Raw genomic sequence first — 70,706 nt, 5'->3', positions numbered from 1 at the left:
TTCGGACTGTCCCTATAAAATTGGGACATCTGGTCACCACAGCACACCCCCAGGACTCCTGAGTTCCATTGCTGGGTTTCCTATTGGTTCCTCTGCTGGTTGTTTTCCTTTTCCTGGGGACTTTGGGCAAGTTGCTCCCCACTCTCGGGCTCTGTCCCCAGCAGTCAAATGGGGATTTCATACCTTCCCGCTATTGGAAAGTGCTGGGAGAATCTCCCAGCAAAAGCTGCTCTGACAGTGCTAAGCAGCATCTGACCAATCAAGGTCGGAGCTCACTGCCCAGGAGGAGTGCTTGGCTCTGGGGTTTCACTTCAGCCCAGTGTAGAGAGAGAGCCCTAACCATGGAGTTTGGCTCAAGAAGACCAAGTCTCCAATTTGTTAAGGGTGTTTTGAATTTCAATCCTGTGCTCCAAAGTGCTTGGTGTCAGTTGTAAACTTTAGGAGCATGCTCTCCACTCCATTTTCCAAATCATTCATGAAAATATAGAATAGTACCTGACACCGGACTGATCCCTGCCAGACCCACTAGGTTCACCCTCCCCGTTGGGCAGCTAAACATGGAGAAGGGCTCCTGGAGTCTTGGCTTTCAACCAGCTCTGCACCCACATTACACTGATTGCAGCTGGACTGCATTTCCCTCGTTTGCTTCTGAGAATGTCCTATGGGACTGTGTCAAAAGCCTTAGTAACACCAAGCTAGATCCCATCTATTGTTTACTCACCTCTACCAGGCCCAGAACCCTGCCAAAGAAGGAAAGAGGATTGGTTTGGAATGATTTGTTCTTGACAATTCCACGCTCACTAGTCATAAGAACCAAATCATCCTGTAGGTGCTGCTGACAAACTGAGTGTTTAAGAATGTATTGCAGGATCTCTCCAGCTATGGCAGTCAGGCTAGCTAGTCTGTAAGTCCCAGAGGTCTTTTTGTTCCCCTTTGAAAGATAGGTCCTGTCTTGTTCATGGATGGGAAGATGTTCTTTTTCAGGGGTCTCAGACGAGAACTGGGGCACAACACCTGGTTTGTTAAGGCCACAAAAACGGAGGCAGGAACCTCTTCTCTGCTGCTGGCAAAGAACCACAGGTACCTAAAAGATAGGGACTCACATCTTTGAATGGGCTTTAAAAAGGCAGTGGTTAATAAGTTTGGCCCCGACCATTTCTTGTTTCCACAGACTAGACATTTTAGCAAACTTTAGAATTCCTTGGTGCTAAACACTGTGAAACTCCCCTTTCTCCTTCACAGAGGGCTTTAATACCCCTTATCTCACTTGGGCTCTAAACTGCCCATAGTTCGAGAACTGTTCCTGTTCCGATTGGACAGATGGGAGAAGGGAAGTGACCTACCCAAGGCCTACACAACAAGGCGATGGCAGAGCCAGAAAGAGAAGCAACCAGTTCTGACTCCTGTTCTAACAGATGAAAACACCCCAGAGCCCAGGAATCGAGATGGTGGGAAAATTTCATTCAAACCGTTTCTGTCCGAAAATCCCATTTAGACTAAACCAGTTTGTTTCTCAAAATCATAACAAGTGGGATGAAAGATCTTTGCAAAAATATTTTGTTGCAAAACAAAAGCATCTCCTCTTTGTCAGAGTGTGTTAAATTGTCTCCTCGCACACAAAGAGGAGACACTTACATCTCAACCATTAGATAAGATGCTTCAATCTGAGCTAAGTCGTTGCTACTATTAACAATTTCAAAATAAAAAAATACAAATAAAATAGACTATTTCAGCTAATCTATTATGTCATAATCTGCTCTGAGTAAACATGATGGGAAACTTCATATTATGCACTACTTCTAGTGACACTCCCAAATGGATCCGCATCCTTCACCCACCATGAGGTAGGTAAGAGCGGATCATTATTATCCCTACTTGAAAGAGGGAGAAGCTAAGGCTGAGAAAGGAGAATTGACTTGTCTTAGGTCACACAGCCCGTCAGAGGCAGTGTTGGGAATAGGACCGAAGAGCCCTGATTTTCAAACAAACCATCGGATCTTGAATTTCAGACATTGAATGACCTGAATACTGTGCTCTCAGATGAGCTCCAGACCAACAACAGTGACAGTAATTATTCAGCAAGTATTTGAGGAGAACTGCAATGTTAGAGGGAATCATCAACTGCTCAGAGACAATTAATGCAGAGAAGCAGCAAAATTAATCAAAGATAGAACTGGTTCTGACTTATTTACTTGATCTTAAAAGAGAACAACAAGGACCTGAGTCTCCTCCCTGTCAATAACCCCCTGCTCAACCAATCAGGGTAGAGACTGAGGACGGGAGGCTGAGGGTTCTCACCAGAGAGCCCAAAGGATGGCCCAGGTCACCGGTGGGGATCACTGCCCGAGCACTATTTCAGTCCCACATTTTTGGGTGGACCTTCCATAGTGGGAGCTGCAGAGGACTTCCCTGCAACACACACACACACACCTCCGTCCTGTTGTTGGGAAGGGAACAGGAGAAAGGACAAAAGAAGCAAGAGAAGAAGAGGAGGGAGGGATGGAGGAAGAGGTGAAACAAAAAGGACAAACCCTAATGTCCCCAGCGATTCTAAGGGACAAAATCCCAGGTGCGCAATAAAATTCTGCCTCCTTAAGCTCGTGTTTTCCATGCCTAGAATTCACTTGTCACCAGATAGATCAGACTGAACAGGTTTCAAACCTCCAGGAGGCTCTTACCTTCTAAACAGGGACGGCTGTTTTCTAGTAAAATCACTACAAGGGAAGGAGGAAACTCGAAAGAGGTTCCTCCTGGCGCTCACGTCCATGACCCCAAATAATCTCTCAGTCCTCAAAGAGAGACCTGGAGAAGGAAACGTGCTGAAGCAAAGCCACAGAGGTCTCTGAGGTTTCCCTGGCCCCTCGCCCCTGTCCTGCCTGGCTGATGTCAGCATCTCTCTGTGAGGTCACCACCTCCCCACCACCTTTGACCAATAGTCTGAGGTCCTGCAAAAGGCCTTTGTGATGTCACTGCCACACCCCTCCCTTGCTGGGCTAATGTCCTGCCCCTGGCCAGGCACTTTGGAGGTTTGAGCTACTCCCTGTGGATCACCCCACTCAAGGAGCGTTCGTTCTAGGCAGCAAGCCGGCTAGACAGGAAAACATCAGACGCTGCTCCCAATGCTACACTCAGTTTTTCAGAAATTAGTCGACTTCATGGTCAGAAGACACCATTAGAGCATCTAACCTGCATATCACAGGCCTCCTGTATGACATAACAGCTACTTTGGGGGCAAACACATTCCAGAAAGGCATCTAGTCTTCATTAAATGACATCAGGAGATGGTGAATCCACCACTTTCCTTGGTAGCTTGCTCCTGTGGTGAATCATCCTCGCTGTTGACTATTGTGCCTCAGTTGTAATATGAATTTGTCTCTTTTCACTTTCCAGCCATTGGGTCTTGTTATGCCTTTCTCTGCTCCATTCAAGAGCCCGTAAATACCCAATCTTTTCTCTCCATTAAGGCCCTTCAACATTTCAATGAAATCACCTTTCAATCTTCTTTTGATAAGCTAAACAGGTTGAGCTCTTTCAATAGCTCACTGGAAGGCATTTTTCTCCAGCCCTCAGAACATTTGGTGGCTCTTTGCTGCCCTAGCTCCAATTTCACAACATCTTTTTCAAATGAGGATACCAGAACTGGAGGCAGTATAAAGGTTGTATAAAGGTAAAATTAAATAGGTTGCAGAGGAGTTTTTTTTAATTTCGGCTTTTGTTGCTAAAAATTTTGTCTCTCTGCGGTGAGAAAAAACACTCCCCGAATGCCAAAATTTGAGCCATGAAAAGCGGCAGTGTGAACAGCGCATCATAGGTGGAGCTGTGCTCCCGGTGACAAAGCTCCTGCCCCTCATTGGAGGTAGTTTGGCTTTGTTGCCGGGGAAGCTCTCTCTCAGCGATAAGGACGGCCACACAGCGCACCTTACAATGGCATGGTTAGAGTGGCACAGCTGCACCGTGGTAAGGTGCGCGGTGTAGACACAGCCTCAGAGCTGGGGAAAGCCGACAGGCGCTGAGGAGCACAGGGTTCAGACAGAGACATCCGTTAGGAGAGGAACTATTCACAGGGATTCTCTATAGCCTAGTAAGGTGGAGAGGATGGAAGATGATAATGTACAGGTAGGTTCTGATGAGAAACAGTGAAATGAAAGAGTCTCCCTCAATTACATCATGTAATAGCAGACAGCTAAAATGGGACACATTTTAGAAGTGCTTAAATACAAACGCTAAACGTCTAAGTACTAAGACTGGTGAATTTGAGTGCCTGGTATTGAGTGACGATATTGATAGAATAGGCATCACAGAAACCCTTGCACCCCCTCCTGCACCCACATGGGGAGACTGACCTGTGTGCATGGAGCAGCTGGCATTGCTGCCCCCCACTCCTCCCTGGAACGCTGCTCATCTGGGCACCCCTAGGGGCTGTGGGATGTGGGGGCAAGAAGTGAGATCATCCGAGCTCCCTGCATCCAGGTCACTTTCCTCAGCCGGGCTGCATAGCGGGAGGGCAGAGAGCAGCAGCTTCTGATGCTCCCCTCACAGCACAGCCCAAGTGGGAAAAGTGACCAGGACGCATGGAGCACATAGGGTTGCTCCTTACTCCCCTCAAACCTCTATGGACCCATGGAGGAGCATTGGGGCAGGGGAGAGCAGTGAGCACCTTTGCACTGCCACACGGTGCCCTTTGACCCCTGGAGCCCTGGGCGGCTATCGGGGGGCACCACCCCTAAGGCCGGCCAGGCTCCCCAGAACGAGCAGCAGAAAACACAGAGACTGGCCACACACTGAGCAGTGGTAGCCTGGGCGGCTCGTAATGGAGGCTCAGGGGGGAGGGGTGTCATAACATTTTTTCCCAGATTTGGACCTTAGCGTCCAAAATATGGGTGTTAGCATGAAAACCTCCAAGCTTAGTTACCAGCTTGGACCTGGTAAAGCTGCCACCAGCCAGGGATTTATACAGTGCCTGGCTCACTGTGGTCTCCCCAAAACCTTCCCCGGGGGACCCCCAGACTCAGATGCCTTGAGTCTCACAACAAAGGGGAATAAACCATTTCCCTTCCCCCTCCTCCCCTCCAGGTGTTCCCTCCCTGGGTTCCTGGAGAGATATACAGAAGCAAGCTCCGTGAATCTAAACAGAGGGACTCCCCCCTCCCTGTTTCCAGTCCTGGAAATAGAAGTACCAAGATAGCTAATCTCTCTTCCCCCTTACCCAGAGGGTATGCAAAGTCAGGCTAGTAAATCTAACACAACGAGATTTTCCCCCTGACTTCTTCCTCCCACCAATTCCCTGGTGAGCTGCAGACTCAATTCCCTGGAGTCCCCACTAAAGAAAAAATCCAACAGGTCTTAAAAAGAAAGCTTTATATAAAAAGAAAGAAAAGGACATAAAAATGGTCTCTCTGTATTAAGGTGACAAATACAGGGTTATTTGCTTAAAAGAAAAAAATGAATAAACAGCCTTATCCAAAAAGAATACAATTTAAACATTCCAGCAACTACACACATGTAAATACAAAAAAAAACAATATAAACTTATTGTCTTATTATCTTTGTACTTACAACTTGGAAACAGAAGATTAGAAAGGCAGGAGATAGAAAAATCACTCTCATAGCCGAGACGCCACAGACACAAGACAAAGAACAAAGAACTCACACACAAACTTCCCTCCACCCAGATTTGAAAAAGTCTTGTTTCCTGATTGGTCCTCTGGTCAGGTGTTTTAGGTTACTGGTGTTACCCCTTTATAGGTAAAAGAACATTAACCCTTAGCTATCTGTTTATGACAAGGGGGCTCAGCCTCCCCAAACCTTGCACTGCCAAGGGGACAGTGGGGCCCATGATCAGGGGCCCTGGCCAAGTTAGGTCCCCCTGGAAAAGTCTCCCCTATGTCAGCCCCAGGGCTGGAGGAGCTCCCACTCCCTGCTACAGCCCGGGGGCTGCAGCAGGGGCACAGAGCTTCTCTGGTCTCAGGGCCACAGCGGGGCAGGGGTAAAGGAGTGATAGGGTGGGGCTGGTGGGGGAAGGGGTGGAACAGAAGTGACAGTGGATGGGGCCATGGGTGGAAGGGGGTAGAGCCACAGACAGAAGGTAGGGGCATGGTTCTGGTGCTGGGGCCCCCACACTTGTTCTCCCTTTCCCGGGGGTTTGGCATCACTAGCCCCGGCTTAGCGAGTAGGGTTCAGTGGTCCCCATAATGTGGGGTGCGACTCCTAGGGGGACACAGAGGAACATTCATGGGGGCACCTCAGGACCTGAGCCAGCCCACATAGAGGGCAGGGAGGGAGCACCACTCTGCCACAGCTCTTCCCCAACCCCACCCTCAGCCTGAGACTCTGGCTCCCAGCCCGGCGTCGACCCCTTTACCCCTGTCCGCACCCCTCTCCCCAGCAAGCAACAGCCCCACTCCTCCCAGCCCCGGTTCTTGACCGTGGCTTCCGAGGGGCCACAGCCATGGCTAAGAGGGCACAATGTGAAATGTTTGGGGACCACTGGTTTAGGGTGACGTCCTCAATCACTTCTCTGCAGTCCAATAAAAGCTATTCCTCACTCACCTACCCCTCCATCAGGACGGACTAGGTATGTTCTGCTGCCCTTCACTCATACAGGAAGGAGAATAACATTTCATTCCACTCAATCCTAAAGTGATTTGTAACCCAAGACCATCCCAAACTGGTCATTTTGGGGAAGCGGCCCCATCATGCTGCATAGCTAGGCAGAGTAGGTGTGTCTATGCAAACACGGTCTGTTCCTGAAGTCTTTCCCCAGCTCCTCACTAGGTGAGAGAGGGGAGCTCATTCAGACCCTGCTTACGCTTAGTATTTAAAAACTCCTTAGTGTCCCTATCTCTGCCGGCCTTAGATTTCTCCTCCTGTCCGTTTTTTGACAGCTCAGATGAGGTGACCGAGTGGTTAAGGTGATGGACTGCTACCCCATTATGCTCTGCCTGCATGGGTTCAAATCCCATTCTCATCAGAGGCATTTAGTCTTCACCCTCCTTTATAGACAACCATCTCCCCCTTTGGTACAATAACAGATCAAACAATGTTGCTTGTGTTACCCAAAATTGGGTCAGTTAGTAAGCTTAGAGAGGACTAATAATGCCCCTCCCCCCCAGAGTTTGGCAGAAAGCAGCACATTTATTAGCTTGATAGCTAAGCTCAAAAGAAGGGATGGGGGAGGGTGTCACACTCATACTCACGCTCCCAGGACAGGCCTGGCAGTGGAGATGTCAGGATCCTTTAAGGTAAGTGTCCCACAGCGCAGCGATGGACGGTGCGATGAAGATCAGTCTCCCTGAGGTGCAATAGAATGTAACACAGCGAACCACTGGCCAGATGGGCCGGGTGAAGGGCATTCACTGGAGGTACAAAGGAGAGTGGGAAAGCCACTTCACAGGCATTCAAAGAGGGAAAGGACACAAGCTGGGGGAGTTTAACAGACCTTTTGAGCATACAGGTTATACAGAGCATACAGATCACTGCTGCTCCTACAACATGATAAGTTCTCAAGCAGCATGTTTCTTACTTTGCCCATCTGTCAATTTTGATGATTATTGATGGAAATATTTTGCCATTGGGTTGTGTGTTTACACAGAAATTGACATTTACCAACAAATACACAATTCTTCCAAGCCTGCCTAGTCTGCAGTTGATGGGTTTAGAGGGACACATTCACTCTTCCAGGTCCCCATTCCAGGCCTGTGCTCTCCAGGTTGTCAACTTCCCGCACTGCTGGGATCCTTCCCTCATCTCCCCCCAAACCACTGCCCCACCCCCACTTCTGGGGTCCCCTCCCTACACTGTCTAACTCCACTGCTGGCAGGATCCCTTCCTGTTCCTTTCATTTCCTGCCTCCACTCTGGGCAAAAGCTCTGCACTCTTCCCACACCAGAAGTTGAACCCAGGCCACCTGGGTGAAAACCAGGAATCCTGACCACTAGCCCATATGGGACTATTGTTGCATCTGACGAAGTGGGTATTCACCCACGACAGCTCATGCTCCAATACGTCTGTTAGTCTATAAGGTGCCACCGGATTCTTGGCTGCTATTATTACTACAACTCAGGCCTTGGCTACACTGGAGAGTTACAGTGCAGGTGGTGGCTTTACAGCGCTGTAACTTACTCCCCGTCCACACTGGCAAGGCACATACAGCGCTGTATCTCCCTGGCTACAGTGCTGCATGTGCTCCACCTCGACGAGAGGAATAAAGAGAACAGAGCTGGTGATGCAGCGCTGGGGTGCCAGTGTAAACAGTGATTAATCTTACTACGCTGTCACTGACCTCCGGAACCTTCCCATAATGCTTTTAAGTAGAGATAACGCTCTTTGTTTTGGTGTGATGCCTCTGTTTGTTTTGTTGTGAGCTCAAGGCTCCCGGAGCTGCTTATCTAAAAACCAAACACAGTTACTGTTTGCAGTGAATGAGCAGAGGCAGGGGGATCCCTTTGGAACACCCACAGCTGGTGTTTGCTTGAGGAGAGAAGCAGCCGGGTGGGCACGGGGGGGGGGTCTGTTTTGGATCAGCGGCTTATCTGGTCTGTGAGGAAAAAAACAAAGGCGGCTATTTGCATTTAGTGAATGAGAGAGGGGTGGGGGAGGAGGCTTGAACTTGCCAGGCAGGGAGCTGACACAGTGTCAGCTCCAAAAATCCACTCGCTCTGTCTCCCCCACGCTCCGTGTCACACTCCACCCCACCCTCCTCTTTTGAAAAGCACATTGCAGCCACTTGAATGCTGGGATAGCTGCCCATAATGCACCACTCCCAACAGCGCTGCAAATGTGGCCATGACAGAGTGCTGGTAGCTGTCAGTGTGTCCACACTGCAGCGCTTTCCCTAAACAGCTGTAGGAAGACAGCTTTAACTCCCAGCGCTGGACAGCTGCAAGTGTAGCCAAACCCTCTCTAAGCCGACCCCTTATGAGAACAGCAGGGACTAGCATGACTAGATGTCCCGATTTTTGGGTCTTTTTCTTATATAGGTGCCTATTAACCCCACCCCCATCCCAATTTTTCACATTTGCTGTCGGATCACCCTAGCAGGGGTTGCACACAGGGCTGCATTAACCTTCAGGTGCTGAGGTTTCCCTCTCTCCATTCCCAGAGCCTGTGATCAGGAAACAGACATCAGGGCTCCCAGGTGCTGCACAGACCATGACTGAGATCAGACCCCATATTATGCAAGGTGCTGTACAAACCCTGGGCAACACTGAGACACCCAGGAGGTTCCCCTCAATTTCCCTGAGCCTCTGCTGCCCAACTTCTTCTGAATCCCTCTGGCTCACCCCCCCCCACAAAAAACCCACCTTTCCAAACAGTCCTTCTTTCCTTGCCCCCTGATTCTGGTTTCACACCCTGGGACCATCTCCTCTCTTTGTCTCTCCCCCTCCAGGTGAAGCAGAGATGGAGGCAACTTCAGCCACTGGAGTCAGCCTCAGCGAGCACTGCAGCCGGCCCCGGGGGAGGGGGGGTGTTTGCAGACACAGGAAGGGAGCAGGGGGTGCTGGGAAGAAGGCGGCAGGAGAACAAAGCTCAGAGACCCAACATGGGGAAATTCCAGGGGGCGGGGCTCTGACACATCCCAGGTGCGGGCAGCTCCTGGGGGCGGGGCTCTGGCTCAGCTCGGGGGCGGGCAGCTCCTCGGGGCGGGGCTCCAGCACAGAGCAGGGGCGGAGCAGCTCCTGGGGGCGGGGCTCTAGCACAGCGCAGGGGCGGAGCAGCTCCTGGGGGCGGGGCTCTGGCACAGCCCATGGGCAGGGCAGCTCCTGGGGGCGGGGCTCTGGCACAGCCCATGGGCAGGGCAGCTCCTGGGGGCGGGGCTCTGGCACAGCTCAGGGGCGGGGCAGCTCCTGGGGGCGGGGCTCTGGCACAGCCCAGGGGCGGGGCAGCTCCTGGGGGCGGGGCTCTGGCTCAGCTCAGGGGCGGGGCAGCTCCTGGGGGCGGGGCTCTGGCACATTGTGACGCGGAGCCCGGGCTGAACAGCTGCTTCCTGGTTCTCCACGTGCTGCCAGCAGCGCTGGAGCTGCCCGAGCCGGAGCGGAGCCGCTGTTCTCAGCTGCAGCCAGGATCTGCCCCCGGCCCCGCTGGGATCCAGGTGGGGACAGAGACTGGGGCCCGGGGGTTCCCCTTGGTGTGGCTGGCGGGGGCGGGAGGGGAGAAGCCGGAGCTGCAGGCGGGGGAAGGGCGGTGGGACATTGTGACCCGGAGCCCCCGGGGAATGAGAGGCGCTGGGGGGCAGGAAAGTGACTCTGCCCCAGGGAGCCTGGGAGAAGCCTTGAAGGCGCCTCGGCCCCAGTGGAGCTGCAGGAGGATCCGCCCGCCCGCCCCGCTGGGATGGGGGGGCCGGGGCCCGGCCGTCGTGTGGGGGGGAGGGGCGGACCCCGGGCCAGGCGGGGGGGGGCGGTGTATTAAATCCCTCCCCATAGCAATGTGCTACTCCCGGGCACTGCGCATACCCAGTAACAGCCGCTGAAGCCGCTGCCCTTCCCCCTGCCCGGACCAGCCGTAACGTTCCGCCGGGCGCTGGGGGCGGGGCTGGAGCGGGGCGGGGGAGTAACAGGGAGCGTGGGAGGGGCGGGCGCAGAGCAGGAAATTGATGGGCGGGGGGGGTCAGGCAGCTGGAGGCAGGGTTCGTGGGGGGCTAAAGGGCACAATCCGGGCTGGGGGGAGGAGCAGGAGTTGAGCTCAGGGGGAGGCGCTGGCAGAGCCCCCCCCTTTGGTGTGAGGGCGGAGGTGTCGAGGGGGGAGGAGAAGCCGGAGTTGCAGGGGGGGAGGTCACTGGGGTGGGGGGGGTAGATCTGTCTCTGTGCAGCCAGGACATTCCCGGGGTGGGAGGGAGGTGAGTTAACTGGATCCTGTCCCTGTTTTTGCCACTTCCTCCCACACACACATTCTCTCAAGATTTCCCCTTTTCTCTCTCATTATCACACGTGGCTATAAAATCCAGGGAGATTCTCCTCCCCCCCCCCAATGATCAGCTCTCTAATTGCCTCTGATTTTCCCTTTTCTCTCCATACTTCTCAAATGTCAATTTAAAATCTCTCCGATGGGGGGTGGATTTTCCCACCCATTTTATCTGCAGCGATTTGTCCTTGTTTGGGTGGGAAATTGTTGCCCTGGGTCATTCCCCAGAACATGGCTCCCACTGGAGTGGGATGGGATGAGGTTCCCGTTCTCTGCCAGGGCAGGGAAGGGAAGGGAGGAGCACATCCCCCATGGAGACTGCCCAGACCCCATTTCCCAATTCCCCTGCGGCCCCCTTCCATTGTCCAGGGAGCCTTCCAGCTCCCCCCCCGCCCTTAAATCAGCTCCTCAAAGGGCTCTGAGCTGCTCACGTGAATGGTTGCCCCGTGGCCGGGGGGGACCATCACATTCTGTTTATGTATTGGACAGTCATATAAAATCCAGTCCAACAGTCCCCCTTTTCCACTAGTTATTTAATAGCAACATCAAATCCCCTCCGATCTTGGTGGTTTTCTCTCATGTTATCAAATGTCGTTTGTGACAGGGTTCTCTCTGCGTGTCTCAAAGATTGATATAAAATACCCCAAACATTTGCCCCACTTCTCTCTAGTTGTTTTATTTCTAATTGAATATGATGGGTTGTTTCCCAATGTGCTAAGATGCAGCCGCCTCTGGGGTGGATCCATGGTGGCCATTATTTGCTAGTGACAGCCCGTGGATCTTTCTTGCCCTCCAGGCCTTCCATTCTCCTGTTAAAGAAGCACTCCCCAGGCTCCCTCTGCCTGTGTGACTGGCCAGCAGGAGGTGGTGTTAACTTTCTAGCCACTTCTCACACTCTGTGAGGTAACACTTGCAGGGGCAGGGAAGGTGTCTGTGTGGGGAGATTGCAGCTGAAGGGGCATTGTGGTAGGGGGAGGCCTCTGGGTGGCTGGGCAGGGGGTACCCTAGTCAGGTTGGTGGGTTGTGGAGGTTTGGGGTTTTCGGGGGTGGTGGTTCTGATGTGCCCATCCCTGAGGCTATGGGTCCTGGAGGTGGGTATCGCTGGGGGCCTGGTGGCTGCAGAACAGTGGGGGTGGGTGTCTCTTGGGGAGGCGGGACAGAGGGTTAGAGGGAGCCTGGTTCTGTGCCAGGGGCTCTGTCTGTGCTTCCCCCGCTGGTTCCTGGTTTTGTTGCCATGCCCAGTGCACAGAGCTGGGGGAGGGGATCCCTGGCACTAGGTGAGGGCATGCCAGGGAAGCAGAGTGATGGGTCGCACTGTAAAGCATCAGGGGGTCACACTGGGCAGAGGAGGGGGTCCCAGGCAAATGTCAGGGTAGATCGTTCTGGAGGGTGGGGAAGTTCCTAGGCAGGCAGTGAGGGACTGAGTTCCCAGTGGGGGGGGGTCCCTTGAGGGGGTCCCTGGCTGCTGGGGGCTCTTGGTGGGGGGAACCCTTTGGGATTCCCAACCTGGCAATCATGGTGTGGTGGGGGTTCTCTGGCCGGTGGGGCTTTGAGGGGTATCTGGGGTCCCTGGCCAGGGACTCTGGGGGCTGCGTCCCAGGGAATATCTGATGGGATCCTGGCTGGGGGGTGTCTGGGGCCCCTGGCTGGGGGGTCTGGGCTCTGGGTACTAGGGGGTGTCTGGGGGCTGCTGCTAACCATGATCCTTCTCTCTGGTCAACTTGTACCAGAGTCCTGGCTCCTAGTCACCAGGTCACCAAGTCCATTCCCCAGTCACGTGCCCTGTCACTGTGATAACTTTCTGTCCACTTAGCAAACACTGTTAGTGTGAAATCACAGAATTTACTTTTCTCCTCTTTTGAAAACTGCAGGAACTTTCGGTTCCGTTTGGAAAATTTTTGCCCCCAGTCCTTGTCCTAGATCTGCGGGGGTGAGGGAGGTGGGAAGGGAGTCAGCACTGCCACACGATGGTCTTTTCCACAGCGTTCTGAACTCATTCTTTCTGAAATCCGGTGTCATTGAGACCGTTGTTAATCCAGAGTCACTGTATGGAAAGACAAGGAGTGATTCCAGATGGACAGTGGGTCAAATGAGATCAGCCATTCTCCCTGTGAGGAGGGGCTCCCATTAGCTGCTCTCCCCAGAGAGCTAAAGGAGGGAAGCTGCTCATACACTCTGTCCCTCTCTGCTCAGGATATTGGGGTTCAGCTTCCTGGGTCAGATGCTGCAGCCTCCATTGTGATCTGGGAGACCAGGCTTGGCAGCTGCTGCTCCCCCAGTGGGGCTCTGTGCTGGGAAGTGACCTTAATTAAAGCTTCTTCTCTGCCCGGCCCAGGGGATGACTTTCTGCAGCTGGTCCTAGCCCCCTAGGGCAGTCCTGGGCCCTGTTACTACTAAATTCTGAGCCAGAGTCTCCAGGTAACTGAAAGACCTCAGGGAATGTCCTAGGGTCTGGCAAGAAAGTGACTCTGCACAAACAACACCACCTCATTTCTCCTCCCATTAGCGGTTGCCAGGAGGAAATCCAGCCATGGGAGAGCAAAGCCCCCAGGAATGGGACTGTCCCAGCCAGAGGGGCAGGGAGAGAGGACAGGGGAAGGAGAGACTGAAAGGGGCAGTGGGAGAAATGAATGTGGGGGAGAGATTTCCAGCTCTCTAGTCCACCCAGACACATGTATTGCTGCATCCTGGGGCAGAACCACTTTCCAGTGAACAAAACAAGGATCAGACAGAGCAAAAGCCAGTTCCTGACTCCATATTCCCCCTGCTGGGGTGTGGCTGCCGTGGGGTCAGTGTCTGAGGGAATCCCCCACAGTGACTCCTTTGGTTCTGCTCTTTTCTAGCCTTGTGTTCAGAGAAGGGGTGAGGGGAGAGAGAAGGGAGGTTAAAAATGTGTCTGTGGACTTAGCCTGGCAGGAGGGGCCAGGTCTAAATTGTAATAAACAGATTGAGCATTTCCCAGCATGACAGAATCTAGGGTGTCTGTCTGCAGGGAAAGGGCCTGGGGGAATTGTGATGTGAAATTAACTAAAACCGGTTCTGAAACGCCCACAACTGCCCTTCTCCCCCAGACAGGCTGCAGAATGTTTTGCTCCAGCTCATCCCAGCCTGGCGTGGGACAGGGAAGAGAAATGGCTGCAGTGGAGTCAGTCCAGGTAGAGATTATCGGGGGGTTGCTGGTGGGTTCCTGCTGGAGGAAAGGGAGAGCAAATACACCAGAGGTGGGAAGGTTTGCAGAGTCTGGTTTGGAGGTTGGAGCGGGGCAGGAAATTCACAGCGTGGGGAAAGGAGGAGGCCAGGGTGTGGCAGACCTGCTGGGAGTTATTTACTAAGTGGCCTAGATTCTAGGAACAGACCCAGGAGGTTTGGAGGTGGAAATGCCCTAATTTGTGAAGAGAGAAAATAACCCACCTACATGGAGCTAGTCAAACTGACCAGACTCCTAGTGCTGGAGCCTGACCTCATTAACCATCAGCTGCTGTGAGATATAAAGGGGACACCCATGAGTCAGGCTTATTGGAGCTGCCTCTCCCTTCATATCCCGCTCCTCACAATGAGGAGGGTGTTGGGCATCCTACCAGCGAGCTCTCCCTGGACCCTGCTAGGGGCTCCATCTCCTGTATCAGTCAGTGGCTAGTAGGGGGGTGATGGATATGCTGGGAGAGATAAGGGGCTCTCTCTTCATCCCCTCACCCTGGCATTTGCTGGATACTCTGAGCCAGGTCGAGGTGGGACTCTCCTGACTATGATCCACCCAGAGCTTCCATTTGATTCACTCTTCTCTGCCACAAATAGTGGGGCTGTGAGTGGGGCAGCAAGTCCTTAGTGTTGGACTCTTACTCTTTCAGGGGCTGGTGACCTTCAAGGAGATGGCTATGTATTTCACCAGGGAAGAGTGGGCTCTGCTGGACCCCACTCAGAGAGCCCTCTACTGGGATGTCATGCAGGAGAACTATGAGACTGTGACCTCGCTGGGTAAGGGTTCCTGTCCCTTCTGTTCTTGGAAGGGGAAATGAAGAGTGAAGGTTCACGCCACCCCCACAATGCCATCTGTACCCTGTCCTGTTTCAGCATCACCCCAATAGGCCAGTGACACACATAATACCAGAGACCCTCCTCTGCTGCAGAACACTTTGGGAACAGAGCACAGGAGCCGTATTGCACAGTGTCAAATATCTCCTGTTTGCTCAAGTGAAACTGGGGGTTAGGTCTGGCATAACTGTCCCATACCCCTAATCATTTTTGTTGCCCTTTTCTGAACCTTTTCCAATTCCAATATATCTATTTTTGAGATGGGGTGACATGTGCATGCAGTATTCAAGATGTGGGTGTATCATGGATTTATTTGCTGTTTTTACAAATATGATCTATGAGATATTCTGTCATATCTATCACTTTCTTAATTATTTCCTACATTGTTCACTTTTTTTCACTGCTGCTGCACATTGAGTGGATGTTTTCAGAGAACTATCCACAGTGACTCCAAGATCCATCTCTTGAGTGGAAACAACTAATTTAGACCCCATCATTTTGTATGTATAGTTGGGATTGTGTTTTCCAATGGGCTGCACTATGTGCTATCCTGTCATCTAGTACTGCTGAGATCCTGGATTCAGTAATATCCCTGCCCTTCCTGTTCCCTTTCTCCACCGAACCCCGCCAGCCCATGCTTCCTGTTCCCAGCTTCCCCAGGATTCTCGCACTGTCTCTGAACCTCTCTGTCAGCAAGAAGCAGTGCCAGGGACACTTGCCCTCTGTCTGGAGTCTTCGATTTCTGGGACATGGATTTACTTTCTCTGTGTTGTAAGAGGCTCTGTCATAATGAGTGTCTGTGATGTTACCCAGAGTACAATCTGGACTGTTAAATAGCTGTCCCCTCAGTCCTCCAGCATGGGGTGCCTTTTCCACTGTTTTCCCGCGAGAACAGCCCCTCTTGGCCAATTAACACACAGTCTCCAGCATGTAACTCACTCCCAGCTACACAGTATTGAGTGCTGCTAGACAGCCACTCATGAATTACACCTCAGGAGAAAACCAGCAAATTCTCAAGTGCCCAACTTTCCCCCAGAAATGTGCATCTTGCACTGTCCAGCACGCTACTGAACGACCCAAGCTCATATGAAGTCTGTCATTTCATCAGCGGAAAATGACATGCACCAGCTTGTTATCCCAAACAGAGTTTCCAACACACTTCAATCCACACATACTGGTTAGATGAACAATAAACCAAGATTGTTAACTACCAAAAACTAAAACTAGGCCCAGTCCATGAAAGGGGCACTCCCAGGAGAGACTGTATAAAGGCTGGAACATGAAACACCTTTGTAAACCTGAGACAGCTGCCTTGGGGACAATGACAGGGAGAATCCCCCAAAGTGACTCCTTTGTTTCTGCTCTTCTCTGGCCTCCGATTGTTCCTTCCAACGTGGAGTACTTTGCACTTGTCTCTACTGAATTTGATCCTATTTACTTCAGATCATTTCTCCCGTTTGTCCAGATCATTTTGAATTTTAATCCAATCCTCCAAAGCACTTACAACCCCTCCCAGCTTGGTGTTGTCCGCAAACTTGATACGTGTAAGAGAGAGACTGTTACTGGGAGGGTTTCCCCATGTGTCAGAGGGTTACACCCTGGTGGGAGGGGGCTAGGCCTGTACTGGAATAAGGTCACTCTGTGCTTCACAGTGTGCTAGAACCTAGAATGTGCATTAGCAGGGGAAAAGCTGGGGGGAATCGGCTTGGGGAATGGACAAAAGCCTAGTCTGAATTCTCACACCTTGCCCTTTTCACCCCGGCAGGCCAGAGAATAACATCCATGTTTCGCTGCAGATCATCTCGTCCTCCCAGGGGCAAGGAAATGGCTGCAATGGAGCTGGCTCAGGTAAGAGATTATCAGGGTGGCGGGCTCTGCTTGGAGGTTGAGGAGCAGTAAATGCATAAGAGGGTGGGAATTGCTAGAGGTGGTGGGAAGCAGGAAATATCTCGGGTGGAGAAAGGGAGGGGACAGCATGTGACAAACCTGCTGAGACTTGTGTAGTGTAGGGCGTGATGGGTTGTCACCCCCAGGAGGCAGTTTGTGGAGCTTCTGGGAACTGCTGTGTCCTCTAACCCTCACGCTGGGCTGGCCCTTCTCACACTGCTTTGCTGGAGATTTCGCCAGCCTCTCCAGGGCCTGTTATCACCCAACACAACAGCAGGTGGCGCCATGCAGCCAACTAAGCTACCTGAGTGCGTTACCTAAGCCACTCAAGGACAGATAGAAGACAAGAGCCAATTTCCCACTCCCCAACCTTGCACACTTGCTGTAGTATAAATCCAGAATGATACCATCTTATAGTGCACAGGGATCTCTATAATGCAAGCTCATTAATGTAGTTCCCCTTCCCCTCGATATGGGACAGATGTGCACAACAAGCTGAGATTTTCCCCAGACACTTCACTCAAAATACGCTGGTTAAGATAAAGCATCAAACAAGTTTATTAACTGCAGAAAGATAGATTAAGTGATTATAAGTGATAACAAACAGATCAAAGCAGATTATTTAGCAAATAACCAAAACTCAGACTAAGCCTAACATACTAGATGGATAGAATTTGAATTAGCAATTTCTCACCCTGACTGATGGTACAAGCAGTCCCCCAAGTTTCCATACACAAGCTAGAAATCTCTTGATCCTGGGAGCAGCACTTCCCCCACATCCGTTTTTGTTTCTCAGGTGTTTCCAGAAGTTCTCTTGTGTGGAGAATGAGGCCAAGAGATGATGTCACACCCCACCTTATGTAGCTTTTCCATATGGTGGGAACCTTTTGTTCCAAACTCAGTTCCTAGTCCAGTTTGTGGAAAAATACAGGTACTAAAATGGAGTTTAGTGTCATGTGGTCTGGTCACAGGCCCTGCTGAGTCATAGTAGCCATGACTCATAGGCTGGCTGAAACATTCACAGGAAGGCTAAGCTCTTCCACAGTCCATTGTCTTTGTTGAGCCATCAGCACTGTCTGGCTTCTTCATTGTTGTACCTGAAAGGCTCATTGTGGGTGTTACCCAGAGTAAGCACATTTGAAATACAGATCCAGAGTCAATATCCATAACTTCAGATACGAACATGATATGTGCACACAAATAGGATAATCATATTCAGCAAATCAGAACTTTTCCAGTGACACCACACATGATGCATCTTCTACAAAATAGATCATAATTATGTCCTAATCATATTATAATCATACCACTATGATGAATATGGGGGTGTAGTGTCAGATAGGTCCTAATTTCAAGGCACAGGAGTTGGGAATGGAACTTCCCCTCTTTGTGGAACAGGAAATAACCCTCCAGCCAGGGCTGGGACAACTTCCCAGACTCTCAGTGATGGAGCCTGAATCTACTGACATTTCATTAATTACCACCAACCCCAATCTTTGTGGCAACTGTAAACTTTATCAGTGATGATTTTGTACTCTCTTCTAAGTCATGGATAAGAATGTTAAATAGCACAGGGCCAAGAACCAATCCCTGCAGGAACCTGCTAGAAAGAAATCCACTCGATCATGGTTCCCCATTTACTATCAGAGTTTTTAATCTATTTAATGTATGCCGTGTTTATTTTGTATCATTCTAGTTTTTTTTAGTAAAAATATTGTGCTAATCAAGTCATGTCCCTTACGGAAGTTTAGGTATATTACATCAATACTATTAGCTGCAACCAAACTTTTGATCTCATCCAATAAGGATATCCCGTTAGTTTGATAGGCTCTATTTTCTCTAAACCTTTGTTAATGGGCACTACAATTCTGACCTTCTAACTTCTATTCTTTATGATTGACTTCCCCTTTCTTCCATATATTTTATTTGGAGAGTGCTTGGATTCCTACCAGGGAGCCACTATCAGGGTCCAGAGACAGCCCCATCTCCTATATTAAGCTCTGGCTAGTAGCTATGTGATAAATGTGAAGACCCTGCTTCTGTCTGTCAGATGGGAGACACAAAGGTTCTCTCTTTCTACCCTCTGATGCCTCCTGGCTGCTGTAAGCAAGGTGGGGTGGGACTCTGTTAACATGTGCCTCCCGGAGCTTCCATTTCCCTGGTGCTGCTGTTCCGTGAATAGTGGGGTTGTGAGTGGGTCAGCAGGTACTGAGTATTGGACTCCTGCTCTTTCAGGGGCCGGTGACCTTCGAGGAGGTGGCTGTGTATTTCTCCAGGGAAGAGGGGACTCTGCTGGACCCCACTCAGAGAGCCCTCTACAGAGATGTCATGCAGGGGAACTATGAGACGATGGTCTTGCTGGGTAAGGATTCCTGTCCCTTCTGTTCTTGGAAGGGGAAATGAAGAGTGAAGGTTCATGCCACCCCCACAATGCCATCTGTACCCTGTCCTGTTTCAGCATCACCCCAATAGGCCAGTAACATACATACTACCAGAGACCCTCCTCTGCTGCAGAACACTTTGGGAACAGAGCACAGGAGCAGCATCACACAATGTCAAATATCTCCTCTTTACTCAAGTAAAACTGGGGTTAGGTCCAGCATAATGAACAGAAGCTTCCTACCCCCAGCCTTCTCTCAAACCCTGAGCCTTCTCTACCCAAACCAGAATGTGCTTGGGGTGTAACAAGCAGGCGGCTGGAGTCAGAGCTGCCAGTCCAGGGTTACTTATCATACAGACACTCAGTGCGTCCTTGAACGCTGGCTGGGAGTATCCAGACAGGGGAGCTCCAGCAGCAGAACACTGAATCTCACCCAGGATTACAGATGACACAACTCCTCGCTGATCTGGATTGCACCCCAGCATGTGAAAATGGCCTAGGTTGGTAGTGACATTTCTTGAGACATGGAGAGTCTTGCTCCCATATCACCAGGTGTAATAAAAATAACAGGAAAGGCCAAATATGGAAAACTGATTGTTCAGCTTGCTTTTGACCTGCATCATATTTTGCAATATATTCCAAATAAGGAAATTAACGTGCAACGTATGTGTCATTGTTTGTGGTTTTAAGCTGTAAAAGGCTTGTGTGATTTTTAGCTCGGGAACAGTATTCCAATAGCTGTCGCCCCCTGCGTGCTTGTAACCAAGAAAAGAGCCTCAGGCTGAGCTGATTCAAATATTAATCCTGTGGTCGTTTTCCACAACAGCCTCAATAGGTCCCTGTGATGGAATGTAAGGCTACATCTAGACTACCCACCGTATCGGCGGGTTAAAATCGATTGCTCGGGGATCGATATATGGCGTCTCATCTAGACGCCATATATCGATCCCCGAGCGCGCTTATATCGATTCCGGAACAACACCAACCCCAACGGAGTTGCTGATTTGACAGGGGGAGCCGCGGACATCGATCCCGCGCGGTGAGGATGGGTGAGTAATCCGATCTTAGATATTCGACTTCAGTTACGTTATTCACGTAGCTGAATTTGCGTATCTAAGATCGATTTCCCCCCGTAGTGTAGACCAGCCCTTAATGTCTTCACACCTTCCCCCTGCAGGAGAATGGCTGTTTGACCAGCTGTTTGCCTTGCTGTCTCTGAGGAACTGGTCTGTGGGTGTTCCCCAGAACTGTAACTTTTTCAGTAATATCATACTGTAAAATCTCACAATTTTACATACAGTGTTACTACACATTTTAACAGGAGGATAATATTCAGTAGGTTATGCGTTTTCTAATGATACCTCACAAGCCATACTGGGTACAAAATTGATCATAATTTTCTAGAAGAGTGAACACAGGGGTACAGATTGACACAGTGTCTGTGTGTGTGTTCCCAGCAGATATGTGGGTATTTCAATCCCTCATAAGCACAATGTTTGGCATCTTCAAGGACCTGGGGAACTGGTCCTGGGAATTCACTAGTTTAGCAAGTGTGAGACTGCATGAAATTGTGAGACACTTTGGTATTAATAATAAAATAATATAATCTGATAAAATTGCAATGAATCATGCTAGGTATGCCATGTAAAGTGTCAGTGAAAATGTTATGATTTGCCAAGTATGATAATTTTGTTTCTATGTTTCTATCACCTTTGTATTGTGAGTTACAGATATGTAAGGTATATCTGTATTTCCAGACTTGTGCAGTTTTTCTGGGTGACACCCCCAGACATATTGGCATCAACATTGCCTAGCATGTTTGATGGCCCATTGAGGGTCATCAGCTGTACAATGAACCTATGGACCAAGGGGATACACCTATTGAGTCAGCAAGACATGCCGGGGTTTGCCTGTGTAATGAAACCTCCAAAGCTTTTCCATGCCATGTGCTGTGAAGCTTGTGTTTGGGACACAGGAAGTACAAGCCACATGGCAAAAGGAATATAAAGCGCAGCTGCATCATCTCCATCTTGTCTTCAATCCCCCTTCCTACCTCTGGAGCAACTTCTCTACAAACTGAACCCTGGAACAAAGGACTGAATGACCCATCCAAGCTGTGGATGCGTTCCAGACAGACTTTCAAGCCAGCAACTCACCAATACTGCTAAGAACCTGATATATCCATTTTGGAATGTATCTGACTGCTTTTCCATTTAAATTCTTTCTGTCTTTCTTTCTTTTAAACCTTTAGTTTAGATGCTAAAGAATTGTCTGGAAGGATGGAATTTAACTTCATTCTTTCATTTGTTCTTTCTTCTAAACATTTAGTTTAACTGCTAAAGGATTGGCTGGCAGCATGGTATTTTGGATGAGATCCAAACCTGGGTAATGTGGCTAACCTTCTACCCACCCACTTCCTGGATCCAATTAGGATCACTCTCCTGCTGCCCTCTGGCCATGCTGTATCACAGTGAGCAGAGTTTTTAAATAACCTCTCACTGTACGGGACCTAGTTGCTGATTAGGAGTCAGAGAACTGTCATGCAATAAAGGGGGCCGTGTGATTTCTTTTTTCAGAGTCTCGTTAACCAGTGTGTGGGATCAGAAGCACAGTTTGTGACTGGTCAGTGAGTTTAACTTCAGTGTTAACCACCAGTATGGGGAGCATCTGCTCTCCCTTTTTCAGCCTGCTCTGACCTTGGCATTTTCAGTGAGGACTGCCCCAGGCACACTAGGTCACACTAAGCACTGAAGATAAATTAACAGAATGTTTTTGATGATCAAGTTGTATGAAATCAACTGAACTCCTTTGTTTTCTTTCATCTGAGCGGAGTTTCTGGTTTTCCAACGTGATATGATCTCCCAGCTGGAACAAGGGGAAGAGCCATGGGTCCCAGAGCTCCAGGGTTCAGAGGAAAGAGAGATCCTGAGATCTCCCCGCACAGATGAGGAAACATTAAACCAACTCAGAATCTGTAAGTGCCTGAAGGAAACATCTAGGATGCCCTACAAAGCTCTTGGGAAGTCTCTCAGTTCATTATTGTCCATAGCAGGGGTCGCATCCGCAGGGTAAATATAGCTCAAGGCTTCCTATAGATGCTAGCAGACACCGGGCAGTAGCTTTCTCCCTTCCCCCTGTGAAGTTGGATGGGATGTGAAGGCTGAATTGATCCCCTCCTCTCTCCTGTTGGGGGGAGCTGAGTTCCTGATTTTTATTTGTCCTCTCTCCAGCACTTGTTTTGGTTTGGCCTTCCCCTTTCCATCCCTGTTTGAGGTTTCTGTCTCTATCACAGCAGGTGATGCAATGACGTGTGAGGTTCAGCACAGACCAGAAAAAGAGCAGGGAAACCAGCCAGGGGAGAAAATGGATAAATTTATTTCCTGTCAGGGAACTCAGAAGGGCCTTAAGGAAACCAGAATACAGCAGGAAATCTGCAGGGAAAAGCAAAAAAAATACATGTGCTGAGTGTGGGAAAAACTTCACTTACAGATCAGGCCTTTCTCAACATCAGAGAATCCACACAGGGGAGAGGCCCTGTGAATGCAATGAGTGCGGGAAAACTTTCAGTCGCAGCTCGCACCTTATTCGGCATCAGAGAATCCACACAGGGAGGGGTCCTATGAATGCAGTGAGTGCGGGAAAACCTTCAATCGCAGCTCTCACCTTATTCAGCATCAGAGAATCCACACGAGCAAGAAGCCCCGCGAATGCCGTCAGCAGGCCTGCACAACTCGTAAAGTGGTGATGTAGAGAAATCTCTGTATTAACTATCTCTATAAATCTTTATAACGTTGCATTGTGTTATTTTGTATTAAGTATCTTTATCTTTATGACATTGCATCCGGCATGATGTTATTTTGTAATTCATATGACTTGGCATTGTGCCTCTCTATTTTCATACAACTTTGTATTAGATCCCTATATAGAAAATTGGTAGAAAACTTTGTATCAAATGTTATAGCCCCTAAGGATAGTATAGTTAAAGTAAAAGAAAACATGTGCCTTTTTGCTAGAAGTAGAATAAGATCTTCCCCCGCACTCTGTAATCAATTGCTCTATTGACTGAATGAGGTGTGAATGAGTGAGGCTTGGAAGACACCCACCTCCAGACAGCTACAACAGTTGAAGAGGGAATGGGAGCCAGAGCAAAGGACAATACAACTTGTCAAGTGGGCCCAATAAAGAAGAGCAGACATATTGATGGCCTCAGGGATTAGAAGCAAGCACCTTCTTTAGAAAACACCCTCTTTGAGCAGCATTGGGACAACACCCAGAGAAAAGCAGCACAAAGACCAACGGACGCAGACCCAGATTTTGAATCTGGTCTAGATTTGCATAAGAGGGAAGCTGCTATAAATGCGAGGTGTCTTGCAGAAGGACCCCGGATCTCGTCTTGTCACCATCGGACCATCGATTTGGATCGGTAGAAGCCCGGCTCCACCCCTCCCCCATCTAACTCACCTGGCCAGTGCAGTTAAGGGGAGCAACTAGTTGGTAACAACAGCAAGACGGAGTGTGTTTATGTCTGTGTGTGTGCGTGAATGCATGACTGTGATATATATCTCATGTGCATATCATAGAGTATTAATTGATACCTGTATTACTAATAAATGTGGCATTTTGCCTTAATCCCCCTGAAAAGTTCCTGTACAGTACTTTGAGTAAAACAGCGAGGGCCACAATACTCCAAAGAAAACAGCTGAGGACCGAAACCCCCCGGCCCTGCGGAAACACCCCCCACTCAGGACCTCCCAGCCTGGCGGAAACACCCCGCCCAGCCCTGCAGAAACAAACCCTCCTTCCCCAGCGCCGCCCCACCAAAACAGCTGTGGGTCAAAAAGGAAGGTTGGTGGTGGGGAGGTGTTACTTGATGTTAAATCAACCAGGGACTCCCAGCCAAAGAGGTGGCTGGGAGCCCTCAGGGTCAAATTAAAGGGCCTGGGGCTCTGACGACTGGGGGAACCCGGAGCTTTTCAGGGCTGGGGCAGGGATTTAAAGGTCCCAGAGCTCCTGCTGCTGAGGGGAGCCTGAGCCCTTGAAATCCCAGCCTCACTCCATCCCCTGGAGCTGCCGCCAGGATTCAAAGGGCTCTGTGCTGCCTGCAGCCACAGGGATCCCTGAGCCCTTTAAATCTCAGCTGCTGCCGGGATTCAAAGGGCTCTGGGCTGCCCGTGGCGGTGGGGAGCCCTGAGACCTTTAAACCTCAGCTGCGGCCGGGAATCTCTGCGAGCAGCCCAGAGCCCTTTGAATCCCGGCCGTGGCTGGCAGGCCGGCTTTAGGAAGTGCGGGGCCCAATTTGAACATTTTTGGCGGGGCCCCGCAGGGATGATTGGGGAAAAAAAAGCCTTTCAGTTCTTAACAACCGGTTCCCTATAAAAAGTTCTGCCACAGTATGTATTTTTTGTACCAGTAGGGTTACCATACGTCCGTATTTTCCTCCCAGATGGCGATTTAAGAACCAAAAAGCCTGACATGTCCGGGAAAGTACAGATGTATGTTAACCCTACCTAAAAGTTCTTTTTTAAAAAGATGGGTCTGAACTAGAAATGAGCTCTGCCACTCCCTTAGGGTGTGCTAGGGTGCACATGTGTGGGTCCCAGCTGCTCCCTGCCCATCTCATTGAAGCAGGTGTGCAGGGTTACTTCCCTCGGAACTGCAGGGCACCAGTGAACATGGGGCTGGCTGGAGGTGGGGGAGGGGGAGGATGCGAGAGGTAGGGTCTGGCTGCAGGCTGGGCAAGGGGTGTGGGGCAGGCTGGAGACAAGAGGTGTGGGGTGGGCTGGCTGGCTTCAGGCAGGGCCACAGGGAGGGTGCGGCATGGGTTGGCAGGGCTGGAGACAAAGGAGTGCGGGACTGGCTGGCTTCAGGCAGCGGGGTGCGGCAGGGGTTGGCTGGAGACGGGTTGGTGCAGGGCTGAAGGCAAGGCAGGGGGTACGGGGTTGGCTGGAGACAGGGCAGGGGGTGCAGGGCTGGTGCGGGCAGGGCAGGCAGTATGGCAGGGGTTGGCTGGAGACAGGGCAGGGGGTGCAGGGCTGGTGCGGGCAGGGCAGGCAGTGTGGCAGGGGCTGGCTGGAGACAGGGAAGGGGGTGCAGGGCTGGCTGGAGACAGGGGTTGGTGCAGGGCTGAAGGCAAGGCAGGGGGTGTGGGGCTGGCTGGAGATGGGCAGGCTGCAGGCAGGAACTGGTGCAAGCAGGGCAGGAGGTGCGGGGCTGGTGCGGGCAGGGGGTGCAGCAGGGGCTGGCTGGGGACGGGCTGGCTGCAGGCAGGGCAGGGGGTGCAGGTACAGGGGGTACAGCCCATCCTCTATGGTGAGTGCCTCCTTCTCCTCCTCCTCCTCCTCCTCCTCCCCCCTCTCCCACTAGGGTAGCAGCAGCAGCCTGGGGCTTGGGGGCTATTTCAAGGGCCCGGGGCGCCCCTGCTTCCACTGCCCCAGCTCTGTAAATAGCCGCGGGAACCCTGGGGAAGCGGCGGGGCTCCAGTGGCTATTTAAAGGGCCGGGGAGGTAGAAGCAATGGGAGTCCTGGACTTTTTAAATAGCCCCCAGAGCCCCGCAGCCATACCCCAGGGCTCCAGCAGCAGGGCTCTAGTGGCAATTTAAAGGGCCTGGGGTTCCAGCCCCTGCTGGGAGCCCCAGGCCTTTTAAATTGCCCCCTGGGGAAACTGGGCCACCCTGGTACAGCGCACTGGCTTTTGCTGGTACTGGGGCTTGGGTGCGGGGTCCTCTTAGGAGCGAGGCCGATTCAAGGGAATTGGTTAAATTGGCCTAAAGCCGGCCCTGGTGGCTGGGATTTAAAGAGCTCTGAGCTCCCCGCCCGCCTGCCCAGAGCCCTATAAATCCTGGCCGCGGCTGAGATTTAAAGAGCTCTGGGCTCCCTGCGGCTGCGGGCAGCTCAGAACCTTTTGAATCCCGGCCGCGGCTGAACTTTAAAGGGGTTTGGATTCCCCGCGGCTACGGGCAGCCCAGAGCCCTTTGATTCCCGGCTGCGGGACGCACAGTGAGACTTCACGGGCCGCACGTTGCCCGTGGGCCGTATGTTGTGCAGGCCTGGCATGGAGGGGCAAAATAGGTAAGAAATTTCCGTGGCCTGTCACTAGCAAATAGTAGCCACCATGGATCCTGCCAGAGGTGGCTACATCTTAGCACTGTGGGAAGCAACCCTTCACAGAGACCATTTGTCTTGTGGTTTGGGATACTTCTCAAGACATGCTGCACTCAGAGTGACCCCCTCATCCTGTGCCAGCTGGAGAAAAGAAAAGGGGCCAGCCAACTCTCCCACTACCAGCTGCGAACCACTGATCCCCAAACAGGGGGAGGCCTCTGGCTTTGATGTGTATTAAATATCAGGCTGGTCTCTTTCTTTGGCAAATATCTAACAGAGCTAAAAGAGGGAACAAATGATCCTCAAAGGAGAGGGGAAAGACAATCACTGGGAAATTTAATCCCCTGCAACATCCAGAATGGAGAGCGACTCAGGGCAACAGGTTCCCCCGAAGGAAGAAGTTTTTGGGATTTAGAAACATAAGGAACAGCACAAAACTTGAGAGGATTGTTAATTGACATTTGATAATGACACAGAGGGAAAACCTGAGCTTTCAGATCAGTGTTCAGAAATGAAAGACAAAGGGTGGAAATCAGAGATTTTGGATCCATTTTGCAAATTATAGAGAGGAAAGTGGAAAATCAGAGGGATTTTATATCAGTTGTTGATAGGAGGTAAAATCTGAGTGTTTCACATGAATACTTGATAAATGAATAAAGAGGAAATGGGCAACATTTGCAAACATTTTGTGTTCAATAATCTGAGAAAAGGTGTAAATCTGAGATTTTCTTATTATTTTATAATTAGAGACAGGAAAATCTCAGGGCATATTCAATTAGAAATAGACAACTAGAGAGAAGTGGGGCAAATGTTTAGGTTATTTTATTTGAATCTTTGAGATTTGCAAAGAAATTGTGTCACAAACTGCATATTTGATAACATGAGAGGAAAACACCAAGATCTGAGGGGAGAGAGTCACTTTCCTGTCAGGGCCCAGTGCTCCCTCCCCCTCCCCCTCCGGGGTCTCTCACTCACTGGGGGCTCCAGGCGGGGCTGGTGCGGTCAGAGCCTGGGGCTGCCTAGGGGGCAGGTCCCAGCTGGAGAAAGCCCCCCCCCCGGCCAGGATAGGAATGTGCTACTGGTAGCAGCCTGGGGCTGGACCCTCTCTATGGGGGACACTTGCTCCCCCCTCCCCTTCCTGGCCCTTCCCACGCCCTGTTGCCAGCAGAGAGTGGCCCCCCCAGCCCAGCCCAGAGGTGTCCCTGTCTCAGGCCCCCCCCAGCCTCTGCCCAGTTCAGAAATCACTCGGGGGAACCATTTCCCACCTACACAAGGACAAATCACTGCAGGTGAAAATGGGGGGAAACACCCCAAACCTGAGATCTGAACTGGCCATTGGCAAAGGGGAGAGAAAATGGGGCACAATGGGGGGAGGGGAACAGGGAACTTCTCAGGGGTTTGAGGGAAGGGGGTGTCAGCCTGGATGTTGCTTGTTGCTCTCTAGGGAGAAAGGGGGCAGGACAGGAGAGGAGGGGGGTCTCCACGGAGGGGGCAGTGGTAATTCCGAGGGGATCTCAGCCCTCCCTTTTTCTCCCCGCTCCTCAGGGGTCACCTGCTCTTCTCCCCTCGCCCCCCGGCCATGTCCCGGCTGCACAGACATTTTCCATCCATCCCTTTCCCAGGTCTCCCCCCTCCGCAGCCCCCGCCCGACCCCACGCAGGGGCTGCTAGGTGTAATGCATGTTCAGTAGGGATTTCTCCCCTACTAATGCTGGGGTGTCCTTCTCCTATAGGTTAGTCTACTAATGATCTCATCTTGGTGCCATGTGTGTCAGTTCATTGCCATGGCACTCGTGTGCTTAGACATCTGAGGATGCTCTATAGAAAAGCTCCTTGAGTGAGGTGATCCACAGGGAGTAGCTCAAAGCTCCAAAGTGCCTGGCCAGGGGCAGGACATTGGCACAGCAAGGGCGGGGTGTGGCAGTGACATCACAAAGGCCTTTTGCAGGACCTCACACTATTGGTCAAAGACTATTGGTGAGCAGGTGGTGACCTCACAGAGAGATCCTGACATCAGTCAGGGGCCAGGGGCTAGGGAAACCTCAGAGACCCCTGTGGCTTTGCTTCAGCAAGTCTCCTTCTCCAGGTCTCTGTCTGAGGACTGAGAGAGTATTCGGGTTCACGGACGTGAGCGCCAGGAGAAACCTCTTTCCAGTTTTCTCCTTCCCTTGTAGTGATTTTACTAGAAAACAGCCGTCCCTGTTTAGAAGGTAAGAGCCTCCTGGAGGTGTGAAACCTGTTCAGTCTGATCCATCTGGTGAGAGTTGAATTCTAGGCATGGAAAACATGAGCTTAAGGAGGCAGAATTTTATTCCGCACCTGGGATTTTGTCCCTTAGAATCATGGGGACATTAGGGTTTGTCCTTTGTGTTTCACCTTTTCCTCCATCCACCTGTCCCTCCCTCCTTTCTCTTCATCTCTTCTTTTGTCCTTTCTCCTGTTCCCCTCCCAACACCAGGACGAGTGTGTGCGTGTGTGTTGCGGGGGAGTGCTCTGCAGCTCTCACTGTGGGAGTTCCACCCAAAAATGTGAGGCTGAAATAGTGCTCAGGCAGTCAGGGCTGGATTAACCTTTTGTTGGCCCTGGCACCAAACATATTTGTGGGCCCCAGTGTAGTCACTGTGGGCTCCGAGTGTGGGCCTGGTGGGGCAGTGCCATTGGTGCCTTCGTATACCCGGTACTGAACCTCAGAGACATTTTTCATTTTGATCACACACCTCTCCATGACTATATGCATTGCCATACACAGCTCCCTCAGCCCGCGGGTTTTCTTATTGAGCTGTACACCCATGTGGGTTTACCAGTGTCCACAGTGAGCAGAACTTTCATAGTGACCAAGGAAACTCCCCACAGATTTATCTCTTTCCTCATTCAGACCTTCTCTAGCCATGTCTCCAGTACCCCCCCATGTCACCAGTCACTGCATGTGGTCCTAGTCTCAGCTCAAAGTCCTAAAGCCAGCAGACACCTGATCAGTTCTGACAGATCCCTCCCTCAGCCCCCATCCTGCCATGTGAGCAAGCCACCTGCAAACACCATTTCCCCAAAGTGAGGACTTAGCCCTTGGGAATCTGAAGACACCAGCGTCTCTCCCTCTGCTCCCATCTACATGCTAGTCTGCTACCTGGTCACCACCACCTCTCCCCATACTTGTTTCCTTTCTACTTTGGACATGCTCCCAACCAGCTGGAAGCTCCCTCTGCAAGCCTGACCTGCTCCCGCCTTCCCTGCTCCCCCGACATTCCTTTCCTACTGGTGACCTCTGTTCCTTGAGGTTAACTCCAGTGTCTTTAGGTGCTCTAGCTTAATGGCCCCAGGAGTCATAGAGCCACTTGTAGTTTCTCTAGCTACAGCCATGGGGCAACTGCCAGAGGCCAGCCTTAGACAGCTGCAGCTACTAGCCGCAGGAGCGGAGGCAATGCCAAGGCTGAGCATGCTTGAACCTTGCAAGGGCAGCACTAGGGACTCTAAATCCTCAGCACTGGCCCTAGGCAGCTGCAGACTCTGGAGTTAGGCACTTTCCTCCTCTAGGTTCCTGCATGGTTACAGAACTGCAGTAAAGTGGAACAATTATCAGCTTCTGTGATTGGAAGATGTCTGGATCCATCTAATAAGACTGTCCTACATAAATGAGGAAAGTTGAGGTGCCTTTATTATTCTTTTGTTCCATTCTTTGTTTCTATGGGGAATTTGCCAGTGCAATATCACTGTCTTCCTTTTAAACAAACAAAACTAAAAAAAAAAGTGTAATGGCTGTTGAAAATAGCAATTCCAGCCCTCGTTAGCACTGTGAAGACCCCAACGTTTGTTGCTCAATTTTCTCCTACTTTTTCTACAGTAAATGACAGTGGATCAGCATATTTGATTTGGGAGAAATGAAGTAACAGCTGCCCAAATTGAGCTTGAGCACTCCTGATTTTGAGGTGTTCAGATCTGGAAGGCAGGGGCTAGATTCCCTTTATGAATATTAGATACATCTGGAAAGGAAAAGTCAATTTCTATTTTCATGGCTCAGAAGTGGAAATCCTCCTGTCCTGTATCTGAAGCTGTCCAGGTCCAGTAGAGCCTCCCCTTCCTTACTTACCATTTTACCTTCTGGTGGGATCCACATACCTCCCTTGCCCAGCTTCAGATAGAGAGGGGCCCTGTCCAGTTAGTCCACCCAGTTCCATCTTTGGGGGCTGCCAGGCGAGGTCACACCAGCATCCCTAAGCCTGTCTGGGGAAGTCTTCTGAGGGTGCTACCTGGGCCAAAGCCTTCTACTCCTTGGTCACACCTCTTCCCTATTCACAGGTGGCACCCCCTTCTAGCAGCCAGCCCCAGCAAGCTGCAGCGCATGGAGTCTCACAGCTTCCCCCCTCCCTTTCCTGTTGATAGCAGCCAAGGGAATGCTGGGAAATGTTCCTTCTCTGCTCCAAGGCAGGGAGCTGGTCAAGGAACTACAGCTCCCAGGGCCCTATGGGGTCTCAGCTCCCCTACTGAATCCAGGCTGCTCTGAGGCTCCCTTTCTGCAGAGGGGAGGAAGTTACTGTTACAGGTCCCTTCAGAGCTTGGGCCTAGCACTATGGCACCATGTCAAATCCAGTACTGCTCCCAACTCTATCCAGCTCTGCTGCTGGCAGGATCCCTTCCCATTCTTTTTGTTTCCTGTCTCCCCTCCAAGGAGAAGCTCTGCATTGTTCCTGTGTGGGGAATTGAACCCAGGCTGTCTGGGTGAAAGCCAAGAATCCTAACCACTAGACCACATGGGACTTCCATAACACGTTTACATGTTCATATTCAATAACACAATTAAACGTAGCCATTCAAAGTAGCCATTTAAAAGAAGCCATTCAAAAAACTTCAAAAACAGACTTCAAAGAGAAATTGCAGAGTTACAACTGATCTGCAAACTTAACACCATTAATTTGAGCTTGAAGAGGGACTGGGGGTGACTGGCTCACTACAAAAGCAATTTTCCCTCTCTTGGTATTGACACCTCCCTGTCAATTACTTGGAGAGAGCCACATCCACCCTGACTGAATTAGCCTTCAACACTGGTTCTCCCCTTGTATGGTAACTCCCTTTACATCATGTTCCAATATATATTTATGCCTCTATCTGCAATTTTCACTCCATGCATCTGAAGAAGAGGGCTTTTTACCCACGAATGCTTGTGTCCAAATAAATCTGTTAGTTCTTAAGGTGTCACCGGACTCCTCGTTGTTTTTGTGAAATAAAAGCAAAATGCACTCTAAGCTGATCTTAACCCTTTCAATGCCCTTACAAACTTAGATGCTTCTCACCACAGGCCGGCTGGTGGCTTTTCAGCCAGGCTCTCCCCTTTCGTCAGCGCTTCAGTTGCTTGGTGTGGGGGTGTCTGTAGATGTAGGTGGACGAGAGAGACAAAGCATGGCAAATGTCTCTGCTTTTATCATGTCCTTTCTTCCCTCTTGGCTTTGCTCCCCCTTCAGAGTCAGGTGAGCATCACTGCGTCTCTCCAAGCAAGTCTGAGCAATTCCCCTGGGGTGTCCTCTTGCAGGTAAGTGATTGCACTGTAGCTCCCTTGCTGAACAATGGCTGTTGATGGGTTGTTTGACACCCTGTCCGGGTGTTGGTTACTTTCCTTGCTGTTGTCACTGGGGAGCTAATATTTGGCTGACTCCCCCACCTTACAGCATAGTGATAACCACACTGCACAATTCTCATAACTTCATATGCATGAATGGTAAACATCTATGGGTAGAGAAATGACTTTCAGCAGATCATATCCTTTCCCCTGATACCTTACAAGGCATGCTCTGTATATAAGATCACGATTATATGAAAATGAGGAATATGGGGGTTACAGCACACTCCCCCAAAGGTACAGAATGTCACACTGAGATTCTATTTTCATTTGTTATGTAACAGCATTAAAGAGATCCAGTGACTGACCAATGGCATTTTCAAGTGCTAAAATAGCAAGCGCTGTTGGTCTCTCATTGGCCATCAGCGACTGAAGATACGGTTTAATGAGCCAGAGCTTCAAGGCGAGGGTGGCTCTGTCCACTGCCTTCCGTTGCGCTGCTGGGCACCAAGTCCCTGGCGGTCAATATGTGAAGCTGGGAGAAGAGAGTGGGGTGGCAAGCGGTGGTAGAACTTTTGCCACCAGGGTCTAGCTGTCTAACTTCCTCTTCGTACTGCTGGGCCCCCGTTGCCTTCAGGTAACACAGGAACTAAGGCAGGAATAGGGTGAGGAAGCAAGTAAAGCCGAGCAAGGAAGGCAAAAGTTAATCTTATCTTCATGGGCAGCTCGCAATGACGTCCTTTTTCTGTGCCACAGCTGACAACAACATCCCAGACAGAAAAGTAACAGGCCAAAAAGAAACCTAGCAGCTGCTGAAACAGTTCAGTTGGGAGCGTGCTAGACTAACAGGCTCTTCTATCCTCCTTTATGCACGGGCGGGATGTTTTCTGAGAGTGCAGCAGTTCCTTTAACTGCCACGAGTCCCTCATTTCAGGCTATGCAGCAGGAAAAGACAGCATGGGCTTCTGCACCGAGTTGGCCCACCTGACCTTTCATTCTTCTCTTGCTCTTTGTCAGCAAGGAGAAGAAAAAGAAGCTCTCCCTCAAGCTGGAGTCACACGGGCGAGGTAAGGACGACTTCCTGAGTGCTGGCTCCAGTCCTCTGCCCTGCCAGCTGACCTATCGAGGGGCTACCACCACATTCTCTAGATTTGTCCATCGGTCTGTGCCAGAGTGAGCAACAACCCAGTAGGTGGAGTTTCTGTAGTGTAGTGGTTATCACATTTGCCTAACACGCAAAAGGTCCCTGGTTCAAAACCAGGCAGAAACATGCTGGCTTCCTTTTCCCAGATCCCCTTGTTATTCAGAAAGGGCACTCCTCCTATTGGCCTGTCCCTGGGATAACTCCAACCCCTGCATGACAGAGGATGCTGACAGCAGTGGAGAAAGCACCTTGGTGTCAGGCTGGAGAACCTAGAGTAGTTAGGCCAGTCACCATTTGGAGGCTTGTGGCTTGGCCACCTCTGCTGTTGGAGGTTGGCCTATAGAGGCTCTCACTTCCTGCTGGGCTCCTTTGCGTGACTGGCCAAAGGAGGAAGTGAGGCAGGAATGGGGCAATAGAGGAAAGTTGAGCTGAGGAAGGCAGGGAAGAAGCTGTGCGGCTAAGTGGGGTTAGTAGAGCACCACCCTTCATTCTGCAAAGCCTGGGGAGGTGTGGTTGGCTGCTGGGAGGTAGAATCCTGTGCCTGCCTCTTGGCTTCCCAGGAGTGGCTACTTGCAGCCCAGGAGAAGAAGGGAGGTTCTGGGTGAAAGGAAAACAAGCAAAGCTGAGTCCAAGTGGAGAATGGCGGCTCCTTTATGGCCAACCTGGGGGCATGACTGATGGTTTTAGAGGTGGAGGCTGGGCTGGCTGTGAGCAACTGGGATCCAGGAAACCCCCACCTGCCCTTCTGAGGGCTGAACCCATGGAGGTGCGGTTGGCTGCTGGGAGACAGACCCCTGTGGCTGCCTGTTGGCATCCCAGGGATGGCTACTTGCAGCCCAGGAGAAGCGGGGTTCTGGGGGGAAGGAAAAGCAGCAATGGTGAGGCTGAGTGGGCTCCTTTCTGGCCGAGATGGTGGACTGTGGTGAGTCTGGGAGTTGCCTGTAAGCCATAAGTGGACGTAGTGCAGTGAAAACTGCTGCTCCATTCTGGCCGACCTGGGGGCGCCATGGATGACTTGGGAGTGGGGGCAGGGCGCTGGCTGTGAGCAAATGGGATCCAGGAAGCCCCAGCCTGCCCCTCCAGGGGCCGAGTCTTCTTCTCTCCTGCCATGGGGAGCCCGACCTTAAGCCTGCCCAGCATGTGCAGCAGCTCGAGCATTAAGCCTTCCTGTGTGCATAACTGAACTACGCCCTAGTGTAATAAGGTGTAAAGTTTAGATTGTGAATTTATCTTTAATTTCCATGGTAATTTACTTTGATCTTTTATTCCTACCACTTATAATCCTTAAAACTCCATCTTTCTGTAGTTAATAAATCTGTTTTATGCTCTACTTAAACTGGTGTATTTTGCTTGAAGTTCTTGGGAAATCTCAGCTCCATTACAAGGCTGGTTCATGTACTATTCACAGTGAGGGAGGGGTGGACCCTGTGTAATAAACTCACACTGATCAGGCTTCTGATTAAGGCAAGATGGTATGATCCAGGGGTGCAAGGCTGCAGAGCTGTAGGGGGGGCGACTTTCTATCATTAGTGTTATGAGTGGCTGCAGAAGCATTCATGTAATTCAGTTGGCTGTGTCCCTACCTACGGATGTCTGTGTAAGTGCAATATCTGCCAGAGATTCACAGCTTGTCTCAGCATCACATGTGTGAGAGGGAGCCCAGGTGGTGGGACAAAGGGCTCAGGGGTCCCACTGTTCAGTTGCATCCCATAGATCCCATCACAGACTTTCAACAACCACAGCGGGTGCTCACTGAGACAGAGAGAGAGATGCCAAAATAGTGATCTCCAGTGCCAGCAGACATCAAACTATCAGAAATTCTGTGAACAGAGAAGACCCTGCTAGTGGAAAATGCCTTTGAAAAAGGCCCTTCTGTCCCCAGCTGTGGTCGTACAGTGCTCAGTGCTCTGCGTTGTGGCCTCAAGAGTCATGGATGCAAGTTGAGTTACGATGACCTTTTCCTTGTCTCCACATTTCTTAGGTGCCTCTTCCAACACTTGTCAGAAAAAATGACCGGTTTCTTTTGGAAGCATTTGCACTGCAAGGCAGAGGCAGTCTTCTCTGCTTCTTCAAAAGATTGACCAAAAAGTGGGAGGAGTGGACAGATTTGGCAACGCACCACTGGGTGCTGCATCTCTAACCTCTACTTTACCTGGCAAGTGCCTCTGGGACTTTTCTCCCAGCTGCTCCATTTTTCATCAGTGACAATCAAAAGGAAGATGACATGACATCTGTGTGTGGACATCCCCAGCGAATCACAAGGACGTGTGGTGCAGGCTTTTGTGTTGCAGCAATTGCAGTCAAAGCAACCACCATGCCAATGCCAGTCACAGCAGCCTTTTCATCAACTCCAGGCTTGTGATTTGATTCTTTCCAATGTTTCTCTCCAAAGAAGCCTTTTCCTTAGCAAGCAATGACTTGGATACCAAGGGAGGTCTCTTCTGTTTCCTAGAAAGACACAGGAAAATGTGAGCAGAGGAGACAAAACCCGTAAAACAAGGTACTACTGGGAGTTGAACCCAGGATCTCCTGTTTACTAGACAGGTGCTTTAGCCACCCAAGCCATGGTGCCTGCCTTGAGAAAATACTTGCAACTGTTCCCTTTGATGGTCCAGGACAACACCTGCAAATTCCAAACTACAGACATTCCCCATTTCCCTCAAGACTTGCACGGAAGAACTGGCAGGCCAAGCCAGGATCTTCTGGTTACTAGGAAGACACTTCAGCCAGCTCTTCCCAAAGATCACTATCTAAAGACCTTTAAACAGCCTCTGTAGATGTTCACTGACAAAGAGATGCCAAAATAGAGTTCTCCACTGCCTGCAGCCATCACACTACCAGGAGTTCTGCGCACAGAGAGGCCCCTGCTGGTGGAAAAGGCTTTGGTAGAGACTCTTCTGACACCAGCCTGTGCTCATATACTGTTTAGCACTTTGTGTTGTGACTTCAGCATCCACAGATGCCAGTTGAGTTGGGGGACATTTTTCCTGTCTCCACATTTGTCTAATGGCTCCTTTCAACACTTGCCACCAAAAAGACTTGTTTCTTTTGCAAGCAATGTGCAGCTAGGCAAAGGCAGTCTTCTCCATTTCCTCAGAAGATCACCAAGCTGTGGGGAGAGAAGACACATTCAGCCAAGCTGGATGCTGAATCTCCTCTTTGTTCAGCAGGTGTCTGTGAAGGACATAAATCTCCACCATGTAGAGGGCAAGAATAGGAGTTTATTACACACAGAACTGGCAGAGTGTCACCTTGCTTATTAGGCTCAGAGACACTGTTAATTGATTACAATAGAATATATAGATTTTCCATGGGTGGGGGAAAGAGACGGGGTAGGGAGTTCCAAACTCTGGGATAGGTTTTGCAGCAAGACATGATAAGCACAGTAGCCAAAGGTTAACAGGTTACATAATGTCTCCACCCATGGTCTCAAGTTAGCAAGTTAACATTTCATGAATACTTTGATAAAATGTTATTAGTATAAAATATCTATGCTGAATTCTGATTTGAGGTCCATAGGAAAGGAGCAACTCCTTTGATTGTCCTCCAGGTACATTCCTAGGGTTTAAAGCAAAGAAACAGTGAAAGTATATGGCAATAAAGATTGTTTTCTGTGTGTCTTAAGGCAAGGCATTGGTCCCTGGGAAGGGAGGTGGAAGGATGCCATATCTTATATTGACATCTGCCAACTTTTCATAAACTCAAGGTTGGATCTCTGGGAAGAACGTCTCCCTACAGAAGAGACTTACACAATAGGAACAGGGATTCTTTGTTCAATCTGCAACTCTGAATAAGATACAATTCTTTAGTTCTTAGCTCCAACACCTGGCAATTTGCTGACCAAGCCTATCTTAGCAAGCAAGGCTTTCTGTTTACCCAGCTTTCTTTTAGCTGGTCACTATTTGCTAGGCTTCTGGTCCCTTGATTATACTCTGGACTTTGGGTCTGGAAAAGAGCTGGCACAATCCATAGACCAGGTTGTTATATAATATGCACATGAATTTTAACCCTTCACATACAGTAATGGCAAAGTTCTTGGTTCAGGCTTGTAGCAGTGATGGAATAAACTGCAGGTTCAAATCAAGTCTCTGGAGTCCATCCACAGCTGGGATGGGTCATTCAGTCCCTTGTACAGAGCTTCAGTTTGTAGCAAAGTCCCTTCAGAGGTATGAAGCAGGACTGAAGACAAGATGGAGACGAGGCATCAGCCTTTTACAGTCTCTTGCCATGTGGTCTTTGTTTTCTTTGTCCCAAGGACACTCTATCCAGCACGTGGCATAGAAAAACCTTTGAGTTTTGTCCATAGGCAGGTCCCTGCATACCTTGCTGAGCCACAAGGCATATCTACCTTCTCTCAATGGGTTGATTGTAGAGCTGATGGTCCTTAATGGGCCATCAAGCAGGCTAGGCAGAACTGACACCAACTTGTCTGGCTGGGGTGTTCCTCGGAAGCATAGCACAAGTTTGAATACAGACAGCATAGAGCCAATATTCATAAAGTCAACTACAAAAATGATACACATCTAGAGATAGCATAATTATAATCAGCCAATCAGAACCTCTCCATAGACCCCTTTCACAACAACCTTTCTATCATATTGGCTGCAAATATAGAACAGTGGTCACAATGGTGATCTATAAAGTTACAGATTATGTCAATAACATCACAGGAGGTGACACGGCATCAGTGAGACTGATATTGGAATACTGTCTCCAGTTTTGGTGTCCTCATTTGAAAAAGATACTGTGAAATTGGAGCTGGGGCAGCAAAAAGCCACCAAAATGTTCTGAGGGCTGGAGAAAAATGCCTTCTAGTGAGCTATTGAAAGAGCTCCATCTGTTTAGCTTATCAAAAGAAGATTGAAAGGTGACTTCACTGAAGTGTTGAAGTGCCTTAATGGAGAGAAAAGATTGGGTATTAAAGGGCTCTTGAATGGAGCAGAGAAAGACATAACAAGACCCAATGATTGGAAGGTGAAAAGAGACAAATTCATATTACAACTAAGCCCCAAATAGTCAACAGCGAGGATGATTCACCACAGGAACAAGCTACCAAGGAAAGTGGTGGAATCTCCATCCCCTGAAGTCATTCAATGAAAACTAGATGCCTTTCCCCCAGAAGTAGCTATTGTGTCATGCAGGAGGCCTGTGATATGCAGGGGGTCAGATTAGATGCTGTAATGGTCTCTTCTGGCCAGAAAGTAGACTAATTTTACAGATACTAGTTTTCGGAAAAACTGAGTGTAGCATTGGGAGCAGCATCTGAAGTTTTACTGTCTAGCCAGCTTACTGCCTAGAACGAACGCTCCTTGAGTGGGGTGACCACAGGGAGTAGCTCAAACCTCCAAAGGGCCTGGCCAGGGAAATTGATGCTAGCCTTGGTACATGGACGCACACCGCCGAATTAATGTGCTTAGTATGGGCCTGTGTCCTCGACTTTATACAATTTCCAGAGCGTTGCACTGTGGGTAACTGTCCCATAGTTCCCGCAGTCTCCCCTGCCCATTGGAATTCTGGGTTGAGATCTCAATGCCTGATGGGGCAAAAATAGTGTCATGAGTGAGTCTGGGTAAATGTCATCACTCAATCCTCCCTCCATGAAAACAACAGCAGACAATCATTTTGCGCCCTTTTCCCTGGATTGCCCGGGCAGACGCCATAGCACAGCAACCATGGAGCCCGTTCAGCCTTTTTTCACTGTCACCGTATGTCTTCTTTATAGTGCTGACAGACGTGGTACTGCAGTGCTACACAGCAGCATCCCCTTGCTTTTTGCAAGTTAGCAAAGATGGTTACCAGCCCTACTGTACCGTCTGCTGCTTTGCAAGTTGACAATGACAGTTACCAGTTATACTGCACCATCTGCTGCTGTCATGGGTGCTCCTGGCTGGCCTCGATGGGGTCGGCCACGGGCTTATGGACAAAAATAGGAATGACTCCCCAGGTCATTCTCTTCTTTAAGTTTTGTCTAATGGAGAGTCAGTTCTGCCTAGATTATCAGGCAAGCCTACTAAAGAACCAGAGGGGCAAACGGGCGCTCCGGGTCAGAGCCCTAGAGATCCCGCAGAAATGATGCGCTGCATGCCATTCTAGTGGGTGCCCCTGCAACAACCCTACCCATTGCTTCCCTCCTCCCCTACCCCTCCTGGGCTACCATGGCAGTTATCCTCCCATTTGTGTGATGAAGTAATAAAGAATGCAGGAATTTGAAACAACACTGACTTTATTGCTTCTGCAAGCAGGGATCAAAGGGGGGAGGGGAGCGCAGCCTCCAGCTGCTATGAATGAACCTGGGAGTCATTCCCATCTTTGTCCAGGCACCCCCGGCCGACCTCACCGAGGCCAGTCAGGAGCACTCACGGGACGACGATGATGGATACCTGTCCTACTGTACCGTCTGCCGTCCGCAAGGGAAGGGAAGGGGATGCTGCTGTGTAGTGCTCCAGCACCACATCTGCCAGCAGCATCCAGTAGACATACAGTGACACTGAAAAAAGGTGAGAGAGGATTTTTTTCCCTTTGCTTTCATGGGGGCAGGAGGCGGGGGAACGACATATACTCTGAACAACCCGCGACAATGTTTTTGACCCTTCAGGCTTTGGGAACTCAGCCAAGAATTCAAATGGTTTTTGGAGAGTGCGGGAACTGTGGGATAGCTACAATCCTCAGTCGCCCCTCCCTCCATGAGCGTCCATTTCATTCTTTGACTTTCTGGTACGCTTGTCTCAGTTCCTTAAGTTTCAGCACTGCGTTGAGTCCCTATTGTGGCCTCTGTCCATCATAGCCTTGGAGATTTTTTCAAATGTTTTGGTATTTCGTCTTTTGGAACGGAGTTCTGATAAAACAGATTCATCTCCCCATACAGAGATCAGCTTCAGTATCTCCCGAACAGTCCATGCTGGAGCTCTTTTTTGATTCTGGGACTGCATAGTCACCTGTGCTGATCAGCGCTCCACGCTGGGCAAACAGGAAATGAAATTCAAAAGTTCACGGGGCTTTTCTTGTCTACCTGGCCAGTGCATCCGAGTTCAGATTGCTGTCCAGAGCAGTCACAATGGTGCACTGTGGGATAGCGCCCAGAGACCAATACCGTCAAATTGCAGCCACACTAACCCTAATCTGACATGGCAATACTGATTTCAGCACTACTCGTCATCAAGGAGGAGTACAGATACCGGTATTAAGAGCCCTTTATATCAATATAAAGGGCTTCTTTGTGTGGACGGATGCAGGGTTAATGTGACATAAACTCGTAGTGTTGACCAGGCCAGAGAGAGCAGCAGGTTTCCCCTTTTGTTTCCTGCTTTCGTTTCCTTGACTAGTTTCTCCTCTGCACCAACTTGCTGTATTTGTTTGTGAGTCTGACTAGCTCAGTTGGTAAAGTATCAGACTTTTAATCTGAGGGTTCAAGTCCCTGGTCAGGTAATAAACTACTCATTATATCTTAAAAATCTGTCTTTCTGGAGTCTTCTTTGATGTTTTTTCTCTTCAGGATTTTGCCTTTTCTAAGAAGGGCCTTTGTGTGTGGGGGATTGAAGGGGCAACTTCCTGACAGCCCCTCTGTCCTTGCAGGCTGGAGGAATAAAGGCCTCTGGGCATATAGCATGTTCCTCCCCTGCACGCACACACACAAAATATCCCTATGGAATTAGAATCACCTGCTGCCTTCCCCTGTTCTGCTGGATCCCCAAATGAGGATACTCTTCAGCCTAAACCCATGTCCCCTCTTTGCCCAGTGCCCCTCAGTCCCAACCCTCAGTCCCTCCTATGCTCACTGCTCCTCACTCCCAACCAGAGCCTGCTCCTCTTCACCCTTCTCCTCTGTCCCAACCCACAACCCCCTCCTATTCCCAGTGCCCCTCAATCTCAACCCACAGCTCCTTCCTTCCCCCCAGCAGCAGGTGCTTCAGACCCCCTCAGGAAGATTTTCTTGCAAGGTTTCGTGTATGAGTCTTCATGTGGATTTTACAGTATGTTGGGAATATGTTGGGTTGCTTGCCAAAATGATCACTTTTGGCTGGTGTTGGATTCCCAGTCTCCTTGTTATTGGGACAGGAGAAATAAAGGGTTGTTGTCCTTGTTGTGTGAATCGAGGGCAGCAGAACTGTGCTTGGCAGACCCAGATGGAGGGACTCACCCTCAATTCAATAGCACTTGCTAGGCAGGGGACATTGGTTCCAAAGCCAAGTGGGCTGGGGCCTGAGTCCTCATGCTAAAATTTATGTGTTAGACCAACTTTAGGACAGGGTGGCTGTGGAGGGGTGAGTGAGTCCCTAGACAACATAGTGAGTACGGTGCCTTCTTATTTTCCCCCTTTTCCACCCAGGATGGCAGATGAACTCTACAGAGGCACCTCTGGGCTTGCACTGACTAAGGACAACAGCTGTGAGTGGGGTGCAGAGAGGAGATGGCTCATGTTAAATGACTTTTGGTTGCTGGACTTACGAACCTTAGGGAGAAGGACACTGCCCAGCTTATTTGTGGGTGGGTCTTTTCCTCATAGTTTAGGTTTATGTGTTGGGGCTGCTGACATGACTTCTGCTAACCCTGGGCTTGCATTGCAATGTAGACGTACCCTGAGAGTGCAGCTATACTGAGATAAAATCCCTGTGGCCTGGCTGGCCTGGATGATCTGATTTGGGCTCCTGGGGCTCAGGTTGTGAGGCTAAAAACTGCAGTGTAGACATTTGGGCTCAGACTGGAGCCCAGGCTCGGAGACCCTCACCCCTTGTGGAGTCTCAGAGGCTGGGCTCAAGCCCAAGTGTCTACACTGTAATTTTATTACCCTGTCGCACAAGCCCCACAAGCCTGAATCAGCTGACCCAGGGTTTGAGAATAGTGACTTGGGTGTGCTAATGGCAGTGTAGACATAATGCTAGGCTATGTCCACACTGCAATGAAACATCCAGGGCTGCCCCATGCCAGCTCCGGCTCCTGGGGCTTGGGCCGTGGGGTGGTAAATTTGCAGTGTAGACATCTCAGCTCAGGCTCAATACCGGGGTCTGGGACCCCACAAGGTTGGGAGGGAGTTTAGCAAGCAAAAAAGGTAAAATGGCAGTGGAGTATTACCGTGGACTCAGTGGCATTTCTCCATTGGTCTGTCTGCTTTGGGGCAGGGACAATAACACGTCCTGCTGCTTTTGTTGTTTCAAAGGGCGGTTTAGGATTTTCATTCTCAGACACTGGGCACAAAGCAGGACTCAACCCTCAATGCAAATTAAATGAGCTGCCCACAGATTCTGGCAGCCACAATGAGCATTTGGTGCGAGAGCTCAGACCTGCCCCTGTCTCAGAGGGAGGGGGTCAGCTGCGAGGGGACTGGACCACTGTCCTATCAGCTCTTATCTCCCAAACTTTCAATAACTCTATTATCAGTGGCTCTGAGCATAATTTAAACCATAAGAAAAACCACACTGGGCTAGGCCGAAGGCCCATCTAGCTCTGAATCTTGTCTTCTGACAGTAGCCAATACCATGTACCCCAAAAGCCACTCCCCTAGGGACCTGAACCCAGGATCTCCTGCTTACAAGGCAAGTGCTTTAGCCAGCTAAGCCATGGTGCTTGCATCTGGTTAAAACACAGTGTCTGACCACCTTCGGTCGGCAGCTCGTGGCTGGTGTACACACTGCAATGCCACATCTGGTGACAAAACTGCCCTGTTTTGGTGACAAAATAAAACCACTTCGATGAGAGGCCTAGAGCTTTTTGCAGCAAACTTAAAGGGACAGAGTGCCAGTGTAGATGCTGCCGTTCATTATATAACCATAACTGGCCTCCTCCAGTATCCCATAATGCCTGCCGTGAACTCGCCTGCCCTGCATTCTGCTACAGAGCCATGGGACCCTCCCCTTTCATAGCTCCAGGAAGTTCTGACAGCTAAGCCTGCTGCTCTGCTCCGGCAGCCAGGAGCAAATCTCTGCCGTGGATGCTGCTCTCTCCCGCCCTGCAAACACAGAGCAGGTGGCAGGAGCTTCCTTACAGTGGGGGCGGTGGGGCATTGGCATCTGAACTGTGACAACCCCATGATACCCCTTCCTTCGAGGAGGCTCTTACCTTCTAAACAGGGACGGCTGTTTTCTAGTAAAATCACTACAAGGGAAGGAGAAAACTCAAAAGAGGTTCCTCCTGGCGCTCACGTCCGTGAACCCAAATACTCTCTCAGTCCTCAAAGAGAGACCTGGAGAAGGAGACTTGCTGAAGCAAAGCCCCAAGGGTCTCTGAGGTTTCCCTGGCCCCTCACCCCTGTCCTGCCTGGCTGATGTCAGCATCTCTCTGTGAGGTCACCACCTCCCCACCACCTTGGACCAATAGTCTGAGGTCCTGCAAAAGGCCTTTGTGATGTCACTGTCACACCCCTCCCTTGCTGTGCCAATGTCCTGCCCCTGGCCTGGACCTTTGGAGGTTTGAGCTACTCCCTGTGGATCACCCCACTCAAGGAGTGTTCGTTCTAGGCAGCAAGCCAGCTAGACAGGAAAACATCAGACGCTGCTCCCAATGCTACACTCTGTTTTTCAGAAATTAGTCAACTTTATGGCCGGAAGAGACCATTAGAGCATCTAATCTGACCCCCTGCATATCACAGGCCTCCTGTATGACACAAGAGCTACTTTGGGGGCAAAAACATTCCAGAAAGGCATCTAGTCTTCATTAAATGACATCAGGAGATGGCGAATCCACCACTTTCCTTGGTAGCTTGTTCCTGTGGTGAATCATCCTCACTGCTGAATTTTTGCGCCCTATTTGTAATATGAATTTCTCTTTTCACTTTTCGGCCATTGGGTCTTGTTATGCCTTTCTCTGCTCGATTAAAGAGCCCTTTAATACCCAGTCTTTTCTCTCCCTGAAGGCACTTCAACACTTCAGTGAAGTCACCTTTCAATCTTCTTTTGATAAGCTAAACAGGTTGAGCTCTTTCACTACTCACTAGAAGGCATTTTTCTCCAGCCCTCAGAACATTTGGTGGCTCTTTGCTGCCCCAGCAGAGCAGTTTGCAGGGACCACTGGAGTGGTTCATGGAATGGCTGGTGGAGTGGAGCGGCTCAGACTCCCTGCTTGCAAGAGGGGAAGTATTGCCTCCTAGAGGCACCCAGGGGGGTGATGTGTAATTGTCCCAGGTCACTGGGTGGGGGCTCGAGCCAGTTTTGTATTGTTTTATTGAAGCAGAACCCCTAGATACTGAACCCAGCCCTTGTTTCTGCCAACTCAGAGGGGCAGAAGAGTTACAGGAATTTATCACACAACCCTCCCTGTTCCCATGGGGAGAATCTAGGGAAGGGGGAGTCATTCCTCACCTGTGCTCCCAGAAGAACTGCTAGGACTCCTTCCTGCCAGCTACTCACTCCTGGATTCACCCTCAGCTCCTGGGATCTTTCTGCTCCAAAGGCTCCAGAGGCCTGGGGTTGGGAGGGCGTCACTGCACAGTCTGAAACACAAGGGAGGATTCTGGAATTGAAGGAAGGAGCAAAAAATGGAGAGGAAAGAAACAGAGAGAAAACGCCTCATCTCTCTCCCCTCCCCGTCCCAGCAAGAAATGTTACCAAGGATCAGCGTTAGGGGAAATGGTGCCCTGGGTAAAACTTAGACTTTGGCACTTCCCCATCGCCCCTAGACGATCCCCCTCTCCCTTTACCCCCTAGCTCCGGCACTCCCAACCCTTGTGCCTCCTTCACCCCAACTCCTGCCCCCTCCTGTGCCCTAACCCCTACACTGTGTCCCCTTTGCCCTTAACTCCCATACTCCCCTCTTGTGCCACCAACCACTGCCCCCTCCTGAACCCCCTTGACCCCTAACCCCTGCACCCCTTCCTGTGCCACCAGCCACTGCCCCCCTCCTGAATTCCCTTCGCCCCTAACCCCTGCACCCCCTCCTGTGCCACCAGCCACTGCCCTCTCCTGCACCCCCTTCACCCTAATCCTACACCCCCTCCTGTGCCACCAGCCACTGCCCCTCTCCTGCACCTCCTTCACCCCTAACCCCTGCACCCCTTCCTGTGCCACCAGCCACTGCCCCCTCCTGAACTCTCTTCACCCCTAACCCCTGCGCCCCCTCCTGTGCCACCAGCCACTGACCCTCTCCTGCACCCCCTTCACCCCTAACCCCTGCGCCTCAACCCCTGCCCCTCTCCTGCACCCCCTTCACCCCTAACCCCTGCACCCCCCTCCTGTGCCACCAGCCACTGCCCCTCTCCTGAACCCCCTTCACCCCTAACCTCTGCACCCCCTCCTGTGCCACCAGCCACTGACTCTCTCCTGCACCCCCTTCACCCCTAAACCCTGCGCCCCAACCCCTGCCCCTCTTCTGCACCCCCTTCACCCTAACCCCTGCACCCCCTCCTGTGCCACCAGCCACTGCCATCTCCTGCACCCCCTTCACCCCTAACCCCTGCACCCCTTCCTGTGCCACCAGCCACTGCCCCCTCCTGAATTCCCTTCACCCCTAACCCCTGCACCCCCTCCTGTGCCACCAGCCACTGCCCCTCTCCTGCACCCCCTTCACCCCAACCCCTTCCCCCGCTCTTTTGTCCCCAACCCCTGCGCCCCCTCCTGCACCCACGTGCGGACAGTGATCTGTGTGCATGGAGCAGCTAGCATTGCTCCTCCCTGGGATGCTGCTCCTCCGGGTACCCCTAGGGGCTGTGGGGGTGGGGAGATGAGAAGTGACGTCATCCGAGCTCCCTGCATCCAGGTCACTTTCCTCAGCTGGGCTGCATAAGGGGAGGGCAGAGAGCAGCAGCTTCTGATGCTCCCCTCACAGCACAGCCCAGGTGGGGAAAGTGACCAGGACGCATGGAGCACATAGTGTTGCTCCTCACTCCCCCCAACCCTCTATGGGCCCATGGAGGAGCATTGGGGCAGGGGAGAGCAGTGAGCACCTTTGCACTGCCACACGGTGCCCTTTGACCCCCTGGAGCCTTGGGTGGCTGCTGGGGGCCCCACCCCTAGTGCCGGCCAGGCTCCCCAGCACAAGCAGCAGAAAACACAGGGAGACTGGCCCCACACTGAGCAGCGGTAGCCTGGGCGGCACGTAATGGAGGTCGGGGGGGCTCAGTCTCCCCAAACCTTGCATCACCAAGGGGACAGTGGGGCCCATGACTGGGACCCCGGCCAAATTAGGCCACCCTGCAAAAGTCTCCCCTATGTCAGCCCCAGGGCTGGAGGAGCTCCCACTCCCTGCTACGGCCCAGGGGCTGCAGCAGGGGTACGGAGCTTCTCTGGTCTCAGGGCCGCAGCGGGGCAGGGGTAAAGGAGTGACAGGGTGGGGCTGGTGGGGGAAGGGGTGGAACAGAGGTGATAGTGGATGGGGCTATGGGTGGAAGGGGGCAGAGCCACAGACAGAAGGGGGTGCATGGTTCTGGTGCTGGGGCCCCCACACTTGTTCTCCCTTTCCCTGGGCTTTGGCATCACTAGCCCCTGCTTAGCGAGTAGGGTTCAGTGGTCCCCATAATGTGGGGTATGACTCCTAGGGAGACACAAAGGAACATTCATGGGGGCACCTCAGGGCCTGAGTCAGCCCCCATGGAGGGCAGGGAGGAAGCACCACTCAGCCCCACTCTGTCCCAGCTCTTCCCCAACCCCACCCTCAGTCTGGGCCTCTGGCTCCCAGCCCAGCGATGACCCCCTTGCCCCTGTCCGCACCCCTCTCCCCAGCAAGCAACAGCCCCACTCCCAGCCCTGCTTCTCGACCGTGGCTTCCGAGGGGCCACAGCCATGGCTAAGAGGGCACAATGTGAAATATTTGGGGACCACTGTTTTAGCGTGATGTCCTCAATCCTTCTCTGCAGTCCAATAAAAGCTATTCCTCACCCATCTACCCCTCCATCAGGATGGACTAGGTCTGTTCTGCTGCCCTTCACTCATACAGGAAGGAGAATAACATTTTATTCCACTCAATCCTAAAGTGATTTGTAACCCAAGACCATCCCAAACTGGTCATTTTGGGGAAGCGGCCCCATCATGCTGCATAGCTAGGCAGAGTAGGTGTGTCTATGCAAACACGGTCTGTTCCTGAAGTCTTTCCCCAGCTCCTCACTAGATGTGAGGGGGGAGCTCATTCAGACCCTGCTTACGCTTAGTATTTAAAAACTCCTTCGTGTCCCTATCTCTGTCGGCCTTAGATTTCTCCTCCTGTCCCTTTTGTTACAGCTCAGATGAGGTGGCCCAGTGGTTAAGGTGATGGACTGCTAATCCATTGTGCTCTGCATGCATGGGTTCAAATCCCATCCTCACTGGATGCATTTAGTCTTGACTCTTCCTTTATAGACAACCATCTCCCCACTTGGTACAATAACAGACACAACAATGTTGCTTCTTGCAAACAAAAACCTTCTCAGAAACTCCAACACCCCCCCCCCCGGCTTTAAATAAAATGTCTAAATCCCAGATTTCTAAAAAATGTCTCTAGTTCTGTATTTCGTAGTTTTTATCTTAAAAGCTAATGTTTCCTCAAGCTGAATAAGGCAACGCTTCAAAGGAAAATGTTAGAAATGGTAGGGGAGAAATAGGAAAGGAAAAAGCCCCTTTTCTCAGGAGATACAAACTCGACTCCCTCCTGTCTCTATCACCAGTGGATTTTGCCTCCCTCCTTCTGAGGTGTAAATAAAATAAAGAGGAGACAAGGTGGTTTGGCACAAACAAAGGTAAGTGTAGTCAGGGTAAAGGTACAGAAAGCTGGGGGAACAGGGGAAAATGCAAACTTAATGAATACAATGAAACAGTGACTGGGTTTGGGAGCTTAACGCTCAGGCCCATAAACCCTCCCTTGGAAACTAGAAAACACTAAACAATGCCCCAACACAGAAACCTTTCCCCACTGTTCAGGTGCAGTGGATCCCAGGTGCCGGCGCGACGCCCAGGACCTTCCACTCTCCCGCTGATTTAGAACCGTTGAGGAGGAGCACTGGGGAGTCCAGACGACGGTTGGGTTTCGTTGCTGGCACGGAGGCCCTCTGGGATGCTGGACACCAGGAATGCAGGACGGCAGGAATGGGGGTGACAGGCCTCCTGTTCCTCAGTCTCACGGTGGGACCGAGGGGGTTCTTCACTCTCCAGCTTGGGAGCACTGTGAAGACACGACCGTGGACGGGTGACTCAGAGATTCCCTCCTTCCTCATCACTGCACAACTGTTATCTTTTGTCTGAGCCAGGCAGAGTTTATCTTCATCACGTTCTATCCATCCACTTCTCAAAGTGTCATGTGATGAAGCATTCTCCGTTGTCTGTGCTTGGAGATGATGCTTTGACTTCTTTAATCCTCTATCAGAGTCGCTATGAGTGGAGATGAAAGTGTCAAAGACCTGGGAGAGGAATTCAAATGGATCCCAAACACAGTGCGATCATTGGGAGTTTAAATCCCAGGTTCCATCTATTGGCAAAGCCACTTCTAACAAGGTAGCTGTTTTGTCCCCCATTATGGCACAAGTTTGAAATATGGGCAGCATAGAGCCAATATTCATAACATCAACTACAAAAATGATACACATCTAGAGATAGCATCATTATAATCAGCCAATCAGAACCTCTCCATAGACCCCTTACAAAACAACCTTTCTACAATATTGACTGCAAATATAGAACAGTGGTCGCAACGGTGATCTATACAGTTACAGATTATGTCAATAACGTCACAGGAGGTGACATGGCATCAGTGAGACTGATATTGGAATAGCTTTCAGTTTTGGTGTCCTCATTTGAAAAAGATGTTGTGAAATTGGAGCTAGGGCAGCAAAGAGCTACCAAATGTTCTGAGGGCTGGAGAAAAATACCTTCTAGTGAGCTATTGAAAGAGCTCAACCTGTTTAGCTTATGAAAAGAAGATTGAAAGGTGACTTCGCTGAAGTGTTGAAGTGCCTTAATGGAGAGAAAAGATTGGTTATTAAAGGGCTCTTGAATCTAGCAGAGAAAGGCATAACAAGACCCAATGATTGGAAGGTGAAAAGAGACAAATTCCTATTACAACTAAGGCACAAATAGTCAACAGCGAGGATGATTCACCACAGGAACAAGCTACCAAGGAAAGGGGTGGATTCTTCATCTCCCGATGTCATTTAATGAAGACTAGATGCCTTTCTTGAATGTGTTTGCCCCCAAAGTAGCTCTTGTGTCATACAGGAGGCCTGTGACATGCAGGGGGTCAGATTAGATGATCTAATGGTCTCTTCTGGCCAGAAAGTCGACTAATTTCTGAAAAACTGAGTGTAGCATTGGGAGCAGCGTCTGATGTTTTCCTGTCTAGCCGGCTTGCTGACTAGAATGAACGCTCCTTGAGTGGGGTGATCCACAGGGAGTAGCTCAAACCTCCAAAGGTCCAGGCCAGGGGCAGGACATTGGCACAGCAAAGGAGGGATGTGGCAGTGACATCACAAAGGCCTTTTGCAGGACCTAAGACTTATTGGTCCAAGGTGGTGGGGAGGTGGTGACCTCACAGAGAGATGCTGACATCAGCAAGGCAGGACAGGGGTGAGGGGCCAGGGAAACCTCAGAGACCCCTGTGGCTTTGCTTCAGCAAGTCTCCTTCTCCAGGTCTCTCTTTGAGGACTGAGAGAGTATTCGGGTTCACGGACGTGAGCACCAGGAGGAACCTCTTTCGAGGTTTCTCCTTCCCTTTTAGTGATTTTACTAGAAAACAGCCGTCCCTGTTTAGAAGGTAAGAGCCTCCTGGAGGTTTGAAAGCTGTTCAGTCTGATCCATCTGGTGACAGGTGAATTCGAGGCATGGAAAACGCGAGCTTAAGGAGGCAGAATTTTATTCTGCACCTGGGATTTTGTCCCTTAGAATCACTGGGGACATTAGGGTTTGTCCTTTTTGTTTCACCTCTTCCTCCATCGCTCCCTCCCTCCTTTCTCTTCTCTTGCTTCCTTTGTCCTTTTACCTGTTCCCCTCCCAACACCAGGAGGGAGGGGGAGAGAGAGAGTGTGTGTGTGGTTTTTTTAGTTTTTTGCAGGGCAGTGCTCTGCAGTTCTCACTGTGGGAGGTCTACCCAAAAATGTGAGGCTGAACTATTGCTCGGGAAGTGATCCCCACTGGTGACCTGGGCCATCCTTTGGGCTCTCTGGTGAGATCCCTCAGCCTCCCATCCTCAGTCTCTACCCTGATTGGCTGAGCCGGGGGTTATTGACAGGGAGGAGACTCAGGTCCTTGTTTTTCTCTTTATAAGTCAAAACCAGTTCTATGTTTGATGAATTTTGCCGCTTCTCTGCATTAGTTGTCTCTGAGCAGTTCATGATTCTCTCTAACATTGCAGTTCTCCTCAAATACTTGCTGAATAGTTACTGTCACTGTTGTTGGTCTGGAGCTCATCTGAGAGCACTTTATTCAGGTCATTCAGTGTCTGAAATTCAAGATCCAATGGGTAGTTTGAAAATCAGGGCTCTTGGGTCCTATTCCCAACTCTGCCTCTGACTGGCTGTGTGACCTAAAACAAGTCAATTCTCCTTTCTCAGCCTTAGCTTCTCCCTCTTTCAAGTAGAAATAATAATGATCCGCTCTTACCTACCTGACGGTGGGTGGAGGATGGGGATCCATTGGAGAGTGTCACTAGGAGTAGGGCATAATATGAGGTGTCCTATCACGTTTACTCAGAGCAGATTAACACGTAATAGAATAGCTGAAATAGTCTATTTTATTTGCATTTTTTTATTTTGAAATTGTTAAGAGCAGCAATGACTTAGCTCAGACTGAAGCATCTTATCTAATGTTTGAGATCTAAGTGTCTCCTCTTTGTGTGCGAGGAGACAATTTAACACACTCTGACAAACAGGAGATGCTTTTGTTTTGCAATACAATATTTTTGCAAAGAACTTTCATCCCACTTGTTATGATTTTGAGAAACAAACCGGATTAGCCTGAATGGGATTTTCTGACAGAAATGGATTCAATGAAATTTCCCCACCATCTCGATTCCTGAGCTCTATCCCTGCCTCTGGGGGGGTTATTGTCTGTTAGAACAGGAGTCAGGACTGGTGGCTTCTCTTTCTGGCTCTGCCACCACCTTACTGTGTAGGCGCTTGGGTAGGTCACTTCCCTTCTCTGCACCTCAGGCTCCTCCCATCAGTCCAATGGGAACAGGGACAGTTCTCAAACTCCGGGCAGTTGTGAGCCTGAGTGAGATAAGGGGCGTTAAAGCCCTCTGTGAAGGAGAAAGGGGAGTTTCACAGTGTTTAGCACCAAGGAATTCTAAAGTTTGCTAAAATGTCTAGTCTATGGAAACAAGAAATGGTCGGGGCCAATCTTTAACCAGTGCCTTTTTAAAAGCCCATTCAGGGATGTGAGTCCCTGTCTTTCAGGTACCTGGGGTTCTTTGCCAGCAGGAGAGAAGAGGTTCCTGCCTCCTTTTTTGTGGCCTTGACAAACCAGGTGCTGTGCCCCAGTTCTCGTCTGAGATCCCTGAAAAAGAACATCTTCCCATCCATGAACAAGACAGGACCTTTCTCTAAAAGGGGAACAAAGAGACCCCTGAGACTTACAGACTAGCTAGCCTCACTGCCATTGCTGGAGAGATCCTGCAATACATTCTTAAGCACTCAGTTTGTCAGCAGCACCTACAGAATAGTTTGGTTCTTAGGACTAGTGAGCATGGATTTGTCAAGAACAAATCATTCCAAACCAATCCTCTTTCCTTCTTTGGCAGGGTTTTGGGCCTGGTGGAGGTGGGTAAACAGTAGATGGGATCTAGCTTGGGGTTGCTAAGGCTTTTCACACAGTCCCGTAGCACATTCTCACAAGCAAACGAGGGAAATGCAGTCCAGCTGTAATCAGTGTAATGTTGGTGCAGAGCTGGTTGAAAGCCCAGACTCCAGGAGCCCTTCTCCATGTTTGGCTGTCCAACGGAGAGGGTGTACCTAGTGGGTCCGGCAGGGATCAGTCCGCGGTCCGATACTATTCAATATTTTCATGAATGATTTGGAAAATGCAGTGGAGAGCATGCTTCTAAAATTTGCAACTGACACCAAGCACTTAGGAGCACAGGGTTGGAATTCAAAACGCCCTTAACAAATTGGACACTTGGTCTTCTTGAGCCAAACTCCATGGTTGGGCCCCTCTCTCTAGACTGGGCTGAAGTGAAACCCCAGAGCCAAACACTCCTCCCAGGTACCGAGCTCTGACCTTGAATGGTCAGATGCTGCTTAGCACTGTCAGAGCAGCTTTTGCTGGGGGATTCTCCCAGCACTTTCCAATAGCGGGAAAGTATGAAATCCCCATTTGACTGCTGGGGACAGAGCCCTAGAGTGTGGAGCAACTTGCCGAAAGTCCCCCCAGGAAAAGGAAAACAACCAGCAGTGGAACCAATAGGAAACCCAGCAATGGAACTCAGGAGTCCTGGGGGTGTGCTAAGGTGTCCTGATGTCCCGATTTTATAGGGACAGTCCAAATTTTGGGGTCTTTTTCTTATCTAGGATTCTATTACCCCCTCCCCAGTCCCGATTTTTCACATTTGCTGTCTGGTCACCCAAGAGTGTGCACATGTGTGTGTCCCAGCTGCCTGCCCCCTTCATTGAAGCAGATGTGCATGGTTACTGCCCTGGGAACTGCAGGGCACCAGTGGACATGGAGTTGGCTGGAGGTAGCGTCTGGCTGCAGGCAGGGCAAGGGATGAGGGGCTGGCTGGCTTCAGGCTGGGGGGTGCATCAGGGGTTGGCTGGAGACAGGGTAGGGGGTGCGGGGCTGGCTGCAGACAGGGGGTGCAGGGCTGGTGCAGGCTGGGGGTGTGTGGGGGCTGGCTGGCTTTGGGCAGGGCCACAGGGGGGAGCGGCAGGAGTTGGCTGGAGACAGGGCAGGGTGTGTGTCAGGGGCTGGCTGTGGGGCTGGCTGCAGGCAGGGCAGGGAGGATGCGGCTGGTGCGGGCAGGGCAGAAGGTGCAGGGCTGGCTGGAGACAGAGGATGGCTGCGGGCAGGGCAGGGCAGGGGTTGCAGGGCTGGCTGCAGGCAGGGCATGGGGCAGGGCCCGTGCAAGGATGTTTCATGCTGTAGGCGAAACTTCCACCTTGCGCCCTCCTCCCCCGCGCCCCCGCCCTAAGGCGCCCCACCCGTGGCAGCTCCCACCTCCACCCTGAGGCGCCCCTCTTGTGGCAACTCCCCCGCTCTGCCCTGCAGCACCCCCCCTCGCCCCAGCTCACCCCTGCTCCGAGCACGAGCACCCCAAGCACACCATGACCGCTTCACTTCTCCTGCCTCCCAGGTTTGCGGCAACTAAGCCTGCCAGGCAGTCAAGAACCCTCCTCTGAGCCACAGCAGCCCTGACAGTTGACAATAGAGGCACCTTAACCCCTGAGTTCCTTCAATGTGTCCCCCTCCGGGGTCCAGCTCTGATCACCAGATACTCGGGGTATGTCTATACCACCTGCCGAATCGGTGGGCAGCGATCGATCCAGCAGGGTCGATATATCGCGTCTAGTGTAGATGCAACACATCGAGTGCTCTCCCCTTGACTGCTGTACTCCAGCTTGGTGAGAGATGCAGGCAGAGTCTACGGGGAGCTGCAGCAGTCGACTCACCACCACTGTGACATTATAAGTATAATCTAATATCTAATTGAAAGGTGACAGGGCCAGAAAGAGTTAATTAACTCACCTCACCAACTGACCTGACCCATGGGTGAACCTTAAGAACTGCTTAGCTAGACATGTAAATGAACAGAGCTTTGAAATGCAAGTCTGCATTGTTAGAAGTAGAAGGGGAGATTTTTGCTCAGGTCTTGTGATGTAAGCAAACAAGTCTTGTCTGTTGCTATAATTTTAATTCAAAGAGCAAAAAAGGAATATTAACATTTATGATGGTACTTGAGTGAAATAGTATTATCGTCTATGTGTCTCTTTGAAGGTTGTGGTAACCTCTATTTGAACTGTTTAATGAAAAAATTACCCTGTACTAATTGCCAGGATGTTTGGAAGGAGAGCTAAGCCTATTGTTTTCTCAGGCGGAAAGGCTGCTGGAAATGTATAAGAAGCCTGGGACACGATCCTTCTTCATCTCATATCTGCTTTGGGTTTCAAGACAGGGAAACCTTAAGCCACAAGGATTGTGATCCACAGTCACTGACTGGAGCCACCCTGAATATGGAAATTGGACTATAACCTATGGACTATTTCAAAAAGGACTTTTGGCTACTACAAGCTCACCTCTACTATGTATCTGAACCTCAAGAATTGAATTCAAGTCTATATGTCTATTAATCTTTTAACCAACATTCTCTCTCTTTTCTTTTCTAATACATTTTAGCTTACTTAATAAGAATTGGCTATAGCATGTATTTTAGGTAAGATCTAAGTTGTAATAGATCCTGAGTATGTGGCTGATCCTTTGGGATTGGAAGAATCTTTTCTTTTATATGATGAAGTAAGATTTTCAGGAATCATCATCATATCTGACATGTGTGTCTGAACGGAGGCCTGAGGCTGGGTACTTTAAGGGAACTGCGTGGCTTAAACTTCTAAGTAACCAGTGAGGTACTACAGAAGCTGCTTTGTGCTGGCTTGGTAAATCTAAGTATTGAAATCACCACCAGCATTTGGGATTTGTCTGCCCTGTTTTGTTTGCAGTTCACCCTGATTAAGTGACCTCAGCTGGCTCCCACAGGGAGCACCGTCACACCTACATCCAGGCTGTAGGGGTCCGAGGGATCTTAGGGGCCTTGAGGTGCACAGATAACTACGTCCAGGCCGTAGGGGTCCCTGGGGGGCTTAGAGAGTTTTTGGGGGGACACAGATACCAATCTCCAGGATCTAGGGGTCCCAGTGGGGTTTAGGGGGTTCATGGGGGGCATAGATTCCTACGTCCAGGCTGGAGGCATTCTGGGAGTCTTAGGGGATTTTTGGGGGCCCAGGATACCTGTGTCCCGGCTGTAGGGGTACCAGGGGGTCTTAGGGGTTCGAGTGGGCAAAGATACGTATGTCCAGGCTGTATCGGTCCCAGGGGCGATTAGAGGTTTTGTGAGGGGCACAGATATCTACATCCAGATTGTAGATGTCCTGGCGGGGGGATAGGGGGGTTGTGGGGGTACAAATACCTACATCCAGGCTGTAGGTTTTCCTGGGCGGTTAGGGGGTTTCTGAGGGGCACATATACCTAGGTGCACATTGGAGTGTCCTGGGGGGCTTATGGAGTCTATATGGAGCACAGATAACAATGTTCTGGCTGTATAGGTCCCTGGGGGGCTTAGGGGGCTTGTGAGGGGGCACAGAAACCTAAGCTCAGGATGGAGGGGTCTACAGGGGTCTTAGGTGTTTGTTGGGGGGGCACAGATACCTACGTCCAGGCTACAGGGGTCCCGGAAGGGCTGAGGGTCTGTCACGGAGTGTGGGGGAGTCCGGTCCTGCACCTCTCTTCCTGGGACACAAGATGACTCTCAGCCAGCCAGTAAAACAGAAGGTTTATTGGACAGCAGGAGTGAAGGATACAGCAGAGTTTGGAGGCACAAGCAGGACCCCTCAATCGAGTCCTTCTGGAGGTTCAGGAAACTTAACTCCCAGTTTCGGATTCCCTGAATTCCAACCACCTAGACCAAAACCGAAACTGAACTAACTCCCTCCAGCTGGCCCCTTCCTGTGCCCAGCTTCCCTGGCAAAGGTGCTGACCCCCTCCCCCTTGCCTAGCTCACGTTACAGGCTGAGCACGTGTCCGGTCCTAAAGTCACCCCCTGCTCTCCCATCCCCCACACAGACAGTCCCTACTCCATCACAGTAATGCCCAGAGCATTTCCCTCATGGAGCAACAGTGACACCGTGTGGCCATGCAGGTTAATGCCCAGTACATTTCCCACATGGAGCAACAGTGACACTGTGTGGCCACGCAGGGTAATGCACAGAGCATTTCCTGCATGGAGCAACAGTGACACCCTGTGGCCACGCAGGGTAATGCACAGAGCATTTCTCTCATAGAGGAACAGTGACGCCGTGTGGCCACGCAGGGTAATGCACAGAGCATCACACCTACGTAGAGGCTGTAGAGATCCCTGCTGGGGCTTAGGGGTAGTGAGGGGCACAGATAGCTACGTCTAGGCTGGAGGGATTCCGGTTGGGAATAGGGACTTCATAAGGGACACAAATATCTACATCCGGGCTGGAGAGGTCCCTGGATGGCTTAGGGGGTTGTGGTGAGCACAGACACATACGTCCAAGCTGTAGTGGTCCCTGGGGGTTTAGGGAGTTGGTGAGGGGCACAGAAACCTATGCATGGTCTGGAGGGATCCCTGGGGGACTTAAAGAGTTGTGGTTGTGCAGATACCTACGTCCTGGTTGGAGGGGGCCCTGGGGAGCTTAGAGGTTTGTGTGGCATACACATAGCTACAGCCAGGCTGGTGGGGGACCTATGGGTCTTAGGGGGCTTGTGGGAGGCAGAGATACCTATGTCCAGGCTGGAGAAGCCCTGGTGAGGGCTTAGGGGGTTCCTGGAGGTCACAAATATCTACTTCCAGGCTGGAGGGGTTGTGGGGGTATTTGAGAGTTGTGGGGGGGGTACAGATACCTATTTCGAGGCTGTAGGGGTTCCAGGGTTGCTTTGGGGCATTTTGGGGTACAGATACCTATGTCCATGCTTTAGGGTCGCTGGGAGGATCAGTGGGTTTGTGAGGGTGCACAGATACCTACTTCCAGGCTATAGGGATGTTGGTGGGGCTTAGGGATTTGTGGGGGGCACAGATACCTTCATCCAGGCAAGAGGGGTCCTGGGGGCCTTAGGCGGGGTGGGGGGAGCTCAGATAACTATGTCGAGGCTGGAGGGGTCCCATCGTGGCCTAGGGGGTTTGTGAGGGGCACAGATACCTGCGTCTAGGCTGGAGGGGTTTCGGGGGTCTTAGGAGGGTTGTGGGGTCTGAGATACCTATGTCTAGGCTGGAGGGGTCTCGGGGAGGATTAGGTGTTTTGGGGGGAACAGATACCTACATCCCGATTGTAGGGGTCCCTGGGTAGCGTAGGCGCTTTGTGGGGGTCACAGATACAAACATCCATGCTGTAGGGGTCCTGAGGGTCGTTGTGTGGCTCTGGGGGTCACAGATACCTACCTACAGGCTGGAGGGGTCCTGTGGGTATTAGGGGGTTTGTGGGGCGTACAGATGCGTACATCTGGGCTTGCGGGTTCCCTGGGGGGCTTAGAGGTTTGTGGGGAGCACAGATACCTTTATCCAGGCTAGATGGGTCCCGGTGGGATTAGGGGGTTGTGGGGAGCACAGATACCTATGTAAGCAGAAGCAGGATGAACTCTACCTTGACATCTGGTGGTGAATTATGGCGAGTGTGGAAAAGAATTTCAGGGGCTGATCGTGTTTGCATAGGCACACCCACCCCGCCTGACATGGCCCAGGTTGAAGGGCCCCTTCACCTAGGGATAGGGGCCCTATGGGTAAGGCCCCTGTAGTTAGGGTTAGGGGCCGCACAGTTAGGGCCTCTGGAGCTATGGTTAGGGGCTTCACGTGTAAGGCCCCTGGAGCTAGGTTTACGGGCCCCATGGGTAGGGCCCCTGGAGCTAGGGTTAGTGACTCCAGGTATGGGGCACTTGGAATTACTGTTAGGGGCTCCACGAATGGGACCCCTGGATTTAGGATTAGGGACCCCATGGGTATGGCCCCTGGAGCTAGCGTTAGGGGCCCCAGGGGTAGTGCACCTGGAACTAGGGTTAGGGGTCCCACAGGTAGGACTCTGGAGCTAGTGTTAGGGGCCCCACGTGTAGGGCCTCTGGAGCTATGGTTTGGGACTCCTTGGGCAGTGTCCTTATAGCTAGGGTTAGGTGCCCCAGGGGTGGGGCCCCTGGAGCTAGGGTTAGAGATCTCACGCTGATGGCCTCTGGAGCTAGGATTAGGGGCCCACTCGTAGGGCCCCTGAAACAAGGGCTATGGGCCCCACGGGTTGGGCACCTGGAGCTATTGTTCGGGGCCCCAGGGATGGAGCCTCTGGAGCTCGGGTTAGGGGCCCATGGGTATGGCAACTGGAGCTAGAGTAAGGGGCACAGGGGTAGGGCCCCAGGAACCAGGGTTAGGGGCCCCACGGGTAGGGACTCTAGTGGAGTAGGGACTATCTGTGTGGGAGATGGGAGAGCAGGGGGTGACGTAAGGTGAGGGACAGGACCTAAGCCTGTAACTCGAGCTAGACAGCGGGGAGGGGTCAGCACCTTTGCCTGGGAAGCTGGACACAGGAAGGGGCCGGCTGGAGGGATTTAGTTCAGTTTTGGTTTGGAGCTGGGTTATTGGAATTCAGGGATTCCCAAACTGGGAACTAAGCTTTCTGAACTCCCAGAAGGACTCGATCAAGAGGTCCTGGTTGTGCCCAAAAGCTCTGCTGTATCCTTCGTTCCTGTTGGCCAAAAAAACCTTTTGTTTTACTGGCCGGCTGAGTCACTGTGTGTCCCAGGAAGAGGGGTGCAGGACCGGATTCCCCCACACTCCGTGACATAAATATCTGTGTCCCCCACCAACCCCCTAAGCCCCTCTGGGACCCCTGCAGCCTGGACGTAGGTATCTGTGCCCCCCACGAACCCTCTAAGCCTCCCAGGGACCCCTTCAGCCTGCATGTAGGTGGAACCCTTCTGCCAGACTGAATTGATAGCAGCAAGGACTGGGTTCAATACATAGGGGTCCCTTCCCTACTACGTAATGCAAACCAGCTCGAGCCCCCACCCAGTGACATGGGAAAATTTTACATACGCACCCCTAGGTGCCTCAAAGAGGCGATACTTCCCCTCTCGCAAGCACAGAGTCTGGGTGTAGCAGAAAATGTTTAATAACGTGAGATAAACAACATAGCATTAAATTGGGAAAACACCTCAAATAGGCCGTGTCCTTTTCGCTGGGCTCTTGAGTCTAGCAATCCCCAAATCACCCCAAGACTCCAAAGTCCAATACCTCAAATGTTTCAAGAGTCCAGCAACCCCAAAATCACCCACAGTTGCGCAACCCCAGAATTCAAGAGTCTATCTGCAGGGTTTTTTCCCCTCCCAGCCTGGGTAGAAAGGAGCACTTTACGTGGTCCACTGCTGACTGCCCTGCCTTTCTGTGGGATTCTGCTTCCGCCTTCCCCACGAACTGCTCAGCTCGGTCCACCACCTACTCTGTTCTGCCAGCCGACCGGTGATCTGCTCCAGCTGTCCTAAAACAATACTCAGCTCACCTCACTCCGTGGGCTATTTCAACCACCCCACAAACTGCTTCTCTCTGTCAGCTGTTCTGCTCCACAATGTAACTTCAGACTCTCTTACTGGCTGACAAAGCTCTTTAGTGATTTCAGCACAGGAACCTAAAACTTCAATTGTTAAAGAAATCAAATTTCACCTTTATTGTTCAACTGCTAAAACAAAAAAAAGTGCAATTCATGTTTTTGGTTCACCTAAGGAGCTCACTCCCTTGTCTAGCGAGTGCCACTCAAGTGATGGTGAGAATCCCTGTCTCAAAGCAGTTTCACAGTTCCTCATCCACACAATCAGGGTGACAACACCCCACATCTCATGCCCCAACAACAAATAAACCGGGGATACCACAGCTGCCAAAGCAGCCATCCCAGGCTGTCGTTTCCATGTCAGGAGGGGTGGGTGTGCCTATGCAAACACGATCAGCCCCTGAAATTCTTTTCCACACTCGCCATAATTCACCACCAGATGTCAAGGTAGAGTTCATCCTGCTTCTGCTTACATAGGTATCTGTGCTCCCCACAACCCCCTAATCCCACCGGGACCCATCTAGCCTGGATAAAGGTATCTGTGCTCCCCACAAACCTCTAAGCCCCCCAGGGAACCCGCAAGCCCAGATGTACGCATCTGTACGCCCCACAAACCCCCTAATACCCACAGGACCCCTCCAGCCTGTAGGTAGGTTTCTGTGACCCCCAGAGCCACACAAAGACCCTCAGGACCCCTACAGCATGGATGTTTGTATCTGTGAACCCCACAAAGCGCCTACGCTACCCAGGGACCCCTACAATCGGGATGTAGGTATCTGTTCCCCCCAAAACACCTAATCCTCCCCGAGACCCCTCCAGCCTAGACATAGGTATCTCAGACCCCACAACCCTCCTAAGACCCCCGAAACCCCTCCAGCCTAGACGCAGGTATCTGTGCCCCTCACAAACCCCCTAGGCCACGATGGGACCCCTCCAGCCTCGACATAGTTATCTGAGCTCCCCCCACCCCGCCTAAGGCCCCCAGGATCCCTCTTGCCTGGATGAAGGTATCTGTGCCCCCCACAAATCCCTAAGCCCCACCAACATCCCTATAGCCTGGAAGTAGGTATCTGTGCACCCTCACAAACCCACTGATCCTCCCAGCGACCCTAAAGCATGGACATAGGTATCTGTACCCCAAAATGCCCCAAAGCAACCCTGGAACCCCTACAGCCTCGAAATAGGTATCTGTGCCCCCCCCCACAACTCTCAAATACCCCCACAACCCCTCCAGCCTGGAAGTAGATATTTGTGACCTCCAGGAACCCCCTAAGCCCTCACCAGGGCTTCTCCAGCCTGGACATAGGTATCTCTGCCTCCCACAAGCCCCCTAAGACCCATAGGTCCCCCACCAGCCTGGCTGTAGCTATGTGTATGCCACACAAACCTCTAAGCTCCCCAGGGCCCCCTCCAACCAGGACGTAGGTATCTGCACAACCACAACTCTTTAAGCCCCCCAGGGATCCCTCCAGACCATGCATAGGTTTCTGTGCCCCTCACCAACTCCCTAAACCCCCAGGGACCACTACAGCTTGGACGTATGTGTCTGTGCTCACCACAACCCCCTAAGCCATCCAGGGACCTCTCCAGCCCGGATGTAGATATTTGTGTCCCTTATGAAGTCCCTATTACCAACCGGAATCCCTCCAGCCTAGACGTAGCTATCTGTGCCCCTCACTACCCCTAAGCCCCAGCAGGGATCTCTACAGCCTCTACGTAGGTGTGATGCTCTGTGCATTACCCTGCGTGGCCACACGGCGTCACTGTTCCTCTATGAGAGAAATGCTCTGTGCATTACCCTGCGTGGCCACAGGGTGTCACTGTTGCTCCATGCAGGAAATGCTCTGTGCATTACCCTGCGTGGCCACACAGTGTCACTGTTGCTCCATGTGGGAAATTTACTGGGCATTAACCTGCATGGCCACACGGTGTCACTGTTGCTCCATGAGGGAAATGCTCTGGGCATTACTGTGATGGAGTAGGGACTGTCTGTGTGGGGGATGGGAGAGCAGGGGGTGACTTTAGGACCGGACACGTGCTCAGCCTGTAACGTGAGCTAGGCAAGGGGGAGGGGGTCAGCACCTTTGCCAGGGAAGCTGGGCACAGGAAGGGGCCAGCTGGAGGGAGTTAGTTCAGTTTCGGTTTTGGTCTAGGTGGTTGGAATTCAGGGAATCCGAAACTGGGAGTTAAGTTTCCTGAACCTCCAGAAGGACTCGATTGAGGGGTCCTGCTTGTGCCTCCAAACTCTGCTGTATCCTTCACTCCTGCTGTCCAATAAACCTTCTGTTTTACTGGCTGGCTGAGAGTCACCTTGTGTCCCAGGAAGAGAGGTGCAGGACCGGACTCCCCCACACTCCGTGACAGACCCTCAGCCCTTCCGGGACCCCTGTAGCCTGGACGTAGGTATCTGTGCCCCCCCAACAAACACCTAAGACCCCTGTAGACCCCTCCATCCTGAGCTTAGGTTTCTGTGCCCCCTCACAAGCCCCCTAAGCCCCCCAGGGACCTATACAGCCAGAACATTGTTATCTGTGCTCCATATAGACTCCATAAGCCCCCCAGGACACTCCAATGTGCACCTAGGTATATGTGCCCCTCAGAAACCCCCTAACCGCCCAGGAAAACCTACAGCCTGGATGTAGGTATTTGTACCCCCACAACCCCCCTATCCCCCCGCCAGGACATCTACAATCTGGATGTAGATATCTGTGCCCCTCACAAAACCTCTAATCGCCCCTGGGACCGATACAGCCTGGGCATACGTATCTTTGCCCACTCGAACCCCTAAGACCCCCTGGTACCCCTACAGCCGGGACACAGGTATCCTGGGCCCCCAAAAATCCCCTAAGACTCCCAGAATGCCTCCAGCCTGGACGTAGGAATCTATGCCCCCCATGAACCCCCTAAACCCCACTGGGACCCCTAGATCCTGGAGATTGGTATCTGTGTCCCCCCAAAAACTCTCTAAGCCCCCCAGGGACCCCTACGGCCTGGACGTAGTTATCTGTGCACCTCAAGGCCCCTAAGATCCCTCGGACCCCTACAGCCTGGATGTAGGTGTGACGGTGCTCCCTGTGGGAGCCAGCTGAGGTCACTTAATCAGGGTGAACTGCAAACAAAACAGGGCAGACAAATCCCAAATGCTGGTGGTGAATTCAATACTTAGATTTACCAAGCCAGCACAAAGCAGCTTCTGTAGTACCTCACTGGTTACTTAGAAGTTTAAGCCACGCAGTTCCCTTAAAGTACCCAGCCTCAGGCCTCCGTTCAGACACACATGTCAGATATGATGATGATTCCTGAAAATCTTACTTCATCATATAAAAGAAAAGATTCTTCCAATCCCAAAGGATCAGCCACATACTCAGGATCTATTACAACTTAGATCTTACCTAAAATACATGCTATAGCCAATTCTTATTAAATAAGCTAAAATGTATTAGAAAAGAAAAGAGAGAGAATGTTGGTTAAAAGATTAATAGACATATAGACTTGAATTCAATTCTTGAGGTTCAGATACATAGTAGAGGTGAGCTTGTAGTAGCCAAAAGTCCTTTTTGAAATAGTCCATAGGTTATAGTCCAATTTCCATATTCAGGGTGGCTCCAGTCTGTGACTGTGGATCACAATCCTTGTGGCTTAAGGTTTCCCTGTCTTGAAACCCAAAGCAGATCTGAGATGAAGAAGGATCGTGTCCCAGGCTTCTTATACATTTCCAGCAGCCTTTCCGCCTGAGAAAACAATAGGCTTAGCTCTCCTTCCAAACATCCTGGCAATTAGTACAGGGTAATTTATTCATTAAACAGTTCAAATAGAGGTTACCACAACCTTCAAAGAGACACATAGACGATAATACTATTTCACTCAAGTACCATCATAAATGTTAATATTCCTTTTTTGCTCTTTGAATTAAAATTATAGCAACAGACAAGACTTGTTTGCTTACATCACAAGACCTGAGCAAAAATCTCCCCTTCTACTTCTAACAATGCAGACTTGCATTTCAAAGCTCTGTTCATTTACATATCTAGCTAAGCAGTTCTTAAGGTTCACCCATGGGTCAGGTCAGTTGGTGAGGTGAGATAATTAACTCTTTCTGGCCCTGTCACCTTTCAATTAGATATTAGATTATACTTATAATGTCACAGTGGTGGTGAGTCGACTGCTGCAGCTCCCCGTAGACTCTGCCTGCATCTCTCACCAAGCTGGAGTACAGCAGTCAAGGGGAGAGCACTCGATGTGTTGCATCTACACTAGATGCGATATATCGACCCTGCTGGATCGATCGCTGCCCACCGATTCGGCAGGTGGTATAGACATACCCCGAGTATCTGGTGATCAGAGCTGGACCCCGGAGGGGGACACATTGAAGGAACTCAGGGGTTAAGGTGCCTCTATTGTCAACTGTCAGGGCTGCTGTGGCTCAGAGGAGGGTTCTTGACTGCCTGGCAGGCTTAGTTGCCGCAAACCTGGGAGGCAGGAGAAGTGAAGCGGTCATGGTGTGCTTGGGGTGCTCGTGCTCGGAGCAGGGGTGAGCTGGGGCGAGGGGGGGGTGCTGCAGGGCAGAGCGGGGGAGTTGCCACAAGAGGGGCGCCTCAGGGTGGAGGTGGGAGCTGCCACGGGTGGGGCGCCTTAGGGCGGGGGCGCGGGGGAGGAGGGCGCAAGGTGGAAGTTTCGCCTACGGCATGAAACATCCTTGCACGGGCCCTGCCCCATGCCCTGCCTGCAGCCAGCCCTGCAACCCCTGCCCTGCCCTGCCCGCAGCCATCCTCTGTCTCCATCCAGCCCTGCACCTTCTGCCCTGCCCGCACCAGCCGCATCCTCCCTGCCCTGCCTGCAGCCAGCCCCACAGCCAGCCCCTGACACACACCCTGCCCTGTCTCCAGCCAACTCCTGCCGCTCCCCCCTGTGGCCCTGCCCAAAGCCAGCCAGCCCCCACACACCCCCAGCCTGCACTAGCCCTGCACCCCCTGTCTGCAGCCAGCCCCGCACCCCCTACCCTGTCTCCAGCCAACCCCTGATGCACCCCCCAGCCTGAAGCCAGCCAGCCCCTCATCCCTTGCCCTGCCTGCAGCCAGACCCTACCTCCAGCCAACTCCATGTCCACTGGTGCCCTGCAGTTCCCAGGGCAGTAACCATGCACATCTGCTTCAATGAAGGGGGCAGGCAGCTGGGACCCACACATGTGCACACTCTTGGGTGACCAGACAGCAAATGTGAAAAATCGGGACTGAGGAGGGGGTAATAGAATCCTAGATAAGAAAAAGACCCCAAAATTTGGACTGTCCCTATAAAATCGGGACATCAGGACACCTTAGCACACCCCCAGGACTCCTGAGTTCCATTGCTGGATTTCCTATTGGTTCCACGGCTGGTTGTTTTCCTTTCCCTGGGGGGACTTTCGGCAAGTTGCTCCACACTCTAGGGCTCTGTCCCCAGCAGTCAAATGGGGATTTCATACTTTCCCGCTATTGGAAAGTGCTGGGAGAATCCCCCAGCAAAAGCTGCTCTGACAGTACTAAGCAGCATCTGACCATTCAAGGTCAGAGCTCGGTACCTGGGAGGAGTGTTTGGCTCTGGGGTTTCACTTCAGCCCAGTCTAGAGAGAGGGGCCCAACCATGGAGTTTGGCTCAAGAAGACCAAGTGTCCAATTGGTTAAGGGCGTTTTGAATTCCAACCCTGTGCTCCTAAGTGCTTGGTGTCAGTTGCAAATTTTAGAAGCATGCTCTCCACTGCATTTTCCAAATCATTCATGAAAATATTGAATAGTATCGGATCGCGGACTGATCCCTGCCGGACCCACTAGGTACACCCTCTCCATTGGACAGCCAAACATGGAGAAGGGCTCCTGGAGTCTGGGCTTTCAACCAGCTCTGCACCAACATTACACTGATTACAGCTGGACTGCATTTCCCTCGTTTGCTTGTGAGAATGTGCTACGGGACTGTGTGAAAAGCCTTAGCAACCCCAAACTAGATCCCATCTACTGTTTACCCACCTCCACCAGGCCCAAAACCCTGCCAAAGAAGGAAAGAGGATTGGTTTGGAATGATTTGTTCTTGACAAATCCATGCTCACTAGTCCTAAGAACCAAACTATTCTGTAGGTGCTGCTGACAAACTGAGTGCTTAAGAATGTATTGCAGGATCTCTCCAGCAATGGCAGTGAGGCTAGCTAGTCTGTAAGTCTCAGGGGTCTCTTTGTTCCCCTTTCAGAGAAAGGTCCTGTCTTGGTCATGGATGGGAAGCTGTTCTTTTTTAGGGATCTCAGACGAGAACTGGGGCACAGCACCTGGTTTGTCAAGGCCACAAAAAAGGAGGCAGGAACCTCTTCTCTCCTGCTGGCAAAGAACCCCAGGTACCTGAAAGACACGGACTCACATCCCTGAATGGGCTTTTAAAAAGGCACTGGTTAAAGATTGGCCCCGACCATTTCTTGTTTCCATAGACTAGACATTTTAGCAAACTTTAGAATTCCTTGGTGCTAAACACTGTGAAACTCCCCTTTCTCCTTCACAAAGGGCTTTAAAGCCCCTTATCTCACTCAGGCTCACAACTGCCCGGAGTTTGAGAACTGTCCCTGTTCCCATTGGACTGATGGGAGGAGCCTGAGGTGCAGAGAAGGGAAGTGACCTACCCATGCGCCTACAGAGTAAGGTGGTGGCAGAGCCAGAAAGAGAAGCCACCAGTCCTGACTCCTGTTCTAACAGACAATAACCCCCCCAGAGGCAGGGATAGAGCTCAGGAATCGAGATGGTGGGGAAATTTCATTGAATCCATTTCTGTCAGAAAATCCCATTCAGGCTAATCCGGTTTGTTTCTCAAAATCATAACAAGTGGGATGAAAGTTCTTTGCAAAAACATTGTATTGCAAAACAAAAGCATCTCCTGTTTGTCAGAGTGTGTTAAATTGTCTCCTCGCACACAAAGAGGAGACACTTAGATCTCAAACATTAGATAAGATGCTTCAGTCTGAGCTAAGTCATTGCTGCTCTTAACAATTTCAAAATAAAAAAATGCACATAAAATAGACTATTTCAGCTATTCTATTACGTGTTAATCTGCTCTGAGTAAACGTGATAGGACACCTCATATTATGCCCTACTCCTAGTGACACTCTTCAATGTACCTCCATCCTCCACCCACCGTCAGGTAGGTAAGAGCGGATCATTATTATTTCTACTTGAAAGAGGGAGAAGCTAAGGCTGAGAATGGAGAATTGACTTGTTTTAGGTCACACAGCCAGTCAGAGGCAGAGTTGGGAATAGGACCCAAGAGCCCTGATTTTCAAACTACCCATTGGATCTTGAATTTCAGACACTGAATGACCTGAATAAAGTGCTCTCAGATGAGCTCCAGACCAACAACAGTGACAATAACTATTCAGCAACTATTTGAGGAGAACTGCAATGTTAGAGAGAATCATGAACTGCTCAGAGACAACTAATGCAGAGAAGCGGCAAAATTCATCAAACATAGAACTGGTTTTGACTTATAAAGAGAAAAACAAGGACCTGATTCTCCTCCCTGTCAATTACCCCCGGCTCAGCCAATCAGGGTAGAGACTGAGGATGGGAGGCTGAGGGATCTCACCAGAGAGCCCAAAGGATGGCCCAGGTCACCAGTGGGGATCACTTCCCGAGCAATAGTTCAGCCTCACATTTTTGGGTAGACCTCCCACAGTGAGAACTGCAGTGCACTGCCCTGCAAAAAACTAAAAAAAACACACACACACACTCTCTCTCCCCCTCCCTCCTGGTGTTGGGAGGGGAACAGGTAAAAGGACAAAGGAAGCAAGAGAAGAGAAAGGAGGGAGGGAGCGATGGAGGAAGAGGTGAAACAAAAAGGACAAACCCTAATGTCCCCAGTGATTGTAAGGGACAAAATCCCAGGTGCAGAATAAAATTTTGCCCCCTTAAGCTCCCGTTTTCCATGCCTCGAATTCACCTGTCACAAGATGGATCAGACTGAACAGGTTTCACACCTCCAGGAGGCTCTTACCTTCTAAACAGGGACGGCTGTTTACTAGTAAAATCACTACAAGGGAAGGAGAAAACTGGAAAGAGGTTTCTCCTGGCGCTCATGTCCGTGAACCCGAATACTCTCTCAGTCCTCAGACAGAGACCTGGAGAAGGAGACTTGCTGAAGCAAAGCCACAGGGGTCTCTGAGGTTTCCCTAGCCCCTGGCCCCTGACTGATGTCAGGATCTCTCTGTGAGGTCACCACCTGCTCACCAATAGTCTTTGACCAATAGTGTGAGGTCCTGCAAAAGGCCTTTGTGATGTCACTGCCACACCCCGCCCTTGCTGTGCCAATGTCCTGCCCCTGGCCAGGCACTTTGGAGCTTTGAGCTACTCCCTGTGGATCACCTCACTCAAGGAGCTTTTCTATAGAGCATCCTCAGATGTCTAAGCACACGAGTGCCATGGCAATGAACTGACACACATGGCACCAAGATGAGATCATTAGTAGACTAACCTATAGGAGAAGGACACCCCAGCATTAGTAGGGGAGAAATCCCTACTGAACATGCATTACACCTAGCAGCCCCTGCGTGGGGTCGGGCGGGGGCTGCGGAGGGGGGAGACCTGGGAAAGGGATGGATGGAAAATGTCTGTGCAGCCGGGACATGGCCGGGGGGCGAGGGGAGAAGAGCAGGTGACCCCTGAGGAGCGGGGAGAAAAAGGGAGGGCTGAGATCCCCTCGGAATTACCACTGCCCCCTCCGTGGAGACCCCCCTCCTCTCCTGTCCTGCCCCCTTTCTCCCTAGAGAGCAACAAGCAACATCCAGGCTGACACCCCCTTCCCTCAAACCCCTGAGAAGTTCCCTGTTCCCCTCCCCCCATTGTGCCCCATTTTCTCTCCCCTTTGCCAATGGCCAGTTCAGATCTCAGGTTTGGGGTGTTTCCCCACATTTTCACGGCAGTGATTTGTCCTTCTGTAGGTGGGAAATGGTTCCCCCGAGTGATTTCTGAACTGGGCAGAGGCTGGAGGGGGTCTGAGACAGGGACACCTCTGGGCTGGGCTGGGGGGGCCACTCTCTGCTGGCAACAGGGCGTGGGAAGGGCCAGGAAGGGGAGGGGGGAGCAAGTGTCCCCCATAGAGAGGGTCCAGCCCCAGGCTGCTATCAGTAGCACATTCCTATCCTGGCCGGGGGGGGGGCTTTCTCCAGCTGGGACCTGCCCCCTAGGCAGCCCCAGGCTCTGACCGCACCAGCCCCGCCTGGAGCCCCCAGTGAGTGAGAGACCCCGGAGGGGGAGGGGGAGGGAGCACTGGGCCCTGACAGGAAAGTGACTCTCTCCCCTCTGATCTTGGTGTTTTCCTCTCATGTTATCAAATATGCAGTTTGTGACACAATTTCTTTGCAAATCTCAAAGATTCAAATAAAATAACCTAAACATTTGCCCCACTTCTCTCTAGTTGTCTATTTCTAATTGAATATGCCCTGAGATTTTCCTGTCTCTAATTATAAAATAATAAGAAAATCTTACACCTTTACACCTTTTCTCAGATTATTGAACACAAAATGTTTGCAAATGTTGCCCATTGCCTCTTTATTCATTTATCAAGTATTCATGTGAAACACTCAGATTTTACCTCCTATTAACAACTGATATAAAATCCCTCTGATTTTCCACTTTCCTCTCTATAATTTGCAAAATGGATCCAAAATCTCTGATTTCCAACCTTTGTCTTTCATTTCTGAACACTGATCTGAAAGCTCAGGTTTTCCCTCTGTGTCATTATCAAATGTCAATTAACAATCCTCTCAAGTTTTGTGCTGTTCCTTATGTTTCTAAATCCCAAAAACTTCTTCCTTCGGGGGAACCTGTTGCCCTGAGTCGCTCTCCATTCTGGATGTTGCAGGGGATTAAATTTCCCAGTGATTGTCTTTCCCCTCTCCTTTGAGGATCATTTGTTCCCTCTTTTTAGCTCTGTTAGATATTTGCCAAAGAAAGAGACCAGCCTGATATTTAATACACATCAAAGCCAGAGGCCTCCCCCTGTTTGGGGATCAGTGGTTTGCAGCTGGTAGTGGGAGAGTTGGCTGGCCCCTTTTCTTTTCTCCAGCTGGCACAGGATGAGGGGGTCACTCTGAGTGCAGCATGTCTTGAGAAGTATCCCAAACCACAAGACAATGGTCTCTGTGAAGGGTTGCTTCCCACAGTGCTAAGATGTAGCCAGGATCCATGGCAGGATCCATGGTGGCTACTATTTGCTAGTGACAGGCCACGGAAATTTCTTACCTATTTTGCCCCTCCATGCCAGGCCTGCACAACATACGGCCCACGGGCAACGTGCGGCCCGTGAAGTCTCACTGTGCGTCCCGCAGCCAGGAATCAAAGGGCTCTGGGCTGCCCGTAGCAGCGGGGAATCCAAACCCCTTTAAAGTTCAGCCGCGGCCGGGATTCAAAAGGTTCTGAGCTGCCCGCAGCCGCAGGGAGCCCAGAGCTCTTTAAATCTCAGCCGCGGCCAGGATTTATAGGGCTCTGGGCAGGCGGGCGGGGAGCTCAGAGCTCTTTAAATCCCAGCCACCAGGGCTGGCTTTAGGCCAATTTAACCAATTCCCTTGAATCGGCCTTGCTCCTAAGAGGACCCCGCACCCAAGCCCCAGTACCAGCAAAAGCCAATGCGCTGTACCAGGGTGGCCCAGTTTCCGCAGGGGGCAATTTAAAAGGCCTGGGGCTCCCAGCAGGGGCTGGAACCCCAGGCCCTTTAAATTGCCACTAGAGCCCTGCTGCTGGAGCCCTGGGGTATGGCTGCGGGGCTCTGGGGGCTATTTAAAAAGTCCAGGACTCCCATTGCTTCTACCTCCCCGGCCCTTTAAATAGCCACTGGAGCCACGCCGCTTCCCCAGGGTTCCCGCGGCTATTTACAGAGCTGGGGCAGTGGAAGCAGGGGCGCCCCGGGCCCTTGAAATAGCCCCCAAGCCCCAGGCTGCTGCTGCTACCCTAGTGGGAGAGGGGGGAGGAGGAGGAGGAGGAGGAGGAGAAGGAGGCACTCACCATAGAGGATGGGCTGTACCCCCTGTACCTGCACCCCCTGCCCTGCCGGCAGCCAGCCCGTCCCCAGCCAGCCCCTGCTGCACCCCCTGCCCGCACCAGCCCCACACCTCCTGCCCTGCTTGCACCAGTTCCTGCCTGCAGCCTGCCCATCTCCAGCCAGCCCCACACCCCCTGCCTTGCCTTCAGCCCTGCACCAACCCGTCTCCAGCCAGCCCTGCAACCCCTTCCCTGTCTCCAGCCAGCCCCTGCCACACTGCCTGCCCTGCCCGCACCAGCCCTGCACCCCCTGCCCTGTCTCCAGCCAACCCCTGCCACACTGCCTGCCCTGCCCGCACCAGCCCTGCACCCCCTGCCCTGTCTCCAGCCAACCCCTGCCATACTGCCTGCCCTGCCCGCACCAGCCCTGCACCCCCTGCCCTGTCTGCAGCCAACCCCGTACCCCCTGCCTTGCCTTCAGCCCTGCACCAACCCGTCTCCAGCCAACCCCTGCCACACCCCGCTGCCTGAAGCCAGCCAGTCCCGCACTCCTTTGTCTCCAGCTCTGCCAACCCATGCCACACCCTCCCTGTGGCCGTG

The 70,706-nt window shown here is 51.2% G+C and overlaps 1 protein-coding gene and 2 non-coding genes across 3 annotated transcripts; all 3 read left to right on the top strand.

Annotated features, from left to right (window-relative positions):
- The first annotated feature begins 9,976 nt into the window (after nucleotides 1–9,976).
- LOC127037848 (zinc finger protein 560-like) lies at nucleotides 9,977–19,297 on the top strand. The gene is made up of 5 exons (XM_050929989.1): nucleotides 9,977–10,090; nucleotides 13,971–14,054; nucleotides 14,748–14,874; nucleotides 16,697–16,779; nucleotides 19,054–19,297. Exons 2-5 carry the CDS (start codon nucleotides 13,983–13,985, stop codon nucleotides 19,219–19,221), a joined length of 450 nt encoding a protein of 149 aa, XP_050785946.1. The 5' UTR covers nucleotides 9,977–10,090; nucleotides 13,971–13,982; the 3' UTR covers nucleotides 19,222–19,297.
- Nucleotides 19,298–33,043: 13,746 nt separating this feature from the next.
- On the top strand, nucleotides 33,044–33,116 carry TRNAV-AAC (transfer RNA valine (anticodon AAC)). Its single transcript has one exon. It is a non-coding gene; the product is annotated as a tRNA-Val (tRNA).
- Nucleotides 33,117–47,135: 14,019 nt separating this feature from the next.
- Nucleotides 47,136–47,223, top strand: TRNAS-GCU (transfer RNA serine (anticodon GCU)). The gene has a single exon. It is a non-coding gene; the product is annotated as a tRNA-Ser (tRNA).
- Nucleotides 47,224–70,706: the final 23,483 nt, after the last annotated feature.

The sequence above is a fragment of the Gopherus flavomarginatus genome, chromosome 20 (genome assembly GCF_025201925.1).
Source record: "Gopherus flavomarginatus isolate rGopFla2 chromosome 20, rGopFla2.mat.asm, whole genome shotgun sequence".
NCBI lineage: Eukaryota > Metazoa > Chordata > Testudines > Testudinidae > Gopherus > Gopherus flavomarginatus.
This window is presented reverse-complemented; position numbering and strand designations above follow the sequence as displayed.

Coding starts and splice junctions, on each gene's coding strand:
- LOC127037848 (XM_050929989.1), top strand. CDS start 13,983: ATGTTTTGCTCCAGCTCATCCCAGCCTGGCGTGGGACAGGGAAGAGAA. Junction 14,055..14,747: donor CTGCAGTGGAGTCAGTCCAG/GTAGAGATTATC, acceptor TTACTCTTTCAG/GGGCTGGTGACCTTCAAGGA. Junction 16,780..19,053: donor CTGCAATGGAGCTGGCTCAG/GTAAGAGATTAT, acceptor CTGCTCTTTCAG/GGGCCGGTGACCTTCGAGGA.